General features: G+C 41.9%; 2 protein-coding genes and 1 long non-coding RNA gene across 6 annotated transcripts in view; 2 read left to right on the top strand and 1 right to left on the bottom strand.

The window, feature by feature from the left end:
• The window catches only part of LOC141774910 (mitogen-activated protein kinase kinase kinase kinase 4), a 101,477-nt gene extending 94,751 nt beyond the window's left edge, over positions 1-6,726 (top strand). For both annotated transcript variants that reach the window (XM_074647718.1, XM_074647719.1), the window contains 3 exons: positions 1,828-1,987; positions 4,199-4,338; positions 4,455-6,726. In XM_074647718.1, the coding sequence (XP_074503819.1) occupies positions 1,828-1,987; positions 4,199-4,338; positions 4,455-4,538 (384 nt within the window). In that variant the 3' untranslated portion in view covers positions 4,539-6,726. The remainder of the gene's footprint in view (positions 1-1,827; positions 1,988-4,198; positions 4,339-4,454) is intronic.
• Positions 6,727-16,361: 9,635 nt separating this feature from the next.
• On the top strand, positions 16,362-68,941 carry myot (myotilin). 3 transcript variants are annotated; one of them, XM_074647720.1, is made up of 18 exons: positions 16,364-16,501; positions 32,234-32,285; positions 32,610-32,787; positions 33,802-33,864; positions 34,058-34,199; positions 34,478-34,501; positions 37,108-37,227; positions 37,364-37,568; positions 44,335-44,557; positions 50,436-51,427; positions 55,117-55,267; positions 55,836-55,937; positions 56,569-56,606; positions 59,641-59,779; positions 61,424-61,631; positions 61,809-61,974; positions 63,900-64,033; positions 66,303-68,941. In XM_074647720.1, the coding sequence occupies exons 2-18, from the start codon at positions 32,278-32,280 to the stop codon at positions 66,443-66,445; spliced, it is 3,036 nt and encodes a 1,011-aa protein (XP_074503821.1). In that variant the 5' UTR covers positions 16,364-16,501; positions 32,234-32,277; the 3' UTR covers positions 66,446-68,941. The 3 variants fall into 3 exon arrangements, with proteins under 3 accessions (XP_074503822.1, XP_074503821.1, XP_074503823.1); XM_074647721.1 differs by lacking the exon at positions 55,836-55,937 and having other exon boundaries at positions 16,362-16,501; XM_074647722.1 differs by lacking the exons at positions 16,364-16,501; positions 32,234-32,285; positions 32,610-32,787; ... (3 more) ...; positions 37,108-37,227; positions 37,364-37,568 and adding an exon at positions 38,494-38,732.
• Positions 37,080-39,522, bottom strand: LOC141774914 (uncharacterized). The gene is made up of 3 exons (XR_012595513.1): positions 39,356-39,522; positions 37,366-37,558; positions 37,080-37,211 (listed from the first exon to the last, which is right to left on the bottom strand). It is a non-coding gene; the product is annotated as an uncharacterized LOC141774914 (long non-coding RNA).
• Positions 68,942-72,089: the final 3,148 nt, after the last annotated feature.

Below are 72,089 nucleotides of genomic sequence, written 5' to 3'. Positions count from 1 at the left end.
ATTTATTGACGTATTTAATATTGTAAAACAAAACGTTAAAATCTCTTCAGACATTGACCTCCAGATGAGGGAACAGGAAGTGCTAAAATGCTAACTCATTTCTGAGTTTTAGGACTCATTCCTGTAGCACTCTATTGCCCTCTCTGTCTCTCATTCATTCACTCGTACACACCGTGCCAGCCCCCCTTAACGTGTGCTACTTTCTATAAGCATGAGGAGGTAGAGGGACGGACATACGAAAAGAAAAACAAGCTCTAAAAATACCTCCCTCCTGTCCTCCTTCGCCATCATTAACTGTGTGTGTCCTGACCTGTTTTTTTCCTCACTGCTCCTCTGGTATATTAAGCCAGCGTGCACACAGCTCCCTACTACACTGGTGCCTTATACTGCTGCTGCTGCTGCTGCTGCTGCCACATGATCTCAGCTCTCCAGCCTCGCTTCTTCTTCCATTTTCTTTTTCTCTCTTATACAGTCGAGAGCGCTATTAAACCCACTCACTTACACTCCAACATCCTCATACTGTAGTTCACTTTCTGGGAGTACTCTTGAGGACACTTCACACTCCTGGGCTTTCTTCACTGCTGTATATCTAGAGACACACACACACCTTCTCTTCTTATGTGCGCATCTTTCCACACACCCACCTGCATCAACAGTAAAACGTACTCACTCACAGCACTGATCACTATTTCCTAATCACTGCTAAAAGCAATTCACCTCTTCACAAACACACACGAGCCTAAAGCCACACGCTCACACACACAATACACCACTCACCTACTTAAAGCAACACACACACACGCATCTCCCACTGTTACCTGCAAACTATGTAACAATGCTGATTCCAAGGCAGAGGATTAAGATTGCGCTGCGTCTGTGGATGCCTGTTCTGATGCTCAGGATTGTAGTGGCTCACACTCTGGTAATGTATGAAACATGCTCACATAAACTAGATTTAAACACTTTTTGTAACATAACAATACACTCTTACTTCATTATTGTTTCCTGGAGGAGCTGCGTTACTGCAGGGATCCCCTGTTAGTTTAGATGTGAGCTGTTGATATATGTTTCTGAACTGGTTATATACATGCAAACTGGTTAGATAAATGTTCCCGAAGTGGTTAGATAAATGTTTCTGAACTGGTTAGTTAAATGTTTCTGAACTGGTTATATACATGTTTCTGAACTGGTTATATACATGTTTCTGAGCTCATTCAAAAGACTGCAGGAGAGTTTTCGTCACCTCCTGCACAATACCATTGAATTTAATTTTCAAATGACCTTTGTGCTTCAATCAGGGACTATAATGAATTGAATTAAACCTCATCTTTGAAAGAAGAACCACATATCACTCTCTTTCTTTCTACTTAGAAAATTGTATCTCATTGCATTTCAGTAAAATCCCATCTGTCCCTCTCTGAACTGTTTTCTTTATTATTATATCTTTTGTTAACACTTGTTGTTTTTCTCTACAGTCTTGTACCTTCGATTGTCTTAACTTTGGCAGGTTGTAATGGTCTGGACCTAAGAATGTAACCTTATTCTTTGATTCTACAACTGAAAGTCATCATAAGATAACCTTTGAATATCATAAAACAGATGGTGATGTCAACAGTTGGCAGGATGCTGTTGCATCTCAGAGTTTGTATATTATTTATGGCTGTGTCTTTATGTTTTATGTACAAAGTATCCAAACATTGAAACAAACTCAACTGTTAGGGGTTTGCAGCCAATTGTGTAGTTTTGTTCATGGCTTCTTCTTTTTGTCATGAATTTGTTCAACAAAGTGTTTATTGTGTGTGTTTGTTGTGTGTGTTTGTTGTGTAGATCCAGGGCTCCATCCGTCCCCACGCCATCATCATTTTGCCAAACAGCGCTGGAACAGAGGTTCTGGTTTGCTATGAAGACGAGGGCGTTTATATTGACACCTACGGCCGCATCACCAAGGATACAGTGCTGCAGTGGGGGGAGATGCCTGCATCGGTCGGTGAGTTTCACTCACACACACACATAACTTCAACAGTTGGATCACACTGTTAAAGGTATAATATGCAGGAATTTTCTAAAAAAAAAAAAAAAATAGACTGATACCAAAAACAATCCCTCTCAATCATCCCTTCTGACCCACTAGAGGGGAGGTGGTGGTGTCTGTGTCTACAGAGACCCTGCAGCCCTCTGCCTGGATTTTCTCGTACTCCTTATTTTGCTGTGTTCAGGACTCGTCTGCCAATAAGCAGGGTCTGCAGCCCGTTCAGATCGTCAAATACCGCCGCTTTGTCGCGTCCCTCGAGGTCTAAAGGGCTTTTCAGACAGAGTGACACTCTGCCTGCGTACTCGCTTGTATCTGCGGAGTCTGACTGCGCTCCTCGTGTGAATAGACAGGCAGACAAGCACACCGCGAGTAAAGATCTGGCGCTATGCGTAGCAACCTTGGAAATGGCTTCTGTGCATGGACTGTATGTATCCCTGCCGGTACTGCTGTGTGATATATCATATATCCCTAATCACAGCTCAAGTTGTTGACACATGTGGCAATCCTAATCTTTTATGTCAACCACAGACTGTTAAGCCTCCTACACACCAGGAACGTCAGCAGCTCGTGGCGGCTGCGCTACCTGTTGTTTTTTATTTCGGCGTCCGCGTTAACAGGTTGAGCAGCCACACTGCACGTTTGAGACACGCATCTCAGCTGCGTCTCTTCTTGGGAATAGAGGTCTTGCCTATTTTTTACGCATGCCGCACGCGTCTCACAGCAGCAACGGACAGTGAAGGTGATCTATTGACAGTATATTAACATCATACCAGCAACATTACTACAGTTTCGATGTCTATCTGTAGAATATGTTACGGAGATGAAAAAAAAGTAAAGACTTATTTTTAAATCAACACTTCCTGTTTTTTTTCAAAATAAAAGCCCTCAGGTGTTTTTTCTGTGGACAGAATTCCTTCATTTGTTAAAACAAGGCTTTTATTCTGAAATATGAGCAGTCAATGCTGTGGAACATGCAGTGACTTGGAGAGCTCCATGAATTGCTAAAGTATGGGGTTTAAATCAACACTTCCTGCTTTCATTTCAAAATAAAAGCCCTCAAGCGTTTTTTTCTGTGGACAGAATTCCTTCATTTGTTAACACAAGGCTTTTATTCTGAAATATGTGCCGGACAGTGTTCTAGAACATGCAGTGACTTGGAGAGCTCCATGAATGAATATAGTACGGAGTTTTAATTGTGGATTATTACTATTATTTACAAATTACCACACATTTCTTAACCTTTCTATATATATAATATAAATGATATTTATAATGAAATGAAATGGACATTAAAAGGCAAATTCTATGTACAGTAGAAAGAAAGCCCATTTTCAGGTTCATACTTGTATTTTGTGTTTTTACTAGAAAATGTTTACATGCTGAAATGTTAAAAAAAACAACTTTATTTTCCTCATACTGTCTGCTTGAATATACCTGTATTTACCCTCTGTCTGAAACGCTCCGTTTTAGTGCATTTCAACAGAATTATAACGGAATTGCATTGCTAGGCAACAGTTTGGGTCCATATTGACCTCCTATCAGCTGATGTCATTCACATCCACTGCAACCGAAAAATAAACTGGGACAGATTTAGAATGTTTGCGTTTAAAACTGTAAAAATTGTCTAAATATTGGACATTTGTGACATCGCAAAATTACGGAAATCCTGATGGCTTTTTTCAAACGCACGGTTTCTGAATACGGGCTGTGTGTATTTCTCCATGGATTGAGCGTTTTGATACTTCACAGTATTAATATAGCACTTAAAACTACTTTATGATATAAAAGACATGAAAATCTCACTTTTAGTTACTACTGTCTGACTCTAGATCAGCAGCTGTCCTGAGCACTGAGAACACACCCTGAACCAGATTCACTGAAGACATATTTGGGACAGGGTGGGCTAAAAATAAGGTGTGTGTGTGTGTGTGTGTGTGTGTGTGTGTGTGTGTGTGTGTGTGTGTGTGTGTGTGTGTGTGTGTGTGTGTGTGTTAGTGGCTCCAGTAGTCATTATTCTAGCATATGGACTGTCTGTAGGGATTTTATTTACTCATACTGTATACACACACACACACACAATTCTCCTACTTTCTACAGTTTATAGCTGTCTTTATTTTATTTCTGTCTCCTCATATCCATGTCCGCTGCATCTCTCTCTGTCTCCAGCCTACCTTCAGTCCAACCAAGTGATGGGTTGGGGAGAAAAGGCCATAGAGCTGAGGTCGGCCAACACGGGGAACCTGGAGGGAGTTTTCATGCACAAAAAAGCCCAGAAACTCAAGTTCCTGTGTGAAAGGAATGACAAGGTAGGAGTTCAAGTCTTTGAAGTATCTGCTTCACCTACAACACGGTGAGCTGTATTCATGAAAACATTGTAAACTTGTAATATTATTCCTAAACCTTCGTCTCTCTCCTGCCGCAGGTCTTCTTTGCGTCAGTGCAGTCAGGAGGCAGCAGTCAGATTTACTTCATGACTCTCGGACAGAACTCACAGTTCAGCTGGTAACGACTGGACCTGTAACTCTGGGATCAACTGGTGGCGTCTGCCTTCGTTATTCTGGGTTTGCCATGGTGATGCCTTTTTATATTTCCATGGATAGCGGACGTCATAGAAAGATGAACTAATCATTCCTGGATCCATCACTCTGTTTTGTCTAGTTTCCACCTAAATGTGTGAGTGTATCCACAGCTGAGGTTGATCTGGCAACCCTGGCTGAAAGCAAAAAACTGCTTGAATCCATCATTCCATCCTGAATCAGCTGCAGAGACACAAATATCTAAACCTGAGTTTCTGCACCTTTAGTACACTGCCACCTCACCCATCCACGGAAGTGTTGAAAGGTACAACTAGCAGTGTCAGCGTCACAGAGCAATGTTGTCATGTCTGAACTCCACAGTTACCTGGAGTCTTTCCCAGTAGGATTCAGGCTGCAAACCGTCACCGCACGCACCAGTGAGGCACAAATCAAGACTCCTTTCGTGTCCAGTTTTATTCAAATCTACCTGGAAGCAGAACTGATGGCTCCATTCAGCTGACTGTGTGGCGACTTCTAATGAACAACAGATCATCAGTGACGATCCGTTCCCTCCTCTCATCCGTCAGCACCGGATTCCACATTCAGCTCACATCACTCCTGGATCAGCTTTTTTCTTTTTCTTTCCCTAAAGAACTCCATCGTATCAGTTACTCAGCTAACTCTGTGTATATCACTTATTCACTCATATTTGCTTTAACAATGCCTGGCCGTGGTGTATTACTGGATCAACTGATGAAGTCAAGTCCTGGATAACTGTTCTCTTAGTACAGACCAGAGGGGAGGAATGTGTCCTTCTCTGGTGTTCAGCTATTGTCTGGTTCATGTCTTCATGCTAAGCAACAAAAACAGAAGTCCTTCATTCCCTCCAGTGAACATCATCTGTGCATTTCCAAAACTGTGTTGAGACCTAAATGTGGACTACGAAGGACAACTACTCTATGGCTGCGGTCGAAAAATCTATTTTGCTTAGGAAGGTTCCTAACGGAGTGAAATGATCTGGAAGTATCTCAGTAGCAGCCGTGATGAGAGCTGTTCCAATCCTCTAAATGCTGAGAAAAGGAGCTTCATTGTCTCCTTCCTTATCTCCTTTAACAGAGGATACACTGGAGCATCCTTTACAGAAGGAAAGAAGAGATTGCCGCCCAACAATTCCTTGCGGCCGCAACATTTAAATTGACGCACCGTTCTGCCGTTCATGAAAACAAACGATATGCTGATCTTGCATAGATTTAACAGTTATTTTCATACAGTCATATAGTAATTGGGATTCCTGTTGATAAATATGAGAGGACAGCGAAAACCATTTAATTTCTCTTTATTCTATTTATTTATTTTGAACAAGAAACAAATAAGTAAAAAACAAAACAAGACTAACAAATCAAATGAACAGTAAACATATAGCAAACAAGTAATCAACATCAATCAATATGACGTCCAAAAAGGAGAAGGAAGAAGTATACTTTTAATGGTTCTACAGCTTCTCCACAACTCAAACATTGGTTCAAAATGTGTCATATAAACCTTTGTGACTGGTAGCCTATATTCTTTTTTTTTTTATTTCAATTCCAACCTTGGTAAGATAATCCTTTATTATATGTTGATGTAAAGTGTTCCAGCAGCAGAAATCCATTTTCAGAACATTGTAGTCTCACCACGGCAGACCCGCGTCACTAACACCCGCTGCCGTCGCATCATAATGACGGAGCCTAGTGAAAGAGCAGTCGGATTCTCTGAACACCACCGTAGTCTTTTCCTGAGTCCTTCTGAATCCTCCTTCTCATCTTTCCTCGACCTCATGACGTTTTCCATCGAGGTCAAGGAGAAATGGTTAGGAAAAGACATTAGGACGTAATATTTTGACTTTTCGATCACAGCCTATGTCATTCCACATTTTGCTTGCCTTCTTCCTATTGATTTCTTTAATCAATTTCCAGAACCACCTGTGTCTCCGATACCTCAGCAGTGTTTTCTTCTTCACTGCTATAAGCAGACATGAAGGACCCAAACAAATGAGTCCCTTACTGTACTGAATCCTCATTCTGTTCATTACCATATTGTATTATTAGACAGTATTATATTATGCACTATCAAATGTTCTATTATTGAAAGAAGAGTTTGTATTTTTCTTGTCTGAGGTGACAGGAAGTCAGTATAGCACCCCCCCGCATAGATCCAATCAGTACAGCTGTAAATATACTGAACCTTATAATAAGGCAAACTGTCACAATTGAATTCCTGTCATTGTTCAGTAACTCTGGACTCTTCATAAGTCATCCCTTATGATCAAATGGAAGTCCACTTTGCTCTCTGCCTTGCCTGAAACCAGTTGCCATGGGGATACCCGCTGCACTGCACACTTTGCATTAAAATGAGTTGAGTAGGTTTTTATTTAACAACGTCTTAATACAGTACCTCACCAGTCCTCTTAGATCCCGCTCTGAGCATTCCGTCCACCACAGATCTGGACCATGACATTAGTATTGTCGTATTATTCCATAATAAGGACCTCGTACTTTAACACAAGAAACAGCTGCACACGCAGTAACACGCTTAGAACCATTCTCTGCATCGACGTTGTACAGCTTAGGATGTATATATTCTTGTAAGATGCACTGTTTTCTAAATATTTTATAATTGATAAAGCCATCTTTATGTATGTGTACAGAATTATGATCAGGCTTATGAATGTGAAAATTCCATCCCAGAACAGAGTTCGTACATGTTATTTTTCATGATCTTTGAAAGCAAACGTGAACACGAGCTACTGACGGTGAACTTGAAGGCTCCTGGTCGAAGTGTTCGAGATCAAATAACGTATCGTACGAATTCTGTCAGGCTCTTTGCACAATGGCCACCTCGTACATGTTTTCTGTAATATAGCATCCTTTTGAAAAGCCATTCTGTAGTCAGTATTGAAGATAGAACTGATAGCCTCTGGCTTTTGGATCAGTATTTCTCACACTACTCAACGTGGGACGCACACCTGTTTTTTGCTGGGTCGCTTTGAGATTATTCGTTGAGCCTAGATGTGATGAGATGCAATGAGCTGGGCCTGTTGTACAGTATTTGCTCTGTTTTTCTTGATATTTCTGTCATTTACACACCAAAGATAAAGGCTTTGATATATTGGCTTCCTTGAATCTAACCCTGTAAGATACCAGTAATTAACAAATCACAACTGACTATTTGATTTGGAAAGATTTATCTCTATTTTCAAAAGTTCAACATATATTATACACTGTACAAAGACAACACATCAGATATACGGAGGCCTGGAAGATCTCCCAGGAATGATGTGTCTCGCTAAATCGCAACAAAATATATGCAATTTAATGTTGCTAGTGTTCATATATTTAATAGCTTACATGTATGCATTAGACAGTGCTGCAGTGAAGAAATAATTGGTTTTACCTTCAAATGTGAATTTGTCCATTTCTGATCCATTTCAATTATACTGTTTCTCCTTTGTCAGATTTTGCTCAAATAGAGTGCTCCAGAGATGACGTATTTTTGTCGGCCAACCAGGAAGTTAGAATCGCCCTGGGTTCCCTCGACAGAAAGCCAATGGGAATGTTCCATTGGGTTTTGGATTATTGCAGAAAATAAGCTTTGTGGCAAACACAGGTTTATGATACTTACATGTTTTGTTCAGCAAGATCTTCACCAAATGAACACCACTTTGATTTCTGAAGTAAAAAGCTAACGTTAGGCTATAAGCGAACTACACCACGGTCACATGAACCAACAACGAGGCTGAAACGGTGGACGAGATGGTGTGATGGCGTTTAGTAGTCTCATTTAGACACTTGTTAGCAATCGCCTTTTTAAAGACACATAAAGGCTTTAAAATTCATGAGTGGGGTATTTATTGATGTATTTTTATGTCGTAGAAAATAGCTCAAATCTCTTAAGCTTGTGCCTTATTTCAGGCATCTAACTAAAAAGCCATTCGAAAAACCCACCGACTTGGAGTCGAGGGAACCAGACGTGCTAAAATGCTAACTCTTTCTCCTGTAGCACTCTATGGCTAACTTTAGTAATGTTTTGTGTTACATTATCCTCCATATTATATTTACTCTGGAATGTTGAGGCTATCAAAATTTGCCCCAAATGTTTTATACTCAGTGAGTTTTTATTATGGACTTGATATAAATATTGCAGCTGGTTCTGTGAGAATATGTTCAACTGGAAAATGAACGTTGTGATAACAGCTGTCTCATTGCTAACTTGTTACCAAACGTCCTACGTGTTTCAGTGGGAAACAGAGAGCTAGTTAGCATGGCTACAGTGCAAGGACATACAGGAGTGTAAACTCATCTTAACGGGCTAACAGACGCAGAACTGCTAGCTAACAGCAACATTTCAGAACGGAGCGAGCTAGCTAGCTTGTGATAGAGCTTTTAGCTAACATGTGGCTAAGATAGCAGAGCAGTTTGGCTAGCAGCAACAAAATGCTTTTTCTCTTTGTACACAGTTACTATGCTGTGTTCAGTTTCCACATAAGATGAATACAATATTCCACAACTACATTTCATATGCTGTGATTCAAAATATATAAAATTCTCAATATCATTTCATAAACATTAATTGAAAGCAGATTTTGGACACTGGAAATGAATTGATTTCTATGTGCAGCCGACAACAACTGCAACATGTGATCAAAATAGATTTGGGCCAATACAGCTTTAGCACTCAAAATACATTTTGAGTCACATAAAACATAAGTGTTGAATGTTTTGTCTTGAAGTCACGACATAAATGCGTTCAGACGTCCTGTATGTGATCATAGATGGGACAAAAGTGAAGCCAAAATATCCTGGATACGGGAGCTGCAATCTTGAAGTTTTGACGTCATTTGCAGCCAGAGTCTGCACAGTAGTGATCGGGGGGGCTAGAGCTGCAGTATCGAGGTCCCGCCCACACGACCGCCCGAGCCAAGCACGAGCTTGTTAGTGTGAGCCACCTAGCTGCTACGTTAGCACCACGGTAGCTGTTTGGCTAGAAAGACACAACAACTAACCATAATATCTTTATTACTACATTTATGATCAAATTGACACATGTTCTATTACACAGACTGGTGACGGTTGTGGAAAGTTAAAGGTACAGCTCCTCTCTCGTACAATTCCCGAGCCTCCGGCTCCACGACTACTTCACTGAGAGCACCTGTCAATCACAGCTGCCAATCATGACGTCTCACCCCCTTTTTATAGCATCAAATAACTCATTAAAACCAAACTTATCAGAAAAAATGAACACTTGAACATACATCGGCGTGATAAGAACTACCTAAAATGACCGAAACCATCTTTGGGGAAAAAGTATTTGACGTGTACTTTGACTTTTTAGTTTGGCCCATGTCCCATCCGCTAACATGGAGGGGGGCGGGACTTATGAGCTATACTGCAGCTAGCCACCAGGGGGCGATCCAGATGTTTTGGCTTCACTTTTGGGGAGCTGTCATGTCGTCCATCTTTATATACAGTCTTTGCATGTATTTAGAATCAGGCACTATGCTAGCTTGTGGTCAGGTCTGTTGCAGGTTTGGCAAGGTTCCTGAGCAAGACCCTGAGCCATTAGAGTCCAGACAGGATAGGAGACCAGACCAAAACTAGTCCTAAACTACCACAGTGGTTCCATCGTGTGTTCAGCTCCACCTTACATTCACATGGACAATGTACAGCAACAGTGTTTTAGACTTCACTATCCAACACACTCTGTCACTGCTGTCTGGTGATCAACAGTACACGTGGTGCTAGTAAGCACAAGCTAACAAACTAGTCCTTTCATTAATCAGCCTTTTGATTTAAAGGAACAGTGTGTAACATTTTGGGGGGTCTATTTGCAAAAATGGGATATGATAGTAATAAGTATGTTTTCAATAGTGTATAAGAAACTAAGAATCTTTGTGTTTCTGTTAGCTTAAAATGAACCCTGAGGGAGCAGGTCCTCTTCACGGAGTCTGCCATGTTGCTCCGCCATGTTTCTACAGTAGCCCAGAACGGACAAACAAAACTTTGATTCTAGAGAGAGCCTTTCACGTTTTTACGTTACCTGAAGGCTTCAGTAGTTCTCTACACGCTTGTAAAACTGCGGTAACATGAGCCGCAGAGTGCTAAACCGTGGTATCGCCAGCAAGCGGAGAGGTAATCATTTAGTTGCAATCTGCAACCACACCAGAAGAAGCTGCCAAATCCTACACACTGTCCCTTTAAGTCTTTATATCTTTCATAAGAAAGTCAGAATTTGTGAGAAATGTTGTTGTTGTTGATTTCATGTCCCTGCTTTTTAAAGCAAAACTGTAAACGTTTGAGTAGGTAATCATGTTTATCATTGTTATGCAATTATATTACCGTGATCAGATGAGTTATAATTTGGCAAATTTATGAATTCAGTCTTGTTGGCGTCCTTATACTATCGAGTTTTAGCTCAGTACAAAGGTCATGTTGTTTGAGATTTGTTTATTTTTCTCTACATTGTTTCACTTAATAGTGTGAAGAGATGTGCCAGTTTTCCCTTCAGCATCATGTTTTATCTGCAGCGTTCTTCATCCTGCTTTAACAAACAGCCGGTTTCTCACCTAATGATGTGTTATACATGTGGGTTGATCCATTTGTCATCTAAAGCTAAAGCTACAGTTTGGAGACACAATGAGGACGTTTTTTCGTAGGTTATTAGAAACAAACTTCTCTGTCTTCTCCTGCTCTTTGTCTTCCTGTGCTGAACATTTGAGTCTAGCTACACTAATGAGAGAGAGAGAGATCAGCGCACTCACCGCCTACAAACCTTCCACTGGTTAGGAGGATGATAGATTCTGTTTCAGGCCCACGGTGACTTCCATCTCCATCTCTCCAACCAACTCTTTTCATCTCACTTTGTCAACACGTCTCTTCTCAACGTCGCCTTTTATTCCCTCGGCATCTCTCCTCTAACCGTCTACATCTTTCATCTTTATCTAGCTCCTTGTCCTGTTGAAGGAGGACTCTTTAGCCACTTCAGGAAGTTTTATTTTTGATTAACCACACTTCTCAAAATGCACTCGTATGATGAAGGAAATCATGCAGTGTGAACATTTGATTTCAATCTTATCGATACTGTCATTTTTCTCTCATATTTCTGAGCTGCTGCTCATCTGATTCCTTCCTGTGAACCATACCATTACCCATCTGTATTGCATCAAATACTTTTGCATAATTTACCAACCTAAAGGGACTAAATGTAAGAATCACAAATGGCTTGTTAACAGCGGCACCTGTGGCCATTACGTCAATGACAGTCAGCATCCTGTTGCTCGCGCTTGTGCTCGCACTACCGACACACACAAGACTGAACGGGATTGACAGGCATCATGTTGATAAATGTTAGCGACATTAACAGCTAATATCGCTATATATTTCACATGCTTGGCCGTAATATTAGCTTACCAAACAGAGGTCCCTCCATGAATCGATGTTGATCCTAGTTTTAACTTTTCCTGCCTCAGCCTCCCGACCGTGGTCAGAAGGAACAGGAGAGACTCCGTAGTTTTGGTCTCCTGGGCCAAAGTGGATAACTTTACTCGCTCCAGAGTTAAGCCCCCACCCCCCGGAGCTGCTGCATTTATTTCTGCACAAACTGCAACTTCCACTCTACCATCCCTGATATTCTCAAAGCTAAACTAACTGTCTTCTGCTCTGCTGCTTGCTCGTTTCTCACACACACACTGCCACTCCCTCTCTCTCTTGCTTCAACACTCACTTCATACGTGCACACACACTCTTCGCACTGGCTCTGCTATTCTCCCACAACACTAGTTTTCCTCAGACGTCGGTCACATTCCTGTTTTGCAAGACGGGCTTCAATAGACTAGACCTTTTACTGTGCTTCCGTGGAGTTTGTGTTGGAGTCTGAGTTGTGGTGGGAGACGGTCGTTTTTGACGCTAGCGGACTCCATTTCTAACCGAATGTTAGCTATGGTAGCACACGGTTAGCCCTGTAGCGGAGCTGAAGAGAGTAAAGGCACTCGCGAGCGCGCATGACACACGTCACATCCGTTGGATTTTCGCGGAAAAACGGGCCCAGGTTCTTCACATTAAAAGCCGTCTACAGGCTGAGAGAGGAAACCCAGAAAGTCTCATTTTTTAGGTGAGGTCACGACTTGTTAAACGATTAAAAAACGTTTATATGTGTAAAAACTTACATACAGTCCCTTCAATAGAATCAAGAGTATGGAAAACGGACCACAGAATTGGCCCCACCCTGGCAATGTAACTTTTGCTGAACTGTGGCTACAAGACACAGCGTAACCATAGCAACAAGTAGAAAAGACTTCTAAAGTCGGTGATCTGACTGTAATGCCAGTTACAGACAAGTTTGCTACCATCAGCCACCATAAGCCACTGGTCATACCAGACCACGGAGGCTGTGTAGGGATAAAACACCGGAGTATATTGAAGGGATCAAGGGTGTGTTTTATTGTGTATTAATTATAGGAAGAATGTCTTCTATCTGCTTTTAAAAGTTTCATCTCTTTGCGCGACATCTGTTCTTTTCCAGCCTGTGTACAGTATGAGCAAGAGTCTGTGGATGAGCTGTGCAGTTCTAAAGAAAGTGTGTGTTTGTGTGGGAGGGTGTGATGTAGATGGCAACAGGTGTTCAGTAAGCAGGAATTCAGTCTGCAAGGGAAGGAAGGAAGGAAGGATAGAGTTAGTAGTCGGTGGCTTCGGTCAGGTGTCAGTTAAATAGAAGGAACAGTGATGTTGCTTACATTTTTTTTTGCTGTAGTCTACAATTATCTTGGTTTCAAAAGCTCAATTTAAGAAAAAGGTGGGAAAAAAGCAGTTTATTTCAGCTGCTAACAGAGGGGCTAACAGAGGGGCCAGCATGGCGACAGAGGGCACCAAACTGCACGTGTGGATTGAGAATGTCTAGATGATGGTGATGATGAAGAGAAGGAGGAAGAGGAAGTGATAATAACCTTTGTAGGTGTAGATTTCTACATGTGTTCCATCCATTGGCCAAATGAATCTCCCACATAGATAGCACTCATTGTAAAGCACCACTATTGGAGCCCATAGTGATGTATATAGTGATATATATGCCAGACTGGTATCGTCTGTTGATGAGTGATATTTCCCTAAAGTTTAGATTTATAATTTCAGTCAGTATGTTGTGGATGAACTTGATCAAGTTACACAACTCTTGAAAAAGAGTGTGCTTGCAATATGGAGTTATTGATATCACATGACACACAGGACAGTTGGGTTCTTACAAAGTTGTCAATTCTGAGGATACCAAATATTCTATAGATTTGCAGCCTACTTAAGAATTTATATTCCCCTGAACCGTTTCATTTCAACCGTTATAAAGTTGATACTTTGTTTTTGTTTTTTTTGCACTGGACCTATGTTTGATGCATCATATACTGTACCTCCCCACCCCCCCCCCCCTTCCTGCTTTGAGATGAACACACACTAACTAGTGTTTCCATGTAAAGAGGCAAAAGACAGTGAGACAACAATAAATATGTTAAGTGGTTTGTTGTTGTTGTTGTTGTTGTTGTTGTTGTTTGCTTTAAAAGGTGTACTGACGTGTTTTTTCATTTCAATACTAACTCATCAGAAAACTTAAATCTGATTAAGTTGTGAAACAGTGATGCACACTGCATCTGTCATTGGGACAATCTTCACCACCAGCAAAAGCATTGGTTATTTATTTTCATATCCTTATGAGGCCCAATCTACTTTTGACCTTTGGGACCTTTATGTAGGGAATTAGTTATATATTAGTAATATTTTTATATTTCTTTGGTCAAAGAAGGCCGTCCATTGGTACGTCACACTTTCCACCCACTATTTCAAACATAGACATACGTTTGAATTAAAACATGATTGAATGTGCATTCGCAATGAGTGTTGCAAGTGGAAATCAACATAAAATGTATAATTAATTTGGCCATATTCGTTGCATTTCATTGAGAATTTAGTTACATAATTCTAGTGATGCACATGTACATACATTTGGGTACTCTCCGATAACGAGTACTGATACAAGTACTTGTCTGTGCAAAAAGACCCTCGTTAACAGCCAGCTGGAGGGTGTGAGCGACACACGGCAGGCTGGGGAGTCCCGCATACGAGGCGGTGCGCCACGACCGGCTCTAGGTGGACTTGGAAAAGCTCAGGGCGAAGGTGGCTCGCGGCCGCAGCTTTACAGCACTCCCTGCCCGGACCTCACCTGTCCTCAGTGCGCCCCAATCGTGTCGTGCCACATCCACGTAAAAGGCGCCAGGGGTCTGTGGCGTTGTCGGCAACCCAACCGACCCGTCCTGAAACACGGACCAAGGAGTCTAATGCACGCGCGAGTCAGAGGTTGCAAGCAAAATCCCGTGGCGCAATGAAAATGAGGGCCGGCGCACCACCGGCCCGTCTCGCCCGCACCGTCGGGGAGGTGGAGCATGAGGACCCAAAAGATGGTGATGAGAAGTTAACGTTGTGCTGCTGTACAGTGGTATCGGTACCGTTTTACGAGTACGAGTACATGAGCACAGCATCGAACACGATACCCGATACCGGTATGCTTTAAAGCGAGCCTACTATCAGTTTTGTTGAACAGCAGCACCTGTGGCCACGCGTTGCTGTGCTGATGGTTGATGCTACAACATACAGTAGGACACCAGTGGTTTTGTGAAGTTTGCATTAACTAATGTTAAGTTACTGGTCATACCAGACCAAATGGCCAAATGGCCCAGCACACAGCATTGAACTTTGACAATAAGAGTCTCAACCAGGTAAGGAGGATTACCGGGGAGATTTTCAAAATAAGAGCCCTCAGATATCAGGAGCTTACAACAGGCTTCTCTCAACATGGCTGCAGCTGCAGTTTAGGGTGCTAACAGCGCTAACAGTGGAAACAACGTCACCACTGCTGACTGAGCTAACAGTGTTAACCTGGGGGGGGATTTCAGCTGTAACCGCCATATGAGAGCAGTGCAGAGCGGCGGTGTCTGAGCTAGCCAGTGGGGAACACTCACATGCACTAAAAGCACATGCAACGGGCCCGGCTACGTAAACAAAGCAGCTCGGATTACAACACATGCAGAGAGAGCGACTTCATTCTCTGCTCAGGTAGACATTACTCCTCTATATCTTTACATAGCTTATAATGGTTTGCTGCTATATTAATGCTCCAAATAGCATACAGAGCACCTTAAATATTGCGGTTTAAAGAAAGTCTCTTTGGGTCTCTACTGTCTCTGTCTCTCTCTATTCCTCACTCTCATTCCAGAGGTCTCATCTCATATGTCCCCCGAAGACTCCCTGGCACCAGACGCAGGTTTCCTGGCTCCTGTCGTGTCTCACACTCTTGGATGAAGTTGGGTCATAGAGCCTCCAGCAGCAACACATCAGCCACATTTTCATCTTTTGGAATCGTCAAAACATACATACGGGTATTCTTGTTTTTTTTGCGACCTCTACAAGATTGACCTCTGTTCCACTCAACCCTGGCTGGTTTGGATTGATGTTAGCTGCTAACATTAGCCAACATGGGGACTCCTTTGAGCAGTTTTCACCCGTTTCCTTTGACCTGGAACTCTGCCCTGCAGCGAGTCCGTCACTGTTGACGAACACTACACTCCGCTCTAAATTAATCTCTTTAGTACGTCTCCAACTGAACCCCTCCTGCCCTGCCCCCCCCCTCACCAGCCTCAGATTCCCTCCTAACCCCATTCCACCACCAGAACCCCCCACCTCAACACACACACTTGCCCCCGTCTTTGTGTTTGTGTGTAAATGTGTGTGTCAGCTCACCCAGAGTAGGGAGCGTCCGGCGACCGAGCCATGACTGGCAGCCTCACAGACACACAGCAGTTTGGCATTTGGATCATTCACACTTCCTGTTGGATCAATACGTTTGTTGTTGTTTTTGAGCCTGCTGGGAAAAGGCCAGACCGGTAAGGAGGATCATATTTTGGTTTCTACAGTTGGGATAAAGTTGTGTTGAAGGTGCTGCTGGGCCTGTTTTGAATGTGCATGGCTGGATCAACACTGGAATTGCAACATATCACACTGAGATCCTTTCACTGCGGGGTGAAGGCACCTATTTGACACCACATACTTTTTGTTGCACATGGATGCTTCTGGCAAAGGTGGAAATTCAGTAAAGGAACGTTCTGCGTCATGGTTCACACGTAGCTCGCTGTCGCAATAGATGCTGCTCCGGGTAATCAGATGATCAAATGTTGTAATTCACTTGGTCGAGGGCCATGAGGTTCCTGATACTGCATGGTATTGATACTGCAGACAGCGTTGGATTGAATGTGGTGAATTAGTTTGCAGTCAGAAAGAAGAGGACAGCTGGGATGATCTGTCTGGAGCTAAATTTATATGCTGTGTCATGTGTCCATATGCTCAACTATCTATCCATCTATATATCTATATATCTATCTAAAAAGCTCTATGTTTCTGTCTATATATATCTATCTCTATCTAAATGTGTCATATCTCTGTATCTACCTATACGCGTCCATATCTGTCAATCTGTAACATCCGTTTGGGAGTTTAAAGGGCAGAAGTGAAAAAATAAAGTGTGTCAGTTATATAGCCAGCAGGGTGAGGCAACACAAGACATACCAGCCGAAGCTGAGCGGGGGGCAGAGTGGGGGGGGGGGGGGGGGGGTTTACAGTGCAAGCCTGGCATGCCAGTATGACGCAGTGTTCGGCCTCTGAGCCCTGGTTGGCGGACAGAGAGGTCAGGTGATCCGGTCTGGGCTAAATCGGTCCCGCTAGCAGAGAAGTTGAGGAGTTGGGAGAATTGGAGAGACGGTGGAGGGGTGGAGGAGAGATGGTGGAGAGGTGGTGGAGAGGTGGAAGAGAGATGGAGGAGAGATGGTGGAGAGGTGGAGGAGAGATGGTGTAGAGGAGAGGTGGTGGAGAGATGGTGGAGAGGTGGAGGAGATGGTGGAGAGGTGGTGGAGAGGTGGAGGAGAGATGGTGGAGAGGTGGTGGAGAGGTGGAGAGGTGGAGGAGATGGTGGAGAGGTGGAGGAGATGGTGGAGAGGTGGTGGAGAGGTGGAGGAGATGGTGGAGAGGTGGAGGAGATGGTGGAGGGTTCAGAGCTTTTTTCAGAATGTTGCAAATGAGACAATTTAAAATGGATTTACAGCAAGTAGAAGGCTTCCTTTCCTCCACCAATAGTCCCTTTCCATCCCAGTTTGAAATCCCATTTTGAACGTAAAAAACTGAAAGCTGCAGTTGGCAAGATTCTTATATAATAATTAGGGCTGTCAAAATGAACGTGATAACGCGTTCACGCAAATTAATTTTAACATCACTTATTTCTTTAATACAACTTAGATTTTTAGGTTGTAATCGGCTCTGTTTTAAAGCTGGAGTGAAGATACTGGTATCATCACTAGCTTGTCGGGAAGGAGGCTAAATAACGCTCCAAACTCTACATTTTGATGAGGAAAAACTGGCATTGCCGTTTTTTCAAAGGGGTTGACGGAGGACTCTTTTGACAATTCAGGAAGTTGTATTTTGGTTATCTGATTGTTTCCTGTGAAGCATACCATCACCCTATGTAGTGCTTTCTGCACCTTTTCCTGTAGGTAGCGCCTCTGTGTTCCTAAACTTAATTCCCTAATTGGCTCTAGGTAAACCCTTATTCCTGTTGTTGTTGTTTTAGTTCAATAATCCATAATTATTTCCTCCCTATTTCTTATATGTTTATACCTAACAAAAATCACAGGGCAACTATGTCCCCACCAATTAACTCAAAATGTATTAACTAAAAAGGAATGACATGTCAAAAATATATAAAGTAAAAAGGTTCACAATACACTCAATAATAGTAAACCAAGAAAATAGTACTTTGACCTTTCACAGAAATAAACAAGTCAGTATTCACACAAATCAATCTTCTATGTTCCTTTAACCTTCTGGAGTCACTAGCATATATGTTACCCTTTAATGTACTTGGTCTAGCCCAAAATAACATAAAGAAATCCCAAAGAATAAGAAATTAACTCTTATGGTTCCTTTTACTTGACCAATAATAACCTGGTGCACTGATACAAGTATCGGGTATCGGGTCCGATACTGTGCTCATGTACTCGTACTCGCAAAGCGGCTCCGATACAACGGCACCGATACCACTTTACAGCAGCGTGACGTTAACATCTCGTCACCATCTTTCGGGTCCTCACGCTCCACCTCCCCGACGGTGCGGGCGAGACGGGCAGGTGGTGCGCCCGAACCCGCGGGGCCAGGATTCCACCTGAGCCGGTGCGCGCTAGCCCTCACTTTCATTGCGCCACAGGGTTTTGCTTGCACCCTCTGACTCGCGCGCGCGTTAGACTCCTTGGTCCGTGTTTCAAGACGGGTCGGGTGGGTTGCCGACATCGCCACAGACCCCTGGCACCTTTTACATGGGCCGCGGCACGCGTTTGGGGCGCACTGAGGACAGTTCGTCCTGGTTGACAGTCGCACCGGGAGCAGGGAGCCCCGTCACGGTGCGGTGAGGTCCTGGCGAGGAACGCTGTATAGCTGCGTCTGCGAGACACTTTTGCCCCGAGTCTTTTCCAAGCCGACCTAGAGTTGGTCGCGGCGCCCCGCCTCGTATGCGGGACTCCCCAGCCTGCCGTGTGTCGCTCAAACCCTCCAGCTGGCTGTTAACGAGGGTCTTTTGGCACACAAGTACTCGTATCGGTACTCGGTATCGGCGAGTACCCAAATGTAAGTACTTGTACTCGTACTCGTTCTGAAAAAAAGTGGTATCGGTGCATCCCTAAATGAAAGCAAACCCTGTTGCAGGCCTGGTCGATGCTTGGGAACGTAGTGGCAGTTGAGGCCGTTTCGCTCTAACCGAGCGAAAAATAAAAGCTGAGTTCTCACAGTAACAGAGTTTGTGTCACAGAGTCATAATGTTGCACCTCCAAGCGTGGTGGAATAAGCCTGATAAGCTGATAGCTGACCGTGGCGGTCAGACGGGTGAAACCTTCTTTCTCCCTCGTTGTCAGAGGAGCTACCAGGCTTTATCCAGGTCACCTGGAGCGCTATCTGGGAAGTCCAGAATGTCCTTTGTTGGTAGCTAGCTAGGCTAGTTAGCTGGAAAGGCTAATGGCGCATTATCAGCTACGGCATCGATACTTACTGAACTACTCGCAATGTATACATTCGGCTTTCACTGGCTTGCAGTCTTACGCTCGGAACACACCAGGAACATCAGCAGTGCGTGGCGGCTGCGTTACCTGTTGCTTTTTTATTTTGGCGTCCGTGTTAACAGGTTAGAGCAGCCACACTGCCCGCGTGAGACGTGTGTCTCAGTTGCGTCTCTTCTAGAGAATAGAGGTCTCGCCTATTTTTGACGCGTGCCGCACGCAGTGAAGGTGATGTATTGACTGTATATTGACATCATACCAGCAAGATTACTACAGTTTCGATGTCTATCTGTAGAATATGTTACGGAGATAAAAAAAGTAGACTTATTTTTAAATCAACACTTCCTGCTTTCATTTTCAAAATAAAAGCCCTCAAGCGTTTTTTTTCTGTGGACAGAATTCCTTCATTTGTTAATACAAGGCTTTTATTCTGAAATTTGTGCTGGACAGTGTTCTAGAACGTGCAATGACTTGGAGAGCTCCATGAATGAATATAGTACGGAGTTTTAATTGTGGATTATTACTATTATTTACAAATTACCACACGTTTCTTAACCTTTCTCGGTCTAAAATAAATATAAATGATATTTATAATGAAATGAAGTGGCCATTAAAAGGCAAACTCTATGTAGAAAGAAAGGGCTGACAGCAGCAGCTGCAGCAGCAGTCACGCAGCTGGTGTGAACACCAAACGCGTGAATCACGCAGCCACCACGCAGCCGCCACGCGCTCCTGACATTCCTAGTGTGTCCCAGGCTTTATGCTCTAGTTTCTACAGCGCTATAACTTGCAAACACACTTTACACCGTAAATCTCTAATTACTACGTCTCTCATTCTTCCTTCTGTTCCACTCGCTTCTCTCTAACTTCTCCGTCGCTGCCGCTCCCTCACTTCTCTTACTCGACCACCCGCTCCTCGCTAGCCCCCGCTCCACAGCCAATCACAACCAGGTAAAGTCACATGACACATGACACATTATACAACAACTATAATACAATTAAACAACATAGGTTGTCCTCTAAGTAAACCACATGATCACCAAGTACACTGCAACCAATCTATTTAAAGTGACACAATATACTGTATATCATATAAATTATATAGAGCCTCACAGAGCTGCTAGCATTGCAATAGACTCTTGTTGGAGGAGTGTAGAGTTTACTATTTATGTCATTACTGGGTGATGAAGATTTTAAATTGAAGGAACAGTGTTTAACATTTTGGGGGATCTATTAGCAGGTCAAACCGACGGGAGAGAGCGTCCGGTTTCAGATTCTTCGAACCCGGACGGTACAACAGGTTGAAGTCAAACATATTGAAGAAGAGGGACCACCGCGCTTGGCGAGGGTTCAGGCGTTTGGTCTGCTGGATATAAGCCAGATTTTTGTGGTCCGTCAGGACAACAAACGGATGTTCTGAACCTTCCAGCCAGTGGCGCCACTCTTCCAAGGCCAATTTCACCGCCAGAAGCTCCTCATTACCCATGTCATAATTCCTCTCGGCGGGCAGAAAACGCAGAGAGAAAAAGGCACGAGTCAGGCTGAGGCCACTCCAGTACTGTCTTGACCTTGCTGGGGTCCATCCTCACACTGCCCTGTGATACAAGATACCCCAAAAAGCTGACTGTGGAGGTGTGGAACACACATTTTTCAGAAATGGAATATAATATTCATAACTATGTTTTCATTAGTGTATAAACACCTGAAACTAAGAATTGTGTTTTTGTTAGCTTAGAATGAGCCCTCTGGGCGGCTGTGGCTCAGAGTAGAGCAGGTCACTCACCAATCGGAAGCTCGGCGGTTCGATCCCCGGATCCTCCAGTCACATTTAGAAATGTTCTTGAGTAAGACACTTAACTCCAAACTGCTCCTGAAGGCATAGCCATCGGTGTGTGAATGAGTATTTAGATTAGATTCTGATGCATGGTACCTACTATTTAGATTAGATCCTGATGCATGGTACCTACCTTGCATGGTAGCCTCTGCCATCGGTGGGTGAATGGGTGGGTGAATGGGTGAATGCTGACATGTAGTGTAAAGAGCTTTGAGTGGTCAGAAGACTAGAAAGACAATATACTGTATAAATGCAAGTCCATTTACCATTTGCCCTTCATATCTACATAGGTAGCGGGTCTTCTTCAGGGAGTCTGCCATGTTGCTCCTCCATGTTTCTACAGTAGCCCAGAACGGACAAACCAAACACTGGCTCCTTACATCCCAGTTTGAAATCACATTTTGAACGTAAAAAGAAAGCTGCAGTCGGCAAGATTCTTATATAATAATTAGGGTTGTCAAAATTAACGCGATAATAACATGATAATGCAAATTTGTTTTAACGATACTCATTTTTTTATTGTCATTACGCAACTTGGATTTTTAGGTTGTAGCGGGCTCAGTTTTAAAGCTAAAGTGAGGATACTGGTATCATCACAAGCTTGTTGAGGAAAGAGGCTAAATAACGCTCCAAACTTAAGCTAAATTTTGGCGAGGAAAACGCGGCATGACTATTTTCAAAGGGGTCCCCTGACCTCTGACCTCCAGATATGTGAATGTAAATGGGTTCTATGGGTACCCACGAGTCTCCCCTTTACAGACATGCCCATTTTATGATAATCACATGCAGTTTGGGGGCAAGTCATAGTCAAGTCAGCACACTGACACGCTGACAGCTGTTGTTGCCTGTTGGGCTGCAGTTTGCCATGTTATGATTTGAGCATATTTTTTGTGCTACAGTTGTGTATCTGTTTTGAGTCACATGGATTTTATGCATGCATGAAGGATGCACAGTTTCACACTGTGCATGCATATGGATTGTTCTTGTGCTTTTGACTGTTGTCTGGCTGCTGGATGCACAGATTTTGATGCCCTGTCAATCAAAGAAGAGCCCACAGACTTATGTAATGATTGCTCACTAGCTGATTTCAGCTCTGCTGCTAGAATATGCCGCCGCTGCTGTGCTAAATCTGTCCACAGCTGAGAGCTGCTGGGGGTTGGAGGATTCATGGTGTTGTATGCAGGGCTTGGGGGTAGGTCTTTTTACTCCTGTTCTCTCATGTGCCTCGGTGTCCTCCGGTGCTCCTAATGGCATCTGCAAGATTTCACAGACCGGAGGAAATCAAGCAATCAGAGCCGAGCTGGAGCAGCTGTCAATCACTCGGAAACTCTGATCAAAAGGTCAAACCAGGCAGCGCTGATCAAATATGAATCAATATTCTGTTACTGTAATGCCTATTTCTCTCCTCAAATGTTCTCAGAAACATCTTATAGTGTACTGTTTAGCTGTAAAATGAGAAAGTTTGTGAACCGGCAGCCATGTTGAGATCAGTTGAGGAAATACCAAGCACCGCCCACCAGCCGGAGGTGTTTGATCGGAGTTCGCAAGAGATTGACATCTGCCTCTGTTGAATGAACAGCCAATAGGAACGCTCTCTCTCTGAAATGACCTGTGATTGGCCACAGTCTTCTGCTAGATTTTTTTAAAGCCTAAAAACAGAGCCATGAGGAGGAGCAGAAGTCTAGTTTTCTCTCAGAACACTTGAATTACAATATGCTGAAAGGTTATTATGGAATGTTTGCCCAATGATGCCAAAAATATTCTGCCTACTGCCGCTCTAATGTATGGAATCAATTACACGACCCAAAGTGGTACAGGCAAGAGGATATTTCTATAGCAACAGCTGACACATGAATCACCTCGCAGTGTTTTCCTCCAAATTTCTACCCATCTATACTGCCAGATTCTGAACACTTTACGGTATATATAGGAAACTAGATGACGAAGTCCCCTACCGTGACTCATCCTGAACGTCTGACTCTCTCTTGTCTGGTGAGAACAGGTGGCTCTGCCTTCGGAAACACGGTAATATACGACTCTGAATGTCAGAGAAAGTGCAGCGACTCTTTCCTGTGTAGCAGAACAGGTGGGAGGATGAACATCGTCCCAGGAGAATATACGCAGTGATAAAAATACCAGCCATTATTCTTCCTCGACACATAAAATACCGGGGTTGTGTGCCATAGGTCCAAACATACTGCAGCACTGCAATAGCAGAACATCTGTTGGTTGTGTTATGTTGTGTATTTGCATAGGCAGAATTTGTTTTCCACTTTTATAGGCAGACATAATATTTTAGAATGTAAACTGAGGTCAAACTGATCAGTTTTCCATTTTTGACAAGTCTAATCAATCAACCAAACTTTATTTGTATTGCACCTTTCATAAAGGTTAGTGCAATTCAAAGTGCTTTACAGATGACTGACAAGCCAAAAATAAGACAGAGCAAGTGTGGACCGTGAAAATGAAATAAAAGACAAAACAATTCAGCAATATAACAATTTGATGATTTGAAAGCAATGCACATGAGACAATTAAATGATAAAAATGTAATAAAATAGAATTAAAAGCTTTAATAACAGTTATAGTAGTAAAACAGTGTGAAGTAAAAACTAGATTAATAAAATAATAATAAAACAATACAACTTAAATACAATAAAAGTAGTGATTCATAAAATAACAACAAAATAGAATAAATTATACAACTTGAATAAAATAAAATAAATGATTCATAAAATAACAATAAAATAGAATAACATTTTACAACTTGAATACAATAAAATAAAAGAATAAAACCTAAGAACCTTTGTTAATGACTATTAAACAGTGTGACATGCAAACAACAGTGTAAATGTCCTACTCATTCAAAACCATACGGGCAAATATAAACCTGTTTATAGCTATTTCTGATGTAGCTATTTCTGATCTAAATCAGTACAATGTGTTTCTTAAATTATGGCTGAAGATCCAAAAGCAGACTGCAGCTTCACACATGATTCAAGGTCACTAGTGGAGTTTATTGGGTCACTCAGGGACTACAGTAAACTCACTTTGGTCTCCACATGCAGAGTGGGCTTGGACTGATACATTAATATGTCAGCCGATTAGACCACTGGTTCCGAGCCCCCACTAGGGGTCACCAAAGCTTCATGGGGAGTTGCGTTGCCTTCTTGATTTTAAGGGGTGTAAGACAACTTTAAAACGAAAAAAATACACAATATAAAGAATTGTATTAAAAGTCCCTAAAAATAACAGGAAAACTCATCTCTGATGCTGCAATATTCACAGAAAATAATCTGCTCAGAATTCACCCAATTCATCAAAGTAACTGACTTTGTTGCCAAAACCTAAAGAAGCCTTCTTGTTTGTGTTCAAAAGGTAACGTTTCATTCAGTTTTACATTTTAGAACATGTTGCTTTTAAGTTTCGCTTTCACTTTTACAAAGTAGTAGGCTTAGCAGGTCCCTAATGACCCACATCTATGGTGCTTATAGCGACTGATAACACACATTTAATGAGCTGATAACAGTCGAATCGGGTGCATATGTGGATCTAATAGTTCTAGTAAAACTGTTTTTTGTTTTTTTATGTCAGATCTGGTTCAGCCAATATCATCCACCTCTGAATTGACCAATACAACACTTAATATACAACATTCGTTGTATATAAGTTGAATTAAACCTTAATTGATAATATTTCTATAGTAATTCTGCATTAGATTCCATACATGCATGACACCATAGTAGTTGTGTTCGGCTAATAGGTCATAAAATACACAATTCACGCCACTGTGAAACTTCTTCAGTGAATAGAATAGGAGTACAGCGGACATTGAACTGTTTTCCATAGTCATTTGACTAGTATAAAAGTAAATGGCGATTTTTGCCAGTTGGTTATGGTGACATCAGAACACACGTCAGTGGGGCCGTAAAGTGTGGTTGCGGCTCGCCAGGAAGAGAACAAACGCAGCTCCAGATGGCTGGCTAGTTAGCTAGGTTAGCTTGTCCTTTTGCGGAGGGGCGGGGAGTGAGGTGGCGGGACAGTTCCACCTAGTGCTGCCGCTGAGGTGACCAGCTGTTCACCTCATTCTGGAATTTACAAGCTAGCTAACTAGCCAGCTGTCCACTAGTTAGCCAGCTAGCTAGTTGGTTAAATAGCTAATTCCAGCATGCTTTAATGCTACACAGGTTACAGAAAATGAGCTGAACAAAGTTGTCACTCTTCTGACGATAGCAATGTGCTTTCCTATGCTGTGACAAGAGTACGTGGATGAAGCATTAAGTTGTTGAATTGTTCTAATTTACTCCTACTCTGTATGCTAATGTTACAGCTTCAGTGCTCATGCTCGTAACGAGTCGTTACTGCAAAACCTCACCTCAGTGAGCATGCAACTTGCCGTAAGTGGGTTTAGTTTATACAGAAGTTAGCCCACTACTCCGTTCGCTTTTGGCAACGGTACACATAAAAATGGCCGCCACTCTGACCCATGGGTGTATAAAGAGAAGTGGATCCAGCGTTGGAGGCGGGGCCTCGTTCATTCCTATGAGAGTTGCTCATTGGCGTATAAAGCCTAAATGGCTCGACTTCCGTCTGGAAAAGTACCCGGATCTTGGTGGATCTTGGTGGATCTTGTGCACATGCACAGTAGCATCCGCTCGGTCACATGACTCGGTCACTTGACTCAGTCACGGGGTCACAGCCGTCACGCTGCGTCATGCCGCCGTCACGGCTGGCTCACATGAACATTGCGTAGTTTACCGCGCGTTCATGAGCTTGCTTGCTCGTAGCTAACGGTAGCTAGCAGTCTGGTAGACTGGTACTACTGCTGTAGTAGCCTAGCCTACTAACCGCAGCAAAAAAAAATTATCCGCTGAGTTACAGATGTCTCTTTCCCAATGAAAGTCTATGGGAAAAAGTCTTTTTGGCCCCAATGCATCACGTGACTGACACGAAAGTTACAGTACCGCCGTTTGGCCACTACGAAAGTCCGGCTCGACGACCGGCGCACTTTCTGGGGGCTTGCTCTGACCATCCTGCAACGTTGATTTGAATGGGAATGTCCGTTCTATTCCTATTCTATTTCTATAGTGAGGACATTGCAGTGTATGAGATGCCTACAGTCAATCTTTTGAAATTACAGTCATAGATGACTTCATAGTGATGTCATCCGGGTTGTCTCGGTTTGGGCCTGTTGAAAGATACTATCAAGTTGCATTATGGGAAATGTAGGATCCAGTTACTTTGGAGCCATACAGACTTAAAGTCAGGATATCTTGTCCGCTGCTGCTTCGATTGTTTCCATTCTTTTTTTAGTCTGTTTCTTGTGACATCCCCCAACTTTATAGCAATGCAATATTAAATTGCTGAAGTAGCCTTTTAATTGGAACATTTACTGCACCTTGATTTCACATTATGAATATTGTGTGCTCGTTTTGGTTGTCATTGAACTTGTCCACCACTTCCTGCATGGTCTCCATCAATGTGATGCTTGCCAGGCAACAGATTAGAGGGGATGTGTGAATGCAGCTTGTTGCCGCTGCTATAAACCCTTTGGTTATGTAACCGAGAGACAATCGAGACGAGGGGTTCAGCAGCAGCTGTTGTTTTATCAACAGGAGGCTTCAACCAAAGTACACACAGACACACAAACACACCTGCTGGGAGTGATTATCCGAGGGGAAAACTGGATGTACACATGGATGTTGTACATGCTGCGGCTATTTTTTCTTAAGCTGCGATCCTCTGGTGTAGACAGTGTTTAAACTTTAGTCTATGTTGCAATCCCTTTTATAGTATATATAACAGACACAACAGACAGAGAGGAAAAACTCAAATGAAGGTGGTTAAAGACAGAGCAGGGGCAAAGATCTGGTGTGAAGACAGTTTTATCCTCCACTGTTTGTCTGTATGTATCTTGTTAAAAAAGAGACAGAGATTTATCTCAGGTCAGAGAGTCTGTGCTGTGCTCAGGAGGTGGCAGAGTTTAATTTAGCCTGGAAACCTGAACCTCAGCCTCCTCTGTCAGCTCCTTCTCTGGGCCCAGGAGTGAGCCACAGAGTGCAGCAGGCCGGGATCTGTGGGGGTCTTTTGGGCATGAAAAGGATGATTAGCTGCAATAGCCGATACTATTGCTAGTCACTTGATGCTAATGCATCCAGTGAAAGGGCATCCAGGATGGTTGTCTGAAATTGCAAATTTAGAGGTGAATAGTTCAAGAGAAACTGGTTTAAAAGTGGGATTTGGGATATCAAGGCAGCCATGTTTATTTTGTGAACTACAGATTTCATAAGTAAAATTGCAAAAGGAAACTGTTCTTTTCACTCTTCTTAAGCATACTTTGGCATCCATATTTTATGTATTCTTGTACTCTTCATTCCAGTTAACCAAGTCAAGTCAAGTAAATTTTATTTGTATAGCCCAAAATCACAAATTTGCCTCAGGGGGCTTTACAATCTGTACAGGATACAACATCCTCTGTCCTTTACAGTACGACCCTCTCATCGGATAAGGAAAAATTCCCCACCAAAAAAAAACTTTTAACAGGAAAAAAAGAAAAAATGGAAGAAACGTCAGGAAGAGCAACAGAGGAGGGATCCCCCTTCTAAGATGGACAGACATGCAATAGATGTTGTGTGTACAGAGTAACAACAAAATGAAAATACAACATAGACAATCCATATGACAAAAGTAATACATACAATGTGAACATACAGTGAGAAGGTGGGTCCAGGAGGATGTCAAGCAGCTTCCCGGCATCTCTAAATGGATAGAGCCAGAGCAACACGACCTCCTCTCCACGCCAGACAGGTAGAGCCAGAGCAACACAACCTCCTCTCCCCGCCAGATAGCTAGAGCCAAAACAACACGACCTCCTCTCCACGCCAGATAGATAGAGCCAGAGCAACACGACCTCCTCTCCACCATGGAACCTAGAGAGAGGACCATATTTTGTTTTAAATTCACAGTTGCTTAGTAATGTAAACATATGTTACACATGCCAATAAGCCCCCTTGGACTTATGATGAATATGATTCAGTCATCTCTGGTAATTTTGTATTTTAACCACCTTTTTGTAAGTGCCCGTCTTATTCTTAATTTTTTTTTACATTCAGGTTGTCATCGGTGCCAGTATGTGATTGATTTGCTTTAGTCCATGTGTAGTCCACCTTTAGCCAACTTACTGAAGTAAGTTGGCTAAAGGTTAAATCTCCTGGAGGACGGAGGTCCAGGTATGTCATGTGAAATGAGGCACCACCAGCCGGAGAGGCAGAGAGACGTCACAGAACGGCTGATGGTTCAGCACAGAGAAGCCTGAGTAAAAGGAGAGAGAGGGGAGAGAAAGAGATAGCGAGAGAGAGAGAGAGAGAGAGAGAGAGAGAGAGAGAGAGCAGTGCTTGTGGGACATAAACAACAGAGGGTTATTGAGAGGCAGTGGTTTAAAATTAATAATATTCTCGTCGGCAGGACTACTAGGCTGAAATTATACATTGAGCCTGAGACCGACCCACCAGCTAACTAATTGAAAGTTAGGGCAAAAAGATAGGTTTTGAGTTTGGATTTAAAGACCTCCACAGAATCAGACTGTCTGATGTCTATAGGGAGGTTATTCCAGAAGAAAGGGGTTCGATAAGACAAGGCCCTTTGGCCTGCTGACTTCTTTTTCACTCTGGGGACAGACAGGAGCCCTGTATTCTGAGAGCGGAGAGTCCTGATTGGAGTATAAGATTTAAGTAGATCAGACAAGTAGGAAGGAGCGTGGCCATTTACAATTTTATAGGTCATCAGAAGCACTTTAAAGTCTGATCTGACATGGATTGGGAGCCAGTGTAATGAAGCTAAAACTGGTGTAATATGGTCAAATTTTCTAGTTTTAGTTAAGATTCTTACTGCAGCATTCTGAACCATTTGAAGGCTTCTGGTACTAAAATGAGGCAGCCCTGATAGCAAAACATTACAATACTCCAGTCTGCATGATACAAAGGCGTGGATTAGGATCTCTGCATCAGGCATGGTTAAAGAAGACCTGATTTTAGTGATGTTGCGTAGGTGAAAGAAGGCGATCTTGGTGATCTCTTTAATGTGCTGACGTTACCGCTAATGCTAGACGTTTCAGAATAAATATCAAATCGAGAATGATGTGAACTAAATACAGATAGAGTCACAGAGTAGAAAGATAAGGGATTGGTAGATTAACGTTAGCACAGAGAATCAACAAGGATAAAAAGTGAGCAGCAGTGCGGTAGGCCTAACACAATCTCACGGAATCTTTTGGGAAGTGTGTCACAGGAAGCTGGTCCGTCACAGACGCAGATCACTGCTTCTCAACCAGCTGATTAGACTGTTATCAGGGCATTAAACGTGCATTATCAGTGGTTATAAGGCTCATAAATGTGGGTAAGTAGGGGCCTGCTAGGTTTTTATCATTGATTCACATGGTTGATTACTGAAAGAACTTTCACTTTCACTTTTGAAATGTAGTTATTTTAACCCAAAAAACGATGCTTTTCCCTAAACTTAACCAAGTGGTTTTGTTGCCTAAACCTAAAGAATCTAGTTTTTGTTGAAAATGTAGTGTTTCAGTTAGATCTAACGTGTTAGATCGTGTTGGTTTTAATATTTGCTTTCACTTTTACAACATAGTATGCCCCTACTGATCCACATCAATGATGCTTATAGCAACTGATAACAGTCGATCAATGTTAACACATTGTTTATTTGCAGACATCAGACTTTTGGTGACAAGTAAAGTCAGTACCACCACAGACATATACACCTTTTGTGTTTTTTCCTGTGTCAGACTTCAAATGTATGCATAGTATCTTGTTTATGCTACATGCTATTTACAGTTTGTTTTATTTTGTTTCATTATACTGTATATGTTTTGTCTTCATATATCCGTGTTGGATTGAATCTGTGTTTTCTGTTTTGGTTTTCTTCCCTTTTTCTGTGTGCGTTTTATGGATATTGTCAAGTGTGTTAAATTATATTATGTCAGAATCAAATTCAATCAACCACCTGCTGTTCCCCTTAGAAAATGTGTTGTAATGTGTTTGCTCTAACAGGGATTTCCCAGGGAATAACACACACAGGCTTTTTCTTACACTATGCCTATTCATGCCTATTCAGCTAAATCAAAGGTTTTCAAAGTGTGAGGCGGGCCTCCCCAGGAGGGCTCCAAACAGTTTAGGGGAGGCTCAGTGAACATAATACATTAGTTATTACATTAGTTATCAAAAGAAGATCACTTAGAATAGCCTAAAGGTGTGTGATTTGGTTATCCCTCTGAGACCCGTGGGATCATGGGCGATCCCGACCGACTTTACTGTCTTTCGGAGGCTGTAGCAGGTTCAGTTTTAGAGGTAGTGTGAAGCTACATATATCATATGAAACTAGAAGATATAAGGAATTCGTAACAACCCTGTCATGCTGGCTTGTGGGAAGGAGGTTAAATAAAGCTCAGAGGTTAGGCTAAACTTTGCAGTTTGGGGCAAAAACCATGCAGTTTTTTTTAATGCAGTATAAATATGTAATTTTCGCCTATTCTAAAACGGTGTGTTTGAATATGTCTGCATACTGGGGTCCCTAAACAGTCTTGAATTACATAACTTGGGTATCACTGTAAAGCTGAGACTCTTGTGGATCCAATGAGCCCATTTATTCATGTGTGATGATGTTAGTCCCCATAGGAGACATTTCATTATAGTGAGACCATTTTTTAAAACTTGACCTCACTGTATAAAATGACCTGTGGTGACCTCTAGGATGGTCAAAGCCTCATGAAACTTTACAACCACAAACTAGAGACCTAGAGCATTCAGAGGATGGATGGATCAGACTAGAGACCTAGAGCATTCAGAGGATGGATGGATCAAACTAGAGACCTAGAGCATTCAGAGGATGGATGGATCCGACTAGAGACCTAGAGCATTCAGAGGATGGATGGATCAGACTAGAGACCTAGATCATTCAGAGGATGGATAGATCAGACTAGAGACCTAAAGCATTCAGAGGATGGATAGATCAGACTAGAAACCTAGAGCATTCAGAGGATGGATGGCTTTCCTAGCTAGATTGACAATAAGGGGGTTTCTGAGCAGTTTCTAGAACAGAAGTGCTCGCCATCCAATCACCGAAAAATGCAATTCCTGCAGAAATTTCAAAATGTCAAGAGTTTTTGATACCAAATCACATTCAATGTGGTATTTGGAGGGATTACTGATCATTTTTTATCAATTCTCGAGAGGTAAAAAAATGGTTAAATTTAACACCAAATCTGTGTAACAAATTGTATCAACCCTGAAATAGCTGCAACAACTTATGAGACATAGACTATGGGAATGGTCATCATATACTTCAATCATAATGTTCTAAAACCTTAATCACTTTTACAATTCATTTTCAATAATTAATTAATTAATTAATTAATGTTTATTTCTGATTAATGACTAGAACTTGTCACACAGTGCTGAGCTGCATCTCAAATCTTCAGTTTCCCAGCTATGTGACAGGTAGATGTCTACATCTACCTGTCACATAGAAGTGGCAACTGTCACAACTGTAGAGTTGACCTGCTATCTCCCCCTAAAGACCCCCTGTACACCCCCTAAAAAAGACAGAAACGAGTCTATTGTGGGTCTCAGAGGGGTAGGAGAGAAAGAGTAACATGTCTGACCCTCTGCTTCTGTCTTTCTAGAGTAAAACAACATCTGTCACTGCCTCCTGGAACGCCTGAAACATGGCTCAGTAAGTTAAACCTCCACACACACAAACACACACACACACACACACACACACACACACACACAATAATACTAATTATAGATAATACAATTATTAAAACAAAATTGGTTTTGTGGCAAACTTTAAAATAATTATGAAAAACACCCACACTGCCAGATTGGTCAGTAATTTCCAGTGTGCACAAAGTCTCAATAGCCTTTGGTCATGGACTTTATAATAACAAAATGCCAAGGCTACATATTTACAAGAAAACAACAAAGAAGAGAAACATAAGCAGATATAATCATTTCCTAATTCTGTATCATGTGTTGCTATGTGAATGTGTAGCATCCAGAGGGTGCAGAAGAAGACCAGCACCATGTCCCTGACCATCTCCTCTTCCTCCTCTGCGTCCTCCTCCTCTCGAGAGCTCTCCTCCTGCTCCTCCAACTCCTCCTCCTCCTCCACCGTCCTCGCTCAGAGACACTCCAGCCTGGTGCAGCCGCTGTGTGTCAGCCCTGACAGGGTAACTACATCCAATTCAAATCAACCTCATTTGATAGACATGATAATGAATAGACTTAAAGGAACAGAGTAACATTTTGGGAGGTCTATTAGAAGAAATGGAATATAATATTCATAGCTATGTTTTCATTAGTGTATAATCACCTGAAAGTAGGAATCATTGATTTTTGTTAGTTTACAATGAGCCCTCAGATCTACATAGGGAGCGGGTCTTCTTCACGGAGTCTGCCATGTTGCTCCGCCATGTTTCTACAGTAGCCCAGAACGGACAAACCAAACACTGATTCTAGAGAGAGCCTTTCGCGTTTTTACGTTACCTGAAAGCCACCGTAGTTCTCCGACCGTAGTTACTCGCTCCATTGGCTTCCAGTTCGCTTTAGAATTGATTTTAAGCTCTCGATGTTTGTTTTTAAAGCCATTAACGGCCTCGCCCCACCTTATTTGGCCGAGATTTTAACTCTCTGCGAGCATAACAGGGCTTTGCGGTCATTGGGTCAACTTTTTTTTTAGAAGTCCCAAGGTCGAGGTATAAGCTGTGGGGTGATCGTGCTTTTGCTGTCGCTGCTCCTAAATTATGGAACAAGTTCCCCCCTGATATACGCACTGTCACTGACCTAGTACTTTTTAAATCTAAACTCAAGACTTTTTTATTTAAATTGGCTTTTAATACCACGTAGCCCAGTGACATTTTTCCTGTGCTTTTTATGTACCTTTTTATGATTTTATGATATGTTGTGTTTTTATTCCTGTTATTTCTTGATGTTAATGTAAAGCACTTTGCGTGCCTTTGGTTATTGTAAAGGGCTATACAAATAAATTTTGATTGATTGATTGATTGACACGCTTGTGAAACTGCGGTAACGTGCGCCGCTCCTCTGAGCCGCTCAGCTTTTGAGTTAATTATTAACATTTCTTTTAACCGTTTTAACCGATAGCGTTAATCGGTTAAAATGCTTAATGTCGGTTAACGGTTAAACGGTTTATTATGGACATCCCTATTGTCTTCCATTTCCAGACTCAGAGTCCCATCTACAATCAACAGTATTCAGGGAATGGAGTGGCCCCTACTTTTGTTAAGGTAAACCCACACTTATTCTACTTACACATACACTGCTAATCCAGCCCAACACTTTATTATATACATCTGATTAATCATTATTATTATTATTATTATTATTATTATTATGAAAGAATACTGATCAAAAGACTGACACTAGTCTTTCTCTTCCTCTCTCCTCCGTCTCTGCTTCCATCAACCCCACCTCTGCCAGAACCTCCATGACGTGTCCACAGTGAACGGTCAGCTGGTGGTGCTGGAGTGCAGACTGAGGGGAACCCCCCCTCTGCAGGTCATGTGGTACAGAGAGGACGAGCAAGTGCTGGATTCGGATGATTTCAGGATACTACGCAAGAGTGAGTGTGTGTTTGGCAGTGGGTCGGGGTCACATGACTCGGACTTCAGATTCTAGTTACAGTCACCAAATCAAAAGTCTTTTTTGAAGCTGCATGACCAGATAACTTCAACATTATATTACAAACTGACTCCTTATCTGGCAATATTATGACCTCATCCCTAATATACACTGCACTGTTGAGCTACTGAGTGATCCATTTCAGAGCAGCTTGGATTTCTATATGGTGATGAGTTCCCTTCAAAAATAAATAACTTTTCTCTCTTCTTGTTTTCCCAGAGGCCAGCTCTGTATCAGTGCCAGGTAAGTACAGGATATTGGTAATACAATAATGATTTTATCCCTTTAATGTCCTCACTAAGAAAAAAGCAATAGAATTTTTTTCTCTTTGCATTTTTTTTTATGTCCGTGTCCTTCCCTAATAACAACAATCAATGTTTTGTTTTTTTAATAGACCCCACAATGGTTGAGATGTCACTTCATGGTAAACGTAAAATACAAATCATGTACTGTTAATATGCCAGTAATAGGTTAGTTTAGCAACAACTTGTTACCATGGAAGTAGTAGTATTACTAGTAATGGTAAGTAGGCTACTTTGAAAACATCTCAGAAATGGTGAAAATTATACTGATATATTTCTTTTCATCAAATATATAATGGAATAACATTAAATATATGATATTAACAAATGATATTAACAACAGTGAATATTCATTCAAGTTTTTTTTATTTAATAAAAAATTTAAATTTATTATCTTAGTATCATTACTTTTACAAAGGACAATTCAACCGTTTGGTCGAGAATGTTTTTGGACAGTAAAAACGTATCAAATTATTTCAGCATATATATAGTGGAATAACATTAAATGTATAATATTAACAGCAATGAATGGTCAGAAGTTTTTTTTTATTTCACAGCAAGTAGTCAATTTTAATTACATTAGCTTAGCGTCACTACCTTTACCATAAAATTACAATTGAACCGTTTGGCATGTTTTTCAAGTTGAATAATTCTGTTCAGTAAAACCTCTGAAACTATAATATGTTGAAAAATATGCTTACATTTGAAAATTGGACCTAACAGATTCTAATTATACATTAGACTCCTCATCCTCATCATGGATGTATAAAGAGAATGGTCCTCATGTCTGGAGTGACTTTTTTTGTTGCTAACTTACTGTAAGAAGGCAGACTAAAAAGGCATGCTATTTAAAGGTCCCATATCATGCTAAGTTTCAGGTTCATGCATGTATTTTGTGTTTCTACTAGAGCATGTTTACATGCTTTAATGTTCAAAAAACACTTTATTTTTCTCATACTGTCTGTCATACTGTCTGAATATACCTGTATTCACCCTCTGTCTGAAACGCTCCATTTTAGCGCATTTCAACGGAATGGCAACGGAATTGCGTTGCTAGGCAACAGCTTGGGTCCATTTTTACATCCTGTCAGCTGATGTCATTCACATACACTGCAACAGGAAATAAACTGGGACACATTTAGAATGTTAACGTTTAAAACTGTGAAATGGTCTAAATATTGTAGATTTGTGACATCACAAATTGACGGCTTGTTTCAAACGCAGTTTCTGAATACGGGCTGTGTGTGTTTTTCCATGGATTGAGTGTTTTGATACTTTCACAGTATTTATATATCACTTAAACCTGCTCTATAATATAAAACACATGCAAATCTCAGCTTTTACAATATGGGACCTTTAAAGACACAGTGGGTAGTGGATTTCTTTAGCGTGACATAACTAAACCGAGTGGTAGAGATGGCTCAATCAGGTTGAGCTAAGTTCAACACATTTTTTCACAAGATGTAGTGACTCAAAATGTGCTCTAACAATCAGTTGAGTAGAACATTAAAGGAAGTGCTTCTCAATGTTGGGGGGTTGGGGGGGGATGGAGTCCCCAGATAAATCTGAAGAAAGTTGTTTACTTTTTTCAACCTTTATTACATTTGTCATATACACACAGGTACATAGTACATGGAATTTGACCTCTGCATTGAACCCATCCTAAGTATTTTAGGAGCAGTGGGCTGCTGTAAAACGCCCAGGGAGCAATTTGGGGTTTAATTTGGGGTTTCTCTGTGGTTAAAGTTAAAGAGGTTTCTTACTTTACTCTCTATTTTCTCAACATTAGTTTTGTTTTTTGTGAAATACTGGATACTTTCAACTCTATAGTACCCTAATATTCTTCATTATGACACAAATCCTATGTAAACATTGTTCTTTGGTTGAACAGCTCATAACTCATGTCCAGACTAAGGCCATGCCTGTGTAGTGAGTACACTGCTGCAAACAAATCTGTCATAACTGCACTGTTGATATTGACAACTCTGCCACTTGGCACACTAGCGGCTCCATGTGGAAGAAAGAAGGAACAGCTTGAAAATAGTTTGAACTTCAATTGTCGTGCAATCATGTAAGATTTTGTAGTGACGTGTATCAAGGAGTAAGGGACAAAATAAGGATTGGTAAATGTATTACATCACTGGTCATTGATTGGTTGATTTCAAGAGATCATTTCTATCTTGATTTGTCGCCTCTCTTGGGCCATAAACTATCAGAAGCCTTTAGCCTAGCAGCAAACATTCATACAAACATGGCAAGAGCTCATGGCAAGAGCTCAAACTGAGCGTTTCAGGCAGAGGGTGAAAAGAGGTGCTGCAGCACAGCTGGTATGAGAAAAATAAAGCTTTTTGGAACATTGAAGCATGTAAACATGTTCTAGTAGAAACCCCAACTATGTTAAAGTAAGTAAGTATGAACCTGAAAATAAGCATAATAGATGTAAAGAGTATTGGTCTTTAGACACAGTGCAGCTTAAATCCTGTGTGGAAATGACACCTTTTATTTAATAAAAAAAATGCATTCATGTTTTGGTGTTACCCTCTGCAGAGGAGCTGTGTACACTGGTGATCACAGAGGCTTTTCCTGAAGACTCTGGCCTGTTTAAATGTGTGGCCATCAACTCCTTCGGCACGGTCTCCTGCTCAGCAATCCTGGAAGTTTACAATGGTCAGATACTGTATTCCATTTATGTAGCACCTTCATTTCTCTATTTCAAGTTCACTGTTCAACTGTATTAAACAATAAAAATGATCAGTTTTGCTTTTAGGGTCACTCATTTCTTGCTTTGCACCCCTCCATGCAGACCTGGAGGAGCAGCTGGAGATCGAGGCCGTTCATCAGCAGGAAGCAGTTTCTCTCCGACAGGAAAAGGAGGCCGTTTTCCAACAGGAGACTTCCTCCTTCAAAGAGAGCAGCGATGACTTTCCGTCTGAGCTGCCTGACTCAATGACCCTCCCCCCTCCTGAGTGGCCCGACAGCCCTCTGGAAGATAACATCCCTTATGCAGAGTGAGTAGATGGTACACACACACATCAGTCTCAGTCAGACAGTATATGAACACGTTACATAACACTGAACACAGCAATATTTCAAACCAGCAATGTGCTTCTCCTTTTATGGTGCTATCTATTGTGTATGATAGTGAGCATGTAGTACTCCTACTTGCTAGAAAATGGTCTTATTGTGAAGTAAAAAACAATTTACTTAATTTTTTCTTGCACTCATTTCTCACATGCAGGAATGACCTCTGACCCTTATTTGTAGTTACTTGCAACACAGTTGATGTAGTAGTTGAAGCGTCTTGTACAACTTGCAGTGTTGTCCTCACCGCAAGTCATTACAGTAGCAATCACTAAAATGATGATCAATTGTATGGACTTTATTATATTTAATGGAAACACAATTTATAATTTTAGTTTATGGAAAAGGTTAAAAAGCATATTTATTATTATTATAATTATTATTATTACCGTTATTATTATTGTTATCAATATTATGTATTCTTCTTATTCTTATTCTTATTACTGTTATTGTTATCAATGTTATTATTTATTTATTTTTATTATTATTTATTATTATTATTATTATTATTATTATTGTTACAATGTAGTGGGTATTTCCTTTTAGTAAATCGTTCAAGAGCACACATTTCAAAGACAGGAATTGTGTTTAAACCGTTGCAGTCCCTCTTTAAATCCAGACGAGGTCGCTGTTGCAACATTCTAAAATGAAAGACCATCTTTCTTTCATGAGACTTTCCTAATGGGGCTCAGTGAGAACTTCATGATAATGATTAGGATACTATATTGATTTATAATAATAATAATAAATGCAGCTTTTTATTTGGGCTTTAAAACACAAATGTATATAAACATTGAATGAATCGAGCAGTGAGTCAGAGAGGAGCTCCTCTGTGTTCACTGAGGTTCAACAGATGAGGTTATGATGATGACGATGCAAAATGAACCAATCAGATGGACCCGCTCGACCCCGACTCTCCGCCTCGTGAGCGCGCGGTGTCACCTGTTGCAGTGCACCCCTCCCCCTCTCCCCACCCCCCCTATGGTGTGCAGCCTCCCACTTCAGACCGGAGTTTGGAGTGAAAAGTCCAGTTGCATTGAGCCAGTAGGTCTGCTGAAGTTTAAGGATAGAGGTGGAGAACCGTTAACCGGGTAAGAGCCTCCTCTCTGGACATGCACCGGCTGTCTATTGCACCGGACTGGAGCTATTAGGAGTCTCAGTTGTAACCCTGTGTAACTTCAATGTATTTCTATATTGACGTTAATCTTGAAACAAGCTAGTTGTCCTGTCTTGTTTATATCCTGGAGACAGAATATGTGATGTCCTCCTGAAAAGGTCAAACTATGTTTGGAGCTGTGGGACAGTGGTCTATTCTGGGTTTTTATGTCATCTGGCTGGTTCTCTCTCAGACAGGCAGGAGGAGATTCATTTAAATGAAACTAACTAACTGTTAGCTAACGTTATCCAACAACCCCATTCATCTCTTAGTGATTAGTTTGAGCCAGCAGGTTAGAGCTCTTCATTACTAATGTGTCGGATCAGTGTTTTCAACACTCTCTTGTCTCTGCTTCTCAAAGGTGAAGCTGTAGACCCGAAACACATTTATTTGTCGTAAGAAGCAAGTTTTACGTTTTTTGTTTTTTTTTATATATAGGCTAATGTTGCAGTAAAAGCGACGCCTGGTTGTAACTTGCTGTAGGTAAGGAGATATGTGACACATCTCCACACACATCTGATAACGTTACCTGAACTGAACTATGATATTAACTCTCACTTTCCTGGGGATCCTCTGGAGCTCTTAGGGAAGCAGTAGAACTGTGCTGTTGAGTTGTGTTTGCTGTATGCAGGACAGTCCATACTTTAGCCAAGTGGTACCTTAGAATGGGCTATGAGCTCATCTGTGAAGTGGTGATCTGGCCTGTGTGTCCTTCAGACTTAACCCTTTACCAGCAGTCGCACAGAGCTCATGTTGTTGAACAGATTTTGCACTACAGTACTCAAACAGATTTTTGTTGTATTTTTGTGTGATGAAATCCTCAAACCACTGTCTGAGGAGTCTGAAGTGACTGATTAGGAATGGTGCATTCATGTGCAGTCTTCTAATCAGACACTAGCCTTGTGAATACAATGCTGTTTTGCAGTTTTTGATACTGCACCACAAATAAATGTTCAACATGTGTGAAATCCAGAATAAGATATTCGAAAATTTACCACCAAAAGTGCAGTAATATCTAGGGATGCACCGGGCAGGTATTGACTCAAATAGCTGGATCGGGTATCGGTGACAATGGCACCGATCTGTTCAATTCAATTTTATATTTATATTCTATATACATTTTATACTGGAATTTTAATTCCTGTTTGAGTTTTCACCTATTTGTTGCTGCATTAAAAAGGTTTAAATTTCAATTATAATTTCTGTTAATTTTGAAGATTTTTTATCAAGTTGCGTGTGTACGATTTATTATTTTGATAATAAATCTATGTATTTTTTGTTAGGAAAGCAATGTTTAAGTCAAGCCTGATGTTGCCTTACACATAAAAGAATGATCCAGTCATTTCTACAAAGATTGGCACAGCTTATTGATTAAATACTGGTATCGGATCGCTCCTCGGTATCAGCCAATACTCAAAGCCCACGTATTGCTATCGATATCGGGAATGAAAAAGTTGGATCGGTGCATCTCTAGTAATATCACTGCAGATGTAAAATACCACACAATGCTACTTAAGGAATATAAAGTAATATGTTGAGCTTTTGTATCATTGGTGATTCATTTCAGCAAGACATGTGTCTTTAATGTTGACTTGGTTCATGTTCAAATCCAGTGGTGTGAACTGAGTGCAATGTGCCCACTCTATATCCGTGTCCGGGGCTATGATCTCATCTGTAATGTGAAGAGCAGACATGGCGTCTGTGTCCTTCAGATACCCCCCCCTTCCTCAGTGCTGCACACAACAACAGTTGTTCATAAACTGTTGGCAGCGGTCTGGCTTTTAAGGTCATGTTGAGGTTCTCTGATCAACTTGAAGTTGATTGTTGTATTGATTCGATGAGGAAGATGAATTGCATCGTCTGTAGCGTGAGGCGCTTCTGTTGGTTTTGACTATTTACCTACAGTAATAATAGAGACCTTTGATAAATGATGAGAAGGTGTCTTTATTATGGTCGGGGTAAAGATTACTTTCAACTGTGAAAACAAATTGTGGTTTTGCTTTTAGACATTTTGTAAGACATGTTAGGCATATCTAAGTAACTCTTAACTGGCTGTCACCAAAATATGGTAAAATAACATCGTAAATGTTCCAAATTGATCAAAATCAACTTGATGGATCAGTTTATTGCAGTAGTTTAGACTGATTTGTAGATAACTTACCAGGTTGATTTATATAACCTTATGCACCCTGTGATACTTCATTTGTCCAATTTTCATGAATGAATCCAATTTTGTCTCTGCTCATCGGATAGACATATAATTGGACAAATTAATGAGTAAATGAAGAAAATGATGCTCACACAATCCCTCTTTCAGTGAAAGTTGTGTTTCTTATCTTTTGCCACCCAATACAAATAATGTATCTCACTACACAGTGTTGAGGGATTTTCAGAATCCAGCAGAGACTTTTATTTTCCAAAAGTCTACTAGATTCTGTTTAGTGTTCATATTGTCTCTGTTGTCACCGGTCATACAGAGGACTTAGTACAGTTTAGCATTCTCCTACCCACAATGCCATGCATATCTTGTGAGTGTGTTTTTAAAAGGGTTGGGTCACCAGTAGAGCGTCTGCACCTGCCAGCTGATGTCCGAATGCCAAGACCAATATAGCTTTGCCCACTTAATCGCACAAACACAAATACACATACTGTATACCATCACAGTACTAAATCTCTCTCACACACACACACACACACACACACACACACACACACAAACACATCACTTTCACATAGCAGCATTTAAAGGAAGGTAGTAGGCCGACAACACATACTAATTAACACACTATGGTTTCTGCGATTTACTCGTTTGCTTATTACTAGTGCAGTTCCCGTTCAAAACATGCCTGTTCAGAACGGGCCCAATGCCTGACCTGTGGTGTTGCTGCTCTCAGCTTTCTCGAGAACCGCTCATTCAAACAACTTCACTCTCGACACTGTGCTTCCTTTGGTCCTGAGCAATAGACCCTGCCTGACATACGTAGTTGCATCACACACCCAAGTCTACTCGCAGTCAGAAACACCGGTGGAATATGAATACGAAATACTTATTGTGTACTTCTACTTACTGACTTTTTAATAATTGTACTAATAGTTAGGCTAAAAGTTTCACTTCAGAAAGAAAGTTTAGAGTACTGTTAATAAAAGCTGTTAATATGTCACTTGACAAGGTTCAATATGTTTTCATACGAGAAAGTAACAATTTAGATTCCCAATATATCGTCAGTTTATCCAAATATTGCCTGTTTGCTCTGCTGGTAAAATCAAACGTAATGGTTCATTTAGTTTGCAGTATGCAGTAGGTATGTACTGTCAGTATGGGAGCATGGGACTGCCGATAAGTAACAAGAAATTTCAGTTCAGAAATACCAAAAACATCTTTCAGGTTATGTAGATATAGTTGCTAGTACATAGTATGTCCCCCGAAGAGCACTTACAAGTTTAGTTTTTATCTGTGAAATGGCCCAGTCAGATCTTAACTTGGTCATATTTCTTTAATCAAAAAATATGTTTATATTATGTGTTTATGTTAAAAAAAGTAATATCGGCCAGCACAAACTTTCTGTTTTAAAAAGTACAAGTCGGACTATAGACTGCATCCTCCGAAGAGCTTTTAGATTTCCATTTGTCTTTTAGTTAGTTAGTTTGAAAGATGACTTTTGGCCATGCAAACAGAACATTTAGCTCATTACTTGCATGGTATAGAGTCCAAATTCTCATTTTCTGGACTGCTTGGTCTAACGTGTATCCATCCATAAACACCTTTTAACTACACACATTTTCTGCCATTCAGAAACCACTCTTTCTACGGATTTAAGGTTACATAGGGTAAAAATTAGGATTGTCCGTCAGTGTACAGTATTTTCAGAGGTCAGCTGATGCTGCTGGCCAACACAGTGTTGTGCCCTCAGGGGACCAGGAGAAACACAGAAAAACAGTGAGCAAGTGTGTGTGAGTAAATGAGTGTGTGAGAGAGAGCGATGAGAGAGACTGCTATTGTCATTATGCTCCTGCGTAGCCCCGACTACGTGGTAGTCATGGGAACAACATTCTTTCCTAGAATAAAAGTAGGGGACCAGCCAGGCTTGGTGTTACAGGAAGAAAACTACTGAGTGGGCTGAAATGGGAGCAGAACCATTGATATATGTTGCTCTCATTAGACAGTCCCAGTAGTACGATGCAGTAGTACTGGAGTATAGATTCTGTAGTTAAAGATACTTTTTAATGTTGTTCACCAGTTGACGTAAAGATCTTGATGGAGAGAATCTCAGCCATTGATAGTACGTACAGGCTGTGTCACAAAGTTGTCCGCTGAAATAATATCACGGTGAGGTTCAGAATCAGCTTTGGATGAGTGTAATGCCAACATGACAACCACTGGGAAATAAATGAGATACATACATTTTGTCTGTTTGCATGGTAGCTCGTGCAGCCTGTGTCAACATTCTTCAAAATAGCTGAACAGGAATTTCTGTTTTTCAGAGTTCTTCAAAGCAAAATGATCACACTGAGTCATGTAACTCAGCGTCCTGTTGCTCGCGCTTGTGCTCGCTCTACATAGACATGAAGGAGCATCGCTCAAAACAGTGAGGTGACACACATCAGCTAAAAGCACAATATCACTCTATATTTCAGCTGCTTGGCAGTAATGTTAGCTGACCAGACGAAGGTCTCTCCATGAATCAATGCTGATCCTAGTGTTGGCTTTTCCTGCCTCAGCCTCCCGACCGCGGCCGGAGGGAACAGGGGAGACACCGGAGTTTTGGTCGGAGACGATAACGTTTCTCTCTGCGGAGCCCCGTCACTTCACAAGACACGGGAAACCTCTGTTGATCTGGAGGAGCTGCAGCAGTTATTTCTGCACAAACGTCCACTGTACATTCACTAGATATTCTCAGAGCTACTAACTCTTCTGCAGTGTGGGGTGTGCACACATCCATGTGAGAGTGGAGCAAAAGAGTGAGAAGGAGCACGGTGTGTGAGTGAAGGCAAGCAGAGGAGCAGAGTACAGCAGAGACTTCGGTCCTGGAGACCAAAGCTACGGTCTCCTCCGCGTCCTCCGACCGCGGCCAACACTGTTTAACAGACGGGCTTCACTAGATACAACCAAGAGGTTTTGGTGCTTCACTGTAGTTTGTGTTGGAGTCTGAGTCTGAACAGCGTAGCCACACAAGCACACATGGGACACCGACCCGCAATGATTTATACGTGTAAGAAGTTACAAACAGTCCCTTTTAAAGTGATGGCTTTTTTTTGCCCATCTCTTCCACTGTTTTACTTTGATATTTTGGGTCTCAGTTTAGTGTTTTCGGAAAAGACTAAAAAGCGAGTTTAACCTAGTCTCGCTTTTTTATGTGTATTTCCCCCAAAATAATGTGATTTTTGAAATTTTGCAAAATTAAAAGAACTTCCCTGAAAAGAATTTCCTGACCTTTTGCAAACCTAATCTCACCCTCCTGCTTCTCATCCCAGAACCTGTAGTTTTTCTGAATATATTCAAATCTTTACTTGCCTGCATGTCTGTTTTTGTCTGTCAGTTTTCCAGAGCCTCAGCCGGCGAACCACTCCTCCTCTGAAGAACCCTTCGGTTACAGCGAGGAGGGAAGTGCGCTGAGCTCAGAGGGCCAAAGGTCACCAGGGGTCACTGTCCGAGCCTGCACTCCCAGCCCTCCCCCTCCACCCTCACCACCACCACCAACCCAAGTCAAGGAGAACACCCAAACAACCAAGCTGTTCACCCCAAGCAAGCTCAGTTTCACTGTAAGAAGAACATTTCTTACACGTTTTGTGCTCTCGGATAAGTTTTTTGCACAGTTATTAAAGGGATAGTTTGGATGTTTCTCAGTGGGGTTGTATGAGGTACTCATCCATACTCAGTGTATTACTTACAGTAGATGGCAGTTGGCACACCCCCAGCTTTGAGAAGCAGACAGGAGATAACGCATGGGAGCAAAGCAATGTACTTCTGTGGACGGGGCTGTCAGCAAAACATATTTTAGCCACCTAAATGAAAAGCTCACCTAAAAAAATCAATATCATTTTAAGTGTACGCTATATTTAGAATATTTTCACCGGTTTACCTTGCTGTGAGACAGCTATACAGTCTATGTTTCCAACAGGGAACTGAAGTCGTTATCTAGGCTCTAGCCAAAGCAACCAGACTCCATTGGGAAAAAAAAAAAATTTGACCTCGCAGAACACAGGAACTGCTGGTCTACTGCTACCGCTGCCTCAATCGGTTAGTAACGCAACATTGTTATTGTGTAACTGTGGTTAGTTCGGAGTCACCAAAATCACACAATAACACAAACTAACCGTTTGAGGCAGCAATAGACCAGCAACTCCCGTGCTCTGTGATGTCAAATTACAGTTTTTTTTCAATAGAGTCTGGTTGCTTTGAAGAGAGCATAAATGGATACAACAGCCTCAATTCCCCATCGGAAAGTGCTATCTGACGGCAAGGTAAAGAGGTGAAAATATTCCAAATATAGTGTAGGTGAGCCTTTCTTTTAGGTGGCTGAAATACGTTTTGCTGCCAGCCCCATCCACAGCAGTACATTGCTTTGCCCCCGTGCTGTAACTCCTGTCTGTTTCTCCAAACTGGGGCCGCAGAGAGAAACGTTATCATCTCCGACCAAAACTCCGGTGTCTCTCCTGTTCCCTCCGGCCGCGGTCGGGAGGCTGAGGCAGGAAAAGCTAACGCTAACATTACTGCCAAGCAGCTGAAATATAGAGAATCAGACATTAGTGGACAAGAACAAACAACTTCCCCAACACTGATTGTCCTAATTCCACCTTGAATTCTCTTTTGAATGTGTTCTCTAGATTAGGTACATTTGGCATTCAAGACGCATGTTAATTAGCTTCATCCCAGCAAATGTAAATGTGTAAAAGTTTCTGAATGTCTCTTCATTACACCGTGTCCTAACCGGATGTGACGCAAGCGAGCGTCAGCAACAAAATCAGCTTGATTACATTGCTTTCTATTGGAGTTTCCTAACTGGCCGTGAACGTCTGGTACGTCTGGTAACGTCTCCAGCCGTTTTGAGCTGAACTTTTGGTCGGACGCCCTGTTCCTATTTTTTTCCTGTCGCTCGCGTTGAGAGCGCCGCGATATGGATTAGTTTAGATTAAATGAGCCGTCAGGGACGCGGACAAGAAATGTAACAGCCACCTCACTAATGGTTAAAACTATAAACCAGCACAAATGTGACAACTAGCCTACCAAAGAAGAGCATCCTGTGCTCCTCTTACATCTTATTTCTGCTACCTGTTTGGATTATTCTGTTCAGTATTGTGGAATACACAATGGATTAATGTTACACTATGCAGCAGGCTGAGCAACAACTGATGAGTGAAAAATCCACAATTGGTCTTTATTAACTTGAATTGTGGTTAAGAAGAAATCAGTCAGAATGTTAGATTAATCAGTCGTTTAACTCCGTTTACTGGATCTCAACACCTGTGTCACTGCCTGTGGGGTTGTCCCATCTTGTCCATGGCACAAGCAAGATGCACGGCGGATCAGGGGAGATATCGGTACAATACCTCCTCATTTCATTACAAACACCTCAATAAAGTGGCAGCTGGCTGGAGGAAGATCGCTAGATAATAACCTACTTGCTGTTGGCTATATTGTATGTTATTAAAATATCACAATATAAAACGTGTGTTTTCTGTTTAAAAAGTACAAACGTAGGAAGATAGTAAGTACTACTGTAAGGGATTTACAAATGGAACAGGTTTGGTTATTAGCTAATTTAATAAATATAAGAATTATTAATCATCATTAATAATGAACGGGGCACCACCCTGGAATCAGGGACCAATAACCAAAACGTTAATCCAGTCTCATAAGGGGATTGTTCACGCCAAATGCCAGTATTTAAGCACTACTTTACACTTAGGAGATGAACGGTGAAGGGTGAATCCGAGCACTAACTCTCATAACCAGCCGTTATTACAATATGAATGCACAATAAACACAGACAACTGCTATTTAAAATAAGACCATTTATTTAAATATAGTGATCTCAATCAACAATAAACACTAACAACATTAATCTAAATCAATAGTTATTACAGCAGTAATTACTAATTAACAACACTTTTAATAAACAAACGGATATTCTACAATGCAGCTCTAAGCACTAAACTAGAATTAAACAAAACACAAAGTGAGAGAGAGAGAGAGATGTGTGTGTGTGTGTGTGTGTGTGTGAATGAGAGGAGGTGTGAAATGGGTGCGTGTGTGGAGGAGGAGCAAAGGACGCTCGAGGTGGCGTCACCACGCAAGTGGCTACGTCACGTGAGGGAGGGGTTGCTCGAACGTTACAGATCACGCACGACCGGGGGTGTGAACCCCACGTGTCCTGTAAGGTAATGGGGTGAGCCTATGTGAGGAGGCGTGTCTATGTGTGTGTGCGGTGTGGGAGGAGCCCGCGGTGGACGTCACCACGTAAGTGGTTACGTCACGCGAGGGAGGGGTTGCTCGAACGTTACAGATCACGCCCAAACGGATATGAAAGTCCCGCGTGATCAGTAAGGTGGGAACGTGAGGAGGCGTATCTACGTGTGTGCGTGTGTGGGAGGAGCAAGGGAAACCCCGAGGCGGCGTCACCGTCACAAGGGAGGAGTTGCTCTGGTGGCGGTAGCGCCACGGAAATTACCGACTGCGTACGAACGGGACGGGGATCCCGCGTGTCGGCAAAGTGTTTGTTTGTATGTGGTAGAAGTGGAGGGAAAGAAAGGCGGGGGCGCCTTAAAACAGTATCACAGTCAAAACAGTAACCACCGCAGCAGCAGGAATCCTAACTGCCGCACGAGAGATGTACTAGCTGGGTTATTATTACTCAGATGCTCGGCAGGCAAACTCACGTTAGTCAGCCGTGCACTGGTCTTTTAATAATAAACTACAGCTACAGATCTTCACGTTTAGCAGGAGCTAACACAAGGAGCACACAGTAATCAGACAGTCAGCAACAGTAAACAAAGCAAAATAAACAAGCAAAGCAAAACAAGTTAAATAAACAAAACAAACAGACGGACTCGGCGGTCCGTACGTTTAGTATAAATCAACAATAGTTATTAACTTATTGGAATATACAATTTCACTAGTCTCTGCCCAGACACAAGCCTCTTACTTGAATCGCTTCTTCGGAGCGATAGTGGAGTATATCGTCGTTAATTGGTCCGGCGGCGTCGCGCTGGCTCGGACAATAACGGGCCGTTATGGAGCTCGTCAGCTGATGAACGGCAGGCTGGACCTCCGTGTGGCAGCAGAGGGGAAAGCAGCCAGAAATGAAGGAAAAGGCGGTGCGCTCGTTTCCTTTGATGAAGAACGGTTGTCCTCGGCTTCCTTGGTGAAGCCGGGCTGTAGTCTTCCTTCTGCAGGGATGTGGATCCAAGTCTGATGGACACAACACTATCTTAACTCGTCCAGCGAGGTCAGAAAATGTGGCTCGGTCTTACGCCGGGGCCACACAGCGCGCATCATGCTCGCGTGACGGCAGCGTCACGTCGTGGCCGCGTCATGCCCACCTAGGGTGTTCACACTAGACGCGAGTTACCCACGTCTCGGGAGCGTCCCGGAGCTACCTGTCAGCTGTGTTTTTGCTGTTGCTGACAGCCCTTTCTTTCTACATAGAGTTTGCCTTTTAATGGCCATTTAACTTCATAATAAATGTGATTTATATTTATTTAAGACAAAAAAGGGTAAGAACTGTGTGGTAATTTGTAAATATTATTAAAAACAAGCAAATAAATTCATACATAAATATTAATATATAGCCCATATAAATCCCTCTTTTCTGTCAGTGAAGAGGGATTTATATATATATAAATCCCTCTTCATTGACAGTGAAGAGGGATTTCTGTGGGCTATATATTAATACAAAAAAATAAATAAATACATTAGTAGTAAGAGAGAGCCTACAGCAATCCCTCTTCACTTTGACTGGCACAGTTTTAAACAACATTTCCAGGGGGTTTCGGGTTCCTGTTCTACAGCATTCCAGGTTGCGGCTTTTATCGAAAACGACTTAATTTACATCTGGGGCGGGACAGCAATTTACATTATAAATGCTGATGTTCCGACATCTCAGGCAACTTGGAGCTTTTCACCACCTTGTTGCTGAACTGCGCCTTGATGGAGAAAAACACCTGAAGTATTTCAGAATGATAAATATAAGTAAAGTGTTTTTTTTTATTATTATAAAACAAAGCAAAATAAACAGTTTCGTTATTTGTTAACCTTTAGAAAACGAAAATTAGTATTAAATATCTTTAAAAAAATTAAATAACACCTCTAAAAGAAAGAACAATAAAGTTACGTGGTGTTTGTTGAGAGAGAGAGAGCGCATCGGAAAAATACTGCCAACTATCACCTGATGTTCTTATAACCTATTAACCCAGTCTATTATATGTATAGCATATGTAGGGTTTCTGCTATGACTACTACAGTGTTTACATAATTAAAAGCCTGTACTATATTAACTTGATGGAAACCTGCAAGCAGAAAACTGCTTTATTTAGAGTATTTCAGAATAAAAGCATTGTGTTAATGAATGAATGATTCTGTGCACTAAAAACGCTAGAGGACTTTTATTTTGAAATCTAGATAGGAAGTGTAAAATATTGATGGTCAGTGACATATTCTACAGATGTGTAGACATGGAAACTGTAGTAATCTTGCTGGTATGATGTTCATATACTGTCAATAGATCACCTTCACTGTCTGTTGCTGGTGGGAGACGCAGCCGAGAGGTAAGCGGCAAGCGTGAAAAATAGGCGAGCCTTCTATTCTATAAAATAGACGCACATCTGACGTGCGTCTGACGCGCGTCTGACGTGCGTCTCATGCGGGCAGTGTGTCCACTTTAACCTGTTAACATGGACGCCGAAATAAAAAACAACACGCGACGTTGCCGTCACGCGAGCATGATGCGCGCTGTGTGCTCCAGGCTTTAGGTGAACGCCGCAGCGTTGGGTACCTCCTGGAGCAACGTGAGTCGCAGTGGAAAGGGGATGAGATTCAGGTGAGCGTGCCTATATCTCCTGTGAGAATAGTGGGCGTTTCACTGGAAAGACCCCACATTTCCTGTTAGCCTCATCCAATGGGAGTCCTTGTTTTGGATTCAACATGAAATCTCGCATGTAGGTGAGAGATTTTCAGAGCTTGGCCGTTGGGACCCCTGCTGTGATCAGGCTTCTGGTTTCCCATGTAGGCCAAGGCTCTTTGTCTCGTGAGGTCCCTACACTACTAACCCATCTTTTAAATGGTTACGTCTCCAGTCTGATCTGGAGCACACGGCTGATATGTACGTGGTTTGTTTACATGACAGAACAGAAGTGCATCTCCATTCATCCATTTTCTTCCGCTTATCTGGGGCTGGGTTTCGGGGGGCAACAGGCTTAGCAGGGAGTTCCACACATCCCTCTCCCCAGTAATGTTTTCTAGCTCTCTCCAGAAGTGCATATTTAACGTATTCAGTGTGGACAGAGAGAGCCCGGTTCCACGCGATGCAGCACGATAGTCAAATGCTCGCGTCAAGTTAGGACACGGTGTTTGACTCAGACATGGTAGAATCCCACTTTTTATTCATTTTTTTTTAATCTGTTTGTGTCTTTTCCCTTCCAGTCCTCTCAGTCAGGAGGTAACAACATGAACCTGTCAGACCTGCCTACCTTCACTCCCAGCGTCTTCCCTCCCAGCGCCTTTAACTATGAGCGACCGAGGCATTTCATCCAATCACAGCCGGCCTTTCAGGCACCTAGCTATGAAAGCGTTCTGAAAGAGGCCCAGGAGAACCAAACCAACTCCCAACAGAACCTCAACAGTTACCCAAATAGTCCAAATGCTACGGAGACACAGAGTCAAGCTAAAATGACACAAAGTCAGTCTTTTTCTCAAACTCAGTCAGTGTCCAAGTCCTTGTCACAGACCCAGTCTCAGTTTCAGTCACTAAGCCTCAGTCAGAGCCAAGCCCAGATCCAGACCCAGATCCAGACCCAGACCCAGGCCAACGGCACAAGCAAGTCCTCTCCCTCCTCATCATGTCTCAGCTCTCCGATCTCCACCTCGGCCTCCTCCTCCTCTGCTGCCCCTCCTCATTCCTCCACTGCCCCGTTGCTCAGTCCCTCTGCCACCACCACCACCACCCCCACCTCCCCATTCCCTGGCCCCCTATCCTCTCTCCCCCGCACCACCATGCGTTCCACCATCACCCTCACCCCCAGCATCCCCAGCGCCACCGGTCTTGGTAGCGCCACCCTGCCGGCCAATCAGGACACCATGTCAGCACCTGCTGCCTACCTCTGCTCTGTGCTGCCCTCCCCGTCCGCCTTCTCCCCTTTTTCCTCCTCCAAGCTGTCTCCCAACTCCAACCTCTCCCACCCCTCCACCTCCCCCTCCCGCTCCCCACTCGCCCCCTCCAGTCCCCTCCTCCCCATGAGGGCCTCCTCCTCTCCTTCCTCCCTCCCTCAGCAGCGTCTTCCAGTGTCACTCCCTTGCTCCCCTCTCTCTCCCTCCTCCTCCTCCTCTCTCTCACAGCCCATTACTCCCAACGGTCAGAACAGAGTACCGCCTGCTGTGGTCTCCTTGCCTGCCAGCTACAAGGGACCGCCAAGCATGTGAGTCAAAGAATACATCTATTTGACATGCAGATACATGTTACACTTGGAAGTTTCCCACACTTAAAAAAAAGCATTGCTTTGAGGAGCAAAATGTACAGACGTAAGCAAAATTGTTGGTACTCTTCCGTTAAAGAAAGAAAACCCCACAATGGTCACTGAAATAACTTGAAACTGACAAAAGTAATAATAAATAAAAATTTACTGAAAATTAACTAATGAAAATCAGCTGTTGCTTTTGAATTGTGGTTCAACAGAATCATTTTAAAAAACAAACTGATGAAACTGGCCTAGACAAAAATGATGGTAGCCCTAGAAAAGATGTAAAATAATGTGAACATAGGGACATATTAAACTAAGGTGTGTCCTGTAATTAGCATCACAGGTGTCTTCAAACTTGTAATCAGCCAGTCTGCCTATTTAAAGGGTGAAAAGTAGTCACTGTGCTGTTTGGTATCATGGTGTGTACCACACTGAACATGGACCACAGAAAGCTAAGGAGAGAGTTGTCTCAGGAGATCAGAAAGAACATTATAGACCTTCATGTTAAAGGTAAAGGCTATAGGACCATCTCCAAGCAGCTTGGATGTTCCTGTGACTACAGTTGCACATATTATTCAGAAGTTTAAGGTCCACGGGACTGTAGCCAACCTCCCTGGATGTGGCCGCAAGAGGAAAATTGATGACAAATTGAAGAGACGGATAATACGAATGGTAACCAAAGAGCCCAGAACAACTTCCAAAGAGATTAGAGGTGAACTCCAAGGTCAAGGTACATCAGTGTCAGATCGCACCATCCGTCGCTGTTTGAACCAAAGTGGACTTAATGGAAGACGACCGAGGAGGACACCACTGTTGAAAGCAAATCATAAAAAAGTGAGACTGGAATTTGCCAAAATGCATATTGACAAGCCACAAAGCTTCTGGGAGAATGTCCTTTGGACAGATGAGACAAAACTGGAGCTTTTTGGCAAGTCAAATCAGCTCTATGTTTACAGACGCAAAAATGAAGCATACAAAGAAAAGAACACTGTACCTACAGTGAAACATGGAGGAGGCTCGGTTATGTTCTGGGGCTGCTTTGCTGCATCTGGCACAGGGTGTCTTGAATCTGTGCCGGGTACAATGAAATCTCAAGACTATCAAGGCATTCTGGAGCAAAATGTGCTGCCCAGTGTCAGAAAGCTTGGTCTCTGTCGCAGGTCATGGGTCCTCCAACAGGATAATGACCCAAAACACACAGCTAAAAACACCCAAGAATGGCTAAGAACAAAACATTGGACTGTTCTGAAGTGGCCTTCTATGAGCCCTGATCTAAATCCTATTGAACATCTGTGGAAGGAGCTGAAACATGCAATCTGGAGAAGGCACCCTTCAAACCTGAGACAGCTAGAGCAGTTTGCTCAAGAGGAGTGGGCCAACATACCTGTCAACAGGTGCAGAAGTCTCATTGAGAGTTACAGAAATCACTTGATTGCAGTGATTGCCTCAAAAGGTTGTGCAACTAAATATTAAGTTAAGAGTACCATCATTTTTGTCCAGGCCAGTTTCATTAGTTTGTTTTTTAAAATGATTCTGTTGAACCAAAATTCAAAAGCAATGTCTCATTTTCATTAGTTAATTTTCAATAAATTTTTATTTATTATTACTTTTCTCAGTTTCAAGTTATTTCAGTGACCTTTGTGGGTTTTTCTTTCTTTAACGGAAGAGTACCAACAATTTTGCCTACGTCTGTATATATTTATTAGGGCTGTCAATTGATTCAAATATTTAAGTGCGGTTAATCGCATGATTGTCCATGATTAATCGTTATTAATTGCAAATTAATTACACATTTTATATCTGTTGAAAATGTACCTTAAAGGGAGATTTGTTAAGTATTTAATCCTCTTATCAACATGGGAGTGGACAAATATGCTGCTTAATGCAAATGTATGTATATATTTATTATTGGAAATCAATTAACAACACAAAACAATGACAGATATTGTCCAGAAACCCTCACAGGTACTGCATTTAGCATAAAACAATATGCTAAGATCATAACATGGCAAACTGCAGCCCAACAGGCAACAACAGCTGTCAGTGTGTCAGTGTACTGACTTGACTATGACTTGCCCCAAACTGCATGTGATTATCATAAAGTGGGCATGTCTGTAAAGGGGAGACTCGTGGGTACCCATAGAACCCATTTACATTCACATATCTGGAGGTCAGAGGTCAAGGGACCCCTTTGAAGATGGCCATGACAGTTTGGATGGATTCTTTAGGTTTTTTATTTTCATATGATACCAGTATCTTATCTCTGGCTTTAAACCTGAGCCCGCTACAACGTAAAAATCTCAAGTTGTGTTAATGTGTTAAAGAAGTTAGTGGTGTTCAAATTTGCCTGAACGTGTTATTATCGTGTCAACTTTGACGGCCCTAATATTTAAGCATATTCATGTGTATGTGAAACTGTAAACAAGTTGTGCCTTCTCTTTTCAAGAGAGTTTATCCAATGATTTAGCATCACCAGGGACATTCTTTGGCTCTTTAATTTTAAATATTTTGATCATTTTGGCTGTGTTAATGCATTTGGCATAAATTTCGGCAAGGGTGTGTGCCAAAATACGGACACTCAGACCCGTGAGGACAAATATGTTTTCACATGCTATTTTACTTTTTTGGGGGGGGAGGGTCATAAAAAACAACAGCAATATTATGTAAACAAACTGGCATTTAAAGGGTTAAAATTCTGAAAATGAATACATATTTGGTATTTATAATCTGGACTGATGCTATTTAAAAGATTAACTCAGTGAATGTGGAAAATAATATAAATACATCATTTTGTCATTTTTGACATTTTTATCCTCATCAGAGGACATCAGAGCAACTTGTTTTACAGTAATACTGGTGAATACATACCATCCCTCATTGAAGTGTTTCAGATGAATGGTGAAATGTTTAAAACTGTAATCCAGTTATATGAATTCATTTTTCTGCAGATTGCATAACAGCTGGATGATTGAGAAGAACCTTCAAAGAAGCATAAAACAATCTCAGACTGTTTTTCATCTCAGGAAGCCAAAAACAATCACAGAGCAACTTTGACTTAGTTATGTTTATGGACCATCCATGGTGTTTTACATCTAATCCATGATGGGAACTCTGTTGTATAAAAGCATGGAGCAGGTGTGGCAATCACTTCTTTGCAGTCTCTGCATTCAATGCATTTAAAGGAACAGTGTGTAACAATTAGGGGGATCTATTAGTAGAAATGGAATACAATATTAATAAGTATTTTTTCTTTAGTGTATAATCACCTGAAAATAAGAGATGTGTTTTCGTTACCTTAGAATTAGCCAAAAACTGCAACCTCACCGCTAGATGTCGCCAGATCTTACAAACTGGACCTTTAAATAGCAAAAGTCCCCACGGGGACAATAAAAGTATATCTTATCTTAGCTATTAGTAAAACATGTCCAACACAGATGTTTGTGCTTTCTTTCATAAATGAGGTAACCTATATAGGTCAAAGCACATTTCCACTAGTCAGCTAAAGCCAATTTATTTCCAGGAGTGTTGGATACAAGTCTGTTGCAGCATTATTGTTCTTTGGTGCCTTTAATGTCTTTTTCATCTTTGCTTCCTTCTTGTGCACTAGTTAATGTCTGTTCCTTTTATCTCTCTCTCTCTATCCCCAGCCTTCCCAAGCCCATTCTGAAGAAGTCTGTAGCTCCTCGGCCTTCTTCCTCTCGCTCCACAGATGACGACATCCAGGGCTCCAAAGACGCCCTCATCCAGGATCTGGAGAAGAAGCTGCGTTCAAAGGAGGCCAGGAGGAGTAACAGCCAGGTGTGTGTGTGTGTGTGTGTGTGTGTGTGTGTGTGTGTGTGTGTGTGTGTGTGTGTGTGTGTGTGTGTGTGTGTGTGTGTGTGTGTGTGTGTGTGTGTGTGTGTGTGTGTGTGTGTGTGTGTGTGTGTGTGTGTGTGTGTGTGTGTGTGTGTGTGTGTGTGTGTGTGTGTGTGTGTGTGTCCTGCAAAGTGTGTTGTAAGAGCAAGAATCATAAAACAACAACCCACGGACACTCATGCTCCAGCCCATTCACACTTATACAGTGTTATTATACATTTATTATCGCACACTGATTGCCTTTTGTGTATTGTGTTGTTTTTTGTGTATTTATTGTCATGTGGTTGTTTTTTCTGTCTACCTGCCAACAGATGCAAATTAGCTTCTAGCTAACTCTGGTGCAGTTGATTTTAATGGTGCGCTGTCCCTGCAACAATTAAAAAATAGTGTGTGCCTGTTTGAACGTGAAAGAATACAGAATTGCAATAGGTTACCAAAAACACATCACAGCACGCTTTCTATTTGCGTGAAAAATTACAATTTAACAGTATAAAGCTTCATTTTCAAACAGAAACTGTCCTATGAGGAGCGTATGGCTCGTAGGCTGCTGGGTCCAGACAACGCCAACTACATGTTTGACCAAGACAGTCTCTCAGACTCACAACTCGACCAGGTACGACAACACATTTTTATTTAGTGAGTGGACATCGTAATTACTATAACCAAATCCTCCAATCTCAACATTTCTAGCAGTGTGTTTCAGACTGTACTGCTGTGTGTTGCAGTGCTGACTGTGCTGCACAAACATTTATGTTGGCTCTGGTCCGAAGCCCATTAGCTTTCATGTTGCTATAAAGTAATTACACACATTATTACAGTCATTTGGGTTTGAATGGCTGCACAGAGAGCCAGTTTCCCTCTCAGAGCCTCCTGACAGGCTCCCCGAACTCAAAGCAGCCCCAGTGAGCTGCCTCATGCTGTCATTTTGACCAGTTGTGTGTGTATGTGTTTGTGTGCAGGATTGTTCCGTCAAAAAGCCTCGGCCGCTCACAGGGCTTTGCACCATCTATTTTCTCTCTCCTTCACACACAACACCAACACACAGAGGCACATTTTGTCAGCGGCTATTTCTTGCCTGCTTTCTGAGAGTGAGCCCCTTTCACTGGTGACAACAGGACTATTGTCAGAATACACACACACATACACGCACAGTTACCCTCCTGGCATTTTGTCAAACCAAAACAGTTCATTTTCAAAGTTCAAACCTGTGATTACCTCTTAAATTGGTCTGTTTTCTGTTGCAGCCAGATTCACCAGAAGGAAGACACACGGGTGGACTATGGTAATAGAAATTATTCATTTATTTATATTGCTCATGTATGTGTGATATCATGTGAAAAAATCTTCCACTATGATGAGATTAGGGATGCACCGATACTACTTTTTTTCAGACCGAGTACGAGTACAAGTACTTACATTTGGGTACTCACCGATACCGAGTACCGATACGAGTACTTCTCTGTGCCAAAAGACCCTTGTTAACAGCCAGCTGGAGGGTGTGAGCGACACACGGCAGGCTAGGGAGTCCCGCATACGAGGCAGTGTGCCGCTTTACAGCGCTCCCCGCCCGGACCTCGCCGCACCGTGGGCAAAAGACTCTGCGCCCTCTCTCCCCGCCGGGGACGGCCCCCTGCTCCTGGTGCGACTGTCGACCGGGGAAGACTGTCCTCAGTGCGCCCCAACCGCGTCGTGCTGCCAGATTCGGGCTCGGCCCACGTAAAAGGCGCCAGGGGTCTGCGGCGATGTCGGAAACCCACCCGACCCATCTTGAAACACGGACCAAGTAGTCTAACGCACCTGCGAGTCAGATGGTGCAAGCAAAACCCTGTGGCGCAATGAAACTGAGGGCCGGTGCGCGCACTCACTTTGTGGGATCCCGGCCCAGCGGGGTCGGGCGCACCACCATAAAGTGGTATCTGTGCCATTTTGCGAGTACGAGTACATGAGCACAGTATCAGACCCGATACCCGATACTGGTATGGGTATCGGTGCATCCCTAGATGAGATAGTGATTACGTACTTATTTCCCAGATATGTTTTTCAAGTTTTCCGGAGTTCTTGAAACTGAGGAAACTGTGTTGTATCCAGTGGTGGGTAGATTAGCCAAAAACTGTACTCAAGTAAAAGTACTATTACTTTGCAAGAAAAAGTACTCAAGTAGAAGTAAAAGTAGTTATCAAGTTAACTACTTGAGTAAGTATTACATAAGAAGTAAAAGTATTTACTGAAAGCGTTACTTGAGTAGTGAGTAACTCAAGAAGTTAAATGATAATGAAAACCACTGGCACACCACTGTCTTTTATTTGATGTGGATATGACTGCATTATTTCAACCACAGATGGTCTTCCTCAGGTAAAGCTAAAGAAGTGAACACCTGTATTTATTTGTGCTGAAATGACAAGTCGTCATCTCCTAATAAGATAACCTGCCGCATATACACCAGACAATATCACCAGTCTGTATCTCTCAAGTGTGATCACAAAATATGATATTAATATTATAGGCTACTCTATTAAGTTCACCAATAATTAAAGATCTTTTTAAAATGACATTATTTGCTTGTTGTCTCTTATATTATGATTTGGCAAATAAATCAGCAAATGTGAAGATGTCTCATATCAGCTGACTCATTTAGGCTAATTGGGAGATAATGATGGGATGTTTCATCATGAATTGCCTATTAAATACAGGTGTGTTCACTTCTTCACTTTGACCTGAGGAAGACTATCTGTGGTTGAAACGTTTTATCAGCCATGTCCACATGAAATAAAAGCAGTTTGTCTTTTTTTCGTGTGCATAATCTGGTCTCTACTCTTCTGTCTGTCTTCATCAGGCTACACAAAGCATTACGAGTTCAATGAATACCACTCACATGCCGTTAGCTTGAATATTTACATTACAAAAGAAAGCAAAAGTAGTAGTAATTTAGAAGCATGATATACTGTGTGTGTGTATATCATTAAACTTCTTCAGACCAGCGTTCATAAACCGAGCCCACTGCACTGTGCGCTGTTAATTCATCTGTAAATATTAGCTGCTACTTGAAAGCCATAACATGCCTGCCTCTTAACGGATCATGAATTCATCAAATAAATAAAAGTAGCACAATGAATGCATCCAAATGTAACGGAATAAGAGTAATGATTTTCTCTAAAAATTACAAAGTACAAAGTATGCTGCATTTAAACTTCTCTGACAAGTACATTTTACTCCAAAAAGTTACTAGCCACCTCTCGTTGTATCAAAGTGAATTGTATTCACTCCATCCCAATGGCAGATTGTTGCACCAAGAAGAACCAAGATTTAAAGGGACAGTTCACCCCAAAATAAAAGCACATATTTTTCCTCTTACCTGTAGTGCTATTTATCTATCTAGATTGTTTTGGTGTAAGGTGGCGAATGTTGGAGATATCGGTGTATCTGCTTTCTCTCCAATATAATGGAACTACACCCCCCAACCATATCCCTGCGCAGAAGGAAGCGTGCATCTACTCACGGTCGAGAGGCTTGTGCTCGTGATAGTGAGGGATGTAAACATTAATGACTTCCTCCTCGGCTGAGCTGTAACGTTAGCTAGCTCAGTGGTGCTAGGTGAGCTAGCAGTATCGAGTATAGATGAACTCCTCCTTCCGTGCATTGATACGGTTGGCCTGTGTAGTTCGGTAGAAAGAACATAGTTCTAGAAAGAGACATTGCTGTTGAGTTTTATCAAATGTATTTTGTTTGCGCTTCGAGCAGCACAAGCCGAGCGCCGTCTAGTTCCATCATATTAGAGAGAAGGCAGACATCTCTACGGCCGATATCTCCAACACTTGGCAACTCACACCAAAACACATCTAGATTGATAAATAGCACAAGAGGTAAGAGGAAAAATATGTCATTTTGATTTTGCGCCCCAATATGAATGTGAATATTAAAGCCAAGCTAAATGACTTGTCCCGATGTTTGCACTGTAGTAGGAACCACCGGTTGAAATAAAACCCAGGCAAGGAATTAACCATTCTGAATATGACACTATTTGAATGGGATTTGAAGTAGAAATAGGAGGATTTTATACTTGACAGTTTCCAGGAAAGTATTTATTCATCCCTAATTTTAGCCCGTGCCATAAATGTTTCTAGTGTCTTATAACTACAACTGTCTGACTTAAGTCCCTCATTCAGTAGCCATGCTGTCAGAGGACAGAGACAGAACAGGAATCAGCATTCATGTGGTTGCTTGTTTGTGTGTGTGTGCTGTCACTAGTAGTCTGTAAATCCAGTCATTGAAGGTGAGGTAAAGTGAGGTTGTGATAAATAATCCCTCTCTCCATGCAGGGGGAGGCGCCACACAGGGACAGATGAGAGGGGAAATGAGGGCTCAGCTATCCAGGAGAAATGTTACGCTCCTCGCTTCCTGCAGATCCCTTCAGACCTCACTGTAGAGGAGGGGCGCTTCTGTAGGATTGACTTCAAGGTGAATCACTCAATCACACACACGTGCACGCATTAACACCAAGGGCTTCACGTTTTCAAGTTTATTAATACACTCAAGTGCGTATCACTACAAGGTCAGGGGATCCCTCATAGAAACAATACCAAACAATCGATGCAATAATGGTGCGGTCAGGTAAAGGTAAATAAAGAAGGAATACAAATGCAACTAGAGGTGAAAGAAAATATCAATGCACTTGAGTATCGTGATATTATATTTTGTGACTGTATCAATTCTCAAAAACACTTAGATTTTTTATCAATGGTATACATTACAAAAAGATTTGTGGCAGACAGTGGTTCATTTTGTGTTGTTTCAACCCCCGGCCACTAGATAGCAGCGTTGTAATCTATCTTCAGGCATTTGACTCTTCCACTCCAAATAAACAACGTCAACTGACACAGGAAGTAGTGTAAGGCCGTACGTTAGCATTAGCAAACCTAGCTGGCTAGTAACGTTGCCACCGATGGCTGAATCCGAAAGAGTTAGACCGGTGTTATGTTGAAGTCTGTTCTCCCGTCGAATAGTGTTTCCCTCCTATTTAAATAATAGCGCCCCCCCCCTCGGTGGTTAGGGTTAGGGATAAGAGTTGGTTCAGCTTTAAGGCCCAGACACACCAACCCGACATCAGAGTGGCGACGAATGCCACTACTTGCATCGCCTCACGTTGCACTCAAACGGCCAACTACATTACGACGTACGTTCTGCACCTGCCTGAGCTGTAATAACTCTCCACACTAGCAGGCGGTGGGAGTCTGTATTTGTCATTCAAAAAGGGAAACCAGAAGACCGAGGACTATGGATATACAAGCCGTTGTTATGATAAGTACATGAAATGAAACGGCGTTTGGCGACCATTTTCACACCACTCTCACTCACCACTTAGCTTCATTCCAGATGTTCATGTCGTTGTGAAAATATCTGTGTGTTGGAATGATCAGATGAGATGAAGATGAAAAATGAGAAGAGCCTTCTGGGTTTTTCCTCTTGGCTTTACTCGTTTGCTTGTTTTCCTCACTTCCGTTTCTCTCCTTGTGCACTGATTCGTTTAAGCTGAACAGCCAATCAGAGTGATTTCTCTCACCGGCGGGCGGCGCCTGCCTGACACAGGCAGACTAGAGCCGACGGTGAGGGACACACCGAAAAACTAGGCCGACGGACGCTCACCGACGGTCCCAAACTGTCCGACAGCCGACCGTCGGCTCGGTGTGTCAGGTGCTTTAGGGAGGGGGAAACAGTATTTGACACAACACCGGCACCCCGCGGCGTACAAGAGCCACACCGAGTCTTAGAGCACACTTGGCAAGACACTATTTATATAATATTAAATATGTAACACTGTCAGTTTACATTTTTTGATTTATTTAATTTGTTTCCCTAAGTAATCCTGCTTTTATTTATTGATATTGTTTTACTGATAAAGGCAAATGTTTCTGTTCTGATTCATAAAGAAGTCAACCTTACTCATCATACAGTATAGAATGTGTTCTTTACTATGACAGTTTTCCTAAAATTAGATATAAAAAAATCGCAATATATTGTAACCCGTTTCATGATACATATCGTATCGGCAGATTCTTGCCAATACACCGCTCTAATAGCAATGTCTCTCTTTTCTCTGTCCAGGTGGGAGGCCTCCCTACACCAGACGTCTGCTGGTACCTGGACGGTAAAGCCATTCGTCCAGACGACTACCATAAGATGTTGGTGTGTGAGAAAGGGATGCACTCGTTTATCATAGAGATCGTCACAGTGCACCACGCCGGCGTTTATGAGTGTGTGGCCAGGAACCGAGCAGGGGAGAGCAAATTTACCATGAGGCTCGATGTAATAGGTAAAAATGTCATGACAGTACATCCTGTTTTTGGGCTGGAAATGCTGTATTATTTGAATAGAACTTCATCAATAATGATCATGATTGATTTATTAATCTATACCAGTGCTGCTTTGTAAAGTTCTTCAGGGTGGGAGAGAATTTAATCACTTGTGCTGTGCAACCTCCTCTCTGCAGCCCAAGAGGCTCTCCGTCCTCCCACCTTTGTCCAGAAGATGTCGAACTCTAGAGCTCTAGAAGGCGACACTGTTCGGTTAGAGTGTAAAGTGGACGCTTCCCCTCCTCCACAGCTCCACTGGAAGAAAGATAAAGACATGCTGCGCATTGACCCGAACAGAATGAGGTGGGTTACCTTATTATACCCAAACTCTTTAAATGCACTCCACTGCTGCACATTAAACTCCATAGACGATACTGAAGGGACACTCTTTTGGCACTTTTCCATTGTGGCACTTTTGGCCATTTGATTTGCGTCGTTTTAGCATGCCGAGTCGCGCCCAAGATAGACCATCTCCGGAATGGGGGCGCCCCCACCTTCCTCCAAGCGGGTCGCGGTGACGTCTCGCCGACCGCGGCCAACAACCCCTCTTCCCCCCCCCTGGTGCGAGACTGAACCCATGTCTGAGTCTGCTTTATTTTACGGTTTGGTTTTCAGCTGTATAGGAGTCGTGTTGCTGCTGATGAAAACCCAACATTTCCTGATTTTGCTGCTTCATAATAAAAGATTTTAAATAACAAAATAAAACATATCACCAAAGTAGCGGAGCTTTGTTAGCGGCTATTCATCAATAACAACAAGTCTACTAATACTGTAGGGAGGAAGAGTACAAGCAGCAAAAATAACAAGGGACTTGTATTGTGAAGAATATAGGAAATGAAATGTGTTCATCCACTGTTTTACAGCCACTCCTTTGACCACTAGTCACAGCCACGGTTACACACACCCTCAAGCGGGTAGCCCTGTTGTAATGGAGAAGCAAATTCCTGCCGTGATGGGCTGATATGCCGAGCAAAACCGAGTCAGGCCAAGCCAGCACATGTGTATGGATTTTGGTAAACATACCAAACCTAACAAGTCATTTTGTTTTCTGCCTCAATCCTGTTCTTGAATCATATTCACATTGACTTGAGAAGTTTGACTCAATATTTCCTTTAATAGGCCATATACCCGTCTGTGTCTCCCCTTGTTTCTGTTAACTGTCAAATAAATGCAAAAAAAAGAAAAAAAGATAGAGGTTGCTCGAAGTAATGAGCCCACTGAAAATTAGCACCTGACTCTGCGGTTCCCCAGAGATCTACAGAACTTTACTGTATAGTCAATTTCAGGTTATTGTCCTGGTTTTACGGCCTGCTACTGTACTGTTTGATTCACTCTCGCCACTATCATCAGCATCTTTTCCAGCCTGAGCAGGCAGTTGTTTTCAGTGAAAAAAAAGCATCTCTAAAAAGCTGCTCACTACACGACCACTACCTGCCCAGCACCAAATGACAGACAGACACAACATAGTGGTGCAACTTAGTGGAGCAGCTAAGGAGCCAGATAATATCCCTCTGGAGTTAAAAACAGAGCTAAAACAGAGTGAATATTGGACTGGCGTTAATCAGATCAGCTGAAACGCAACTCCAAATGAATGTTGCTTCATATAGCTGGATGTGTAAATAAGCTATTCCCCCATATCAACTTAAAAGGTGATTGTTTTATGTATGTTGTATGTGTTGTTCACAACTTGTTTCTGCTGCCCCCGAGTGGCCAAAAAGTCTGTTATTGCAGGTTTACTGACGGGCCAGTGGCGCCGCAAGATTTGTACATTTCCATTCCTTTACTGTATTTTTTTCTTTTATGTTTTTAAACACATCAGAACAGAAGAAATAGGTCTGTGTGCCATGAAAAATAATCTCTATGAAAGGGTAATGTGGTTTTAAAAAAGTGATGTGCACAGTGAGCTTTAATGGTATTAAAACATGTTTGAGAATGAAGACTATTATTAACTCATTGTGTAGGTGATTCCTGATGGCAGGTCACAACTGTATTTTGAAAAGAAAACTGCACCTATGCACAGTTTACCCGGACTCTAGTTCCTGCTGACTTTCATGGGGAAATATATGAAATCAATTATGCACTAATTCATTTCTCAGTTTATGTGTGTGTGCTGTTATTTTTTTTAAATTGTGTGTGTATTTGTTCTTTTGAATGCTCAGCCTGCATCAGGATGCTTTGGTCACCATGTGTAGTGAAGATATAAACATTTGAACTTTGTTTGTCCACAGTCTGTATCAGGACGGTTCAGGCCGCCAGTGCTTGTTGCTAGAGAGGGTGATGAAGTCTGATGCCGGTTGGTACACCCTCTCTGCCATCAACGAAGCCGGAATGTCCACATGCAACGCCAGGCTGGATGTCGGCAGTAAGTCCACCTCGTGTGTGTTCGTCTTTCTATGCAAATGAGCTTTAAATGGCCCATCTCAGTTATCTAGTTCCCATAGTAGCCTAGGCTGTAAAATCAAACAACAGATGGAGAACGCCGTGCGCTCTACGCTACAGTGAGTCCAGCTCTCCAGCCTGGAACACGTCAAACAAATGCTGATATGTGATCGAGCGGAAACTTGATGAACGTACGAGGCATCGAGCTGTCGGCCTGTTTCCTAAAGAATACTGCATTAATCACTGAGTCCGAGTGATAAGTATGATGAGAGAGGAAAATACAACACAGCTATTAGGTTTCTGCTCGATCACATAACACACCATCTGCTCTGTGGAGAGGGAGCTGAGTGAGAGGCTGACAAAGGCTGACCCTCTGTTTCACATGAGCTGGACTGTATACCTTACCACTTCATCTGAACCAGGACTCAGACATTGTGCAGTAGTTGAACAGGACCTCATAACAATACAAGATGTAATGTGTTTACAGGGTGTTTTCTAGTGTATGGAAGAGTTTCATCTCAAGTCTTCAACTTAATCACTACAGACCTATAGTTAGTGTAATAGTAAACATAGTAATAGAACTAGAACTGTTAGTGATATAAGTTAGTAAGGAAATTGTTGTTCTTGATCCCATTTAAGGGTCAACAATAAACCTTTGAATGATCGTGGAATACGACGTGCCATGATTGGTCGTGGTCATACGTGTAGTCTTGCCAGACCGAGACACTGCAAGAGTTTATGGCGAGTCAAAGACAAAAATATCGTGTAGTCTGATCCCGGCATTAAGTGAAAATATAGATAAAAAGGATATAAATATAGCCCTAGTCTATATCGCAATACAAACGATATATAAAAATATATACAATAAAAATGATTGTAGCGTTTTCACAACATACTGTATATCGCCATCTTGCCCAGCCCTACTTCCAATAGATCCTATTGATCTGTTTGAATTTTGTGAATATTTGCACACAGCTAGTTGACGTTGGCATACAGCTGTGTGTCAGTATTCAGATGTGAGTGCAAGGGGCAGAGCTCTTTCTATTTAACATGCCTACACTGCTTCGGTCTGTGTGTTATTTGTGTTCTAGTATTTGTACATTTTGAGTCTTGATGCAGTGTAAATCGTTGTGATTGATTACAATTACTACAACTGATTTGCAGTGACAAACATATAGTCTAACTGTGAACAGTGACTCACCCCAGAGGACATGTACACACATACAACACATCAGGCCCAGATGCATGAAACTCTAACATCACTAGTGAATCATTCTGTGAGTTTGACAACAGAAGGTGAACCATGGAGACCCATTGTTTCTCTACAAATGAGTGTTGATTCCATATCTGGCTCTGAGCCGTGCCATGCCGTCCTGTGCTATGTAGTACAGGGCAGAAGAGTTATTTTCAGACACCTGGCATGAAAGGAATGTTTAGCCGGTAATCCACCAATAAAATCTGTTGCAGTGACACCAGTAGTGTCATTCCTATTATTAATATCAATAAGCAAACAAAACAAAAACAAAAGTCTTTTTCACCCTGTGGTGGGAGGTTACTGAGCATCACAACTCCACTCTCACTCTGGTCTGCGCTGCCTTTGTCAAGGTTGAAAGGAGTTTGCCGTCTTGGTTCGGACTACGGAGCCTCTGTGTTGTTGTTTCATAAATACAGGAGCAACTCAACCCATTCCGCAAAGTGCCTTTTATTAGTGGTACGAAAGCTCAGGAGATTTACATTGTTCCGAAAAACCCCCCCAATTATGCTGCCTCTTAATTTTCAATGCGTAATGTTCACATTCTGTGTAAAAGTACTCATGACAAAAACAATAATTCATAAAAATATATTGAGGTGGGAACTAATCGCACAAAAACAAACGCTTCCATTGCGTAAAGGCCATTACACATGAAGTTTTTAATTAGCTATAAATTTAAAATAATAAAGTAGTGGATCACAGCATTAGACATTGTTTTTAAATGACATTACATAACTGCAACTGTAGGGTCATACTGCAATAAAATACTAACAGTTGTAATAATTACAGTTACTTCTTCACGTTTAAAACTGGTGTTCGTCAAACAATGTGACAGTGAAAACATCATACATGTATCACTGATCTGTAAAACATCAGACATGTATCATTGATCTATAAAACATCATACATGTATCATTGATTGTTAAAACATCATACATGTATCATTGATGTGTAAAAGTACATTTGAATCCATTGCACCCCTCTTCTCTGCCTCTCGCAGCTCGCACGGCGCCGGCCATGAAGACGGCGCCCCCTGGCTCGAAGACGTTGAAGCTGCTGTCCTCTCTGAGCCACGTGCCCTCTCTGACCGTAGAGAGCCTGGCCCAGCACACCGCCCCGCTGTACGAGAGTGAAGAGCTGTAGACCCCCCTACTGAACCCAGTCAGATAACCATCACATATCTCAGAACTGTAAAGCTGGGCCGGAGCCTGTATTATCTGTCACCTCGAGGCAGATGCGGTACAAATCATGCTCCGGTCCAGATTAACAGCATCGCAGCAGACCAGGACACAGAACACTTTTAAAGGCCGATCCAGGTCAGGTCAATTAAACATAAAAGGCCGATGAACGTCACAGTTTACTTTCAAATTTCTTGAACAATTTAAGTTGATACATTTTCAAGATTAAGGTACATTTACAGGGAACATTTTTAAATAAACTGCAATATGGTATTTTTCTTCAATTGAAAAAAGTTGAAACTCGTCATGCTAACACGCTCAAAACAAGCCTTCCTCCATCCATTACATGTTGAGGAAACAACAACCCGAAACATGAGAAGCACTTTGTAGCTGCTTCCAGACAAACGTTTTCACAGTCAAGTGCCTTGAAGAGTTCAAATAACGACACCTCATACTGTCCATCTGCTGCTGTTTGTCACCACTGTGCCTGTCCTCTGTCTGTCTGTCTGTTGTTTAAGGCTGCAGAGCTGATGTTTGATACATGCCTATAAGCCTCTCTTCATCTGCTCTCAGCTAAATGCTGCGTCTAGGTATTAATAGACCTGGAGTCAGACCTGCTGCCACTTTTAACCCAGAGGCCTACTACAACACTGCAACACAAATACCCCTGTAGTCAAGTTTCCCCATAGAGAGGTGACCACCAGGGAACCTTATTTAAGAAAAATCTGAACAGTGGTCAACGGTGAGAGACAGATAATTTTTTGATCCCGTTTGAATTGCGCCGTGAATCACACATTTGTCCATTTTGTCAAGAAAGTCTCAGTTTGTTGTAAAACTGTTGAGGTATCAGACTGTGAAAATACGTAATTAGAAAGACGACACACCCAAAAGTTGCCTAAGTGACGTCTCTCTCTCTCTGAAGCTACGATGTCTGTGTGTTTCCTACTGGGATGAACTAAAAAAAACAGGAGTTTCTGGATAAAACACATCAGGCGAGATACGGTTTCATCTGTGCGTTGTCATAGCTCAGTTAGCGTGTTAGTGACGTTTAGTGTGTGAGACGAGAGATGTAGTTCACTGAGCGGTTTCACACAAAACTAAATGATACTACAACAAACTGCGACTTTCTTGACTAGCAAAATTATGTTTTAAATTGACAAACATCATGTGTGTGATTCATGGTGCATTTAAAAATGGGCTAAAAAATTATTTGTCTCTCGCCGTTGACTACTGTTCATATTTTTTCCAAAATAAGGTCCCATGGTGGTCCACCGGAAGGGGCATCTTAAAACAAATCTATGAACTCGACACTGGGAAAAGTGTTTTCCCGCTCTCTTCCGTGGCCTAGGTTAGAAAACAGGAAGCAACCTATAGGAGTCCAGTAGCCACAGTCCACTTTAATCCTGACAACATGTCTGCTGGTCGCTCTCTCTCATCCAGCACCTGCTCTCCTGTCCTCCAGCTCGTAGCCGAATGAAGCTCCATTAACTGAAGAGGAAGCTCAGATCGGTCACTCTCTTCAGACTCTCTGCTGTGGTATAAATTCAGTGTAATATGTGTTTTTAAAGTTGGTTTCTAATATACAGTGTATGTGAATGAAGCTATTTATTTGAACTGGAGTTAATAGTTATCAGTGTTGGGACTTGAAGTTGCCCCCTCTCTTGGCCTGCGACCAGAGGTGTATCATATCAACGAGTGTTGGTCAAAGAGCAACAGGCTGCCATTCTGATACCCACTGAGCACAAAACCTCATCTGCACTCATCAGAACTAACTCAAGTTTACATTTGATCACATCTGCAATGCAGATAAGACATGTTTTTAACAGTATACTCAAGAGGGAAAAAAAATCTGTTTCTTTCTCCTTCTGTATGTTCAGGTGATAAATAGGTATCAGTAAATCAGCCTGTGCCCAGATTTGCCAAACTCTCCATTATGACCAGAGCCTTACATAGAAAGATCCATCAATAAGAGGCTGGGTTCACCTGCTTACCTTGGAGCTGCTCATTGTTACTGCTAGCCAGGAAGAAAAAATGATATTTTTGGCTGGATCTGCATGCAAACAGAAAATGTAGTATTTGACCCTGTATGGCCACAGTTCAGTCTGCTCATCGGCAGGAGTCCCTTTCAAAATGCCCGTAAAATCACAGATTGATGTCTCAAGATGAAAACTGCCTTTTCTGCTTCAAATGCAGCGTAGTTGGGCTGCATTTAAACATATAAGCTGCCTTTCGCTAAGAAGAACTAGATAAAGGATGTTTTCAGTTTGTCATGATGTTTGGATCAGAGAGGGTTAAACATTAGATTTGCTTCTTAAAGCATTAAAATCGTTTTGGTAAGTTCGGCCCTTTCTGTTGAGATTTGAAACTGCAGGTAGTCGTGTGTGTATTCTCCTTCAGTATTGTTTGTTGTGTAAGTTCTACATATCACTGGATGAATGAGGAATAAAGTTATGTGACCTTAGCTTTGCCTCCTGGTGTGTATGTTTTTAATAGTTTAACACTGTGGTCTAGTGTTAAAAGATCTCAGAAGGCTAGATAGTGCAGTATTAATATGTCCTCTCTGCCTTGTCCCTCGCATCGATGAGCAAAAGTGCTGATCTTTGAAAGGTCTCCTTTTGTTTGTCTTTCTTACCTAAAAGATAAACCAGGTCCTAGGTCCTAGGTCCTAGGTCAGGGGTCTGCAACCTACAGCTCCCTCCACATTGGCTCACTGTGGATTTTCAAAAATGGAAATGAATAACTGTTTTTTGTTTACATTTTCATTGTTATTTATCATTGTTGTAGGGCTATGGTACGACAGTAAGACGGAGTATTAGGGCCACATTGAGGAAAAGAAAAAAATCTGAGATTTCATGAATAAAGTCATAATATTATGAGAATAAAGTCATAATATTATAAAGTAGTAATTTTACATGCTATTTTCTTTTTTTCTCGTTAAGTTATGACTTTATCCTTGCAATATTGCATCTTTTATTCTCGTAATATTTTGACTTTATTCTGGAAATCTCAGATGTTTTTTCCCTCAATGTGGCCCTAATACTCATTGTCTCTTTGGCCCTCACTGCATTAGACTTATATACTAAAATATATACTTAGACTATAAACTGTGTTACCTTCATCACAATGCACAAATGTTTTGCGGCTCCAGACAATTTTTTGTTGTTGTTTTTGCCTAAAATGTCTCTTTTGATAGTAAAGGTTGCTGACCTGTGTCCTAGGTCCTAGATCCTAGGTCCTAGGTCCTCAGCCTCAGAGATGCTTGATTGTGTCCCCTCAGTCCCTGTGTTGGGCTATTTCAACTTCCTGCCAGAAGAGGGTGCCGTTGCTCCATGTAGCCATTTCACCTCTTTTTCAGACAAAGAGTTCAAAAGTGACATTGAAGAGTGCAATATATCTTTAGAACAGTAAAAACTACATCATTTCCTCAGGATGCACAAGCCATTTGAGATGACTCAATCATCTGCTAGACTTATTCATTGATTCATTATAGTCCTGACAGATTTTTTTCAGATACTGTACAACAGTCGTTCTCAAAGTTTTGATGACCAAGGGCCAATTTATGGAGCCGGCATACGATGGAGGGCCACACGGGAAAAGTGCACACATAAAACAAAACAGCTTTTTTTCTTCATTAAACTGTTGAGTTGTCCACCGAAATTGCTAACTTCAGCCGAGTAGTGTATTTAATGTAAGATATTGAAAGTGAAAGTATTGAATGATAAAAATATAATCCATGCTCATACCATGACTTTTTTTTACATAGTATACTATAACTGTTTTGACAAACAATACTATGACTTTTTGACATACTATACCTTCACTTTTTGATTACTTTTCGGACATAACATACTATATCCTTTTTCACATACAATACTATGGCTTTTTTTTTTTTTTTTTTTTACTTTTTCGACATACTATACTATGGCTTTTTTCCACTATTTTTGGTGACGAAGTTTAAAGAACACACAAACACAAAGTTTTCATCCAGGAGACTGGTGTTCGCTTCCTGTGCGTCACGTTACAATCAGCTGTTCGTTCGTGTCCCGTGTTCACAAAGTTCAGCGTCATCTTCACTGTACAAACGTAGTCGTTTTAAGCCCAACCATGTAGTTCTTTCCTAAACCTAACTGTAATGGTTTTGATGCCAAAAATAAAGCGACGCCAAGGGCGTGACAAAGCGGCGGTGTGTGACGAGTGGTGATGAGAACGTGTTGGTTGTGTTGAAGCCAAGAGCAGCAGCACGGACCAGACTTCCCTGGACCTGGACCTGATCCCAGATGTGTGTCCATGAAGAGTGTCCTGTCCATGAATCCTCCACCTGCTTTTAAGAGACATGACTGTGAGACAGAGTAAGTCAACAGAATGTCTCTGAATAGTTCACATGTACAAACCTCAGTCTGCTGCTGCTGTTCCTTCACCTCAACTGACTTTATGGGCTTTTCTGCAAACTATAATAAGAATGTGAGACAGCAGTAGAGCCACCTGATTATTAATCTCTCTCAGTGTGTCTAAAGTACACACTACATATTACTGGTATACAGTATATACTATACTATACTCATTATAATAGCAGTTACTAAACAAACAATCAATACACTTTACTATATTATACTAATTATTATGTCAATCAATTCAAATATTTAATCGCAAATGAATTACAAATTTTGTATCTGTTCAAAATTAATCTTAAAGGGAGATTTGTCAAGTATCTAATACTCATATCAACATGGGAGTGGACAAATGTGCTGCCACTAGGAGACCAGAGGACACTCCCTCTGCTGCTGCTGCTCCTCAACCCGTTCCTCCACCCACTAACGGGGAGATGTCTTCAGGAGGAGATGAAATAGTGGACTTGACAGAGGACAATCTAGACACACTGTTAAAGGTCTCTTATTATGCTCATTTACAGGTTCATAGATGTATTTTAATGTTGTACTAGAACATGTTTACATGCTGCAATGTTCAAAAAAAAAATTATTCTTCTCAAACTGATTTAGAGCCTGTCTCCTCCCAATCTGCTCTGACTGGACAGCGTTTCCTGCTGTCCACTGTCAATCAAACGCCCTCAACACAGCGTCACTTTCTCCCCTGAGCTCTCCGTGCAGCAGCAGCCCTGAGCTAGAGACTGTAGCCGTAGAGTTTTACATATAAACTACTTCAAAGTTTATAAACCAGAAACTTCACCCAGCGCACGTTACCGGAGGAATCTGATCAGAAATCGTTGAGAAATGAACAACATCTGCGTTCAAGACTCCAGGTTTTCGGGACTTCCGGTGTGGCGCTGAAGCAGATGGCTGCTTGAAAGAACCTCTCCCAATCGGTCGGTTTTAATCCCCTTAGAAAAATAGCTGAGATATAAAACTAAACTGAAGTATAACATGGAAGGGGAAAAGCAAAAAAAGGGTAAAGGCAAAACAGGCTCCAGACGCGAGAAAAGTGAATTAGCAGAGGAAAACTACGGCGATGAAGAAAGTCACGGCAACAACGGCGAGGCGGGGAAAGCTAACGAGGCGGTAGCTAGCTCGGACATGCAGGCTATCTACAATGAGATCCGGGCGCTCAGATCTGATCTGAAAAGTGATATGAGTGAATTCCGACTCTCGTTTTGT

This window comes from Sebastes fasciatus, chromosome 10 (assembly GCF_043250625.1).
Source record: "Sebastes fasciatus isolate fSebFas1 chromosome 10, fSebFas1.pri, whole genome shotgun sequence".
NCBI classification, from domain to species: domain Eukaryota; kingdom Metazoa; phylum Chordata; class Actinopteri; order Perciformes; family Sebastidae; genus Sebastes; species Sebastes fasciatus.
The sequence above is the reverse complement of the archived record's forward strand: the minus strand, read 5'-3'. Positions and strand labels throughout refer to the sequence as shown.

Bases quoted from the DNA above. Each gene is read 5' to 3' on its own strand.
- myot (XM_074647720.1), top strand. The intron at 34,200-34,477 runs GTGAGTGTGTGT...TTGTTTTCCCAG, and splicing joins TTTCAGGATACTACGCAAGA to AGGCCAGCTCTGTATCAGTG. The intron at 55,268-55,835 runs GTGTGTGTGTGT...ATTTTCAAACAG, and splicing joins CCAGGAGGAGTAACAGCCAG to AAACTGTCCTATGAGGAGCG.